General features: G+C 40.4%; 3 protein-coding genes across 9 annotated transcripts in view; all 3 read right to left on the bottom strand.

The window, feature by feature from the left end:
- Window positions 1-24,571, bottom strand: part of pigg (phosphatidylinositol glycan anchor biosynthesis class G) — an 88,407-nt gene extending 63,836 nt beyond the window's left edge. For all 3 annotated transcript variants that reach the window (XM_044127417.1, XM_044127416.1, XM_044127418.1), the window contains exons 1-5: window positions 24,169-24,571; window positions 23,870-24,075; window positions 12,296-12,505; window positions 10,221-10,409; window positions 4,743-4,881 (exon numbers count right to left, since the gene is read on the bottom strand). In XM_044127417.1, the coding sequence (XP_043983352.1) occupies window positions 4,743-4,881; window positions 10,221-10,409; window positions 12,296-12,505; window positions 23,870-24,075; window positions 24,169-24,322 (898 nt within the window). In that variant the 5' untranslated portion in view covers window positions 24,323-24,571. The remainder of the gene's footprint in view (window positions 1-4,742; window positions 4,882-10,220; window positions 10,410-12,295; window positions 12,506-23,869; window positions 24,076-24,168) is intronic.
- Window positions 24,572-27,851: 3,280 nt separating this feature from the next.
- guf1 (GTP binding elongation factor GUF1) lies at window positions 27,852-33,322 on the bottom strand. The gene is made up of 15 exons (XM_044127786.1): window positions 32,878-33,322; window positions 32,646-32,757; window positions 32,180-32,328; window positions 31,632-31,712; window positions 31,470-31,547; window positions 31,319-31,402; window positions 31,179-31,243; window positions 30,888-31,091; window positions 30,435-30,574; window positions 30,121-30,254; window positions 29,409-29,506; window positions 28,851-28,952; window positions 28,272-28,391; window positions 28,132-28,168; window positions 27,852-28,056 (listed from the first exon to the last, which is right to left on the bottom strand). Exons 1-15 carry the CDS (start codon window positions 33,058-33,060, stop codon window positions 27,922-27,924), a joined length of 1,722 nt encoding a protein of 573 aa, XP_043983721.1. The 5' UTR covers window positions 33,061-33,322; the 3' UTR covers window positions 27,852-27,921.
- Window positions 33,323-34,218: 896 nt separating this feature from the next.
- On the bottom strand, window positions 34,219-71,598 carry LOC122837220 (gamma-aminobutyric acid receptor subunit alpha-2-like). Of its 5 annotated transcripts, XR_006371734.1 has the most exons (12): window positions 71,076-71,598; window positions 70,521-70,617; window positions 68,138-68,235; window positions 60,463-60,530; window positions 57,222-57,442; window positions 54,752-54,834; window positions 53,345-53,488; window positions 45,209-45,361; window positions 39,960-40,162; window positions 38,335-38,803; window positions 35,611-35,675; window positions 34,219-35,280 (listed from the first exon to the last, which is right to left on the bottom strand). XR_006371734.1 is itself a non-coding variant. In XM_044127414.1 (10 exons), the coding sequence occupies exons 2-10, from the start codon at window positions 70,589-70,591 to the stop codon at window positions 38,492-38,494; spliced, it is 1,353 nt and encodes a 450-aa protein (XP_043983349.1). In that variant the 5' UTR covers window positions 70,592-70,712; window positions 71,076-71,598; the 3' UTR covers window positions 37,952-38,491. The 5 variants fall into 5 exon arrangements, 3 of the variants coding, with proteins under 3 accessions (XP_043983349.1, XP_043983348.1, XP_043983350.1); XR_006371733.1 differs by having other exon boundaries at window positions 34,222-35,675; XM_044127414.1 differs by lacking the exons at window positions 34,219-35,280; window positions 35,611-35,675 and having other exon boundaries at window positions 37,952-38,803; window positions 70,521-70,712.
- Window positions 71,599-72,089: the final 491 nt, after the last annotated feature.

Below are 72,089 nucleotides of genomic sequence, written 5' to 3'. Positions count from 1 at the left end.
ACCGAACACAATACGACAAATCACCCCCATCATTATTCTCATATTAATACCCATGAGGGGGGCTGTCAGGACGGGAACAGCATCAACAAAATAGGACGTGAATTTAATCATCATCATCATCATCATCATCATCAAGTGAGCCCAGGATTTTGTTTTTCAAAGCTCGTCGTCTCCTGTCAAGCGTTTAGTTGTTGACAATCTGCTTCCTGAAGAGAGCTTCCGACAACAGACAGACAGTGGGAGTGCTGTTCTCTCCGCCGCCCCGCTCTGTCTGCGTTTGAGTGAAGTTTTCAGCTTGCAGCGATAAGTTAAACTTATGCAGAAAACCTTCTTAAACGAACAGAGCATCTGTCAGGAAGTGAGACCGCCGCAGATTAAAGACGGCCACGCATTTCGGCGCTGGAGGCTTATTTGGACAGAGCGGTATAAGCCAGAAAACGATCCGTTTGAAACTAGAAGGAGATACAGTCACACCTCCAGAAACTAAAAGACGACAGGAAGTGAAACCTGCTTCAAGATGTTTAGTACTAAGTGGCAGATTTAAAGTTTCGTTGTTAGTTGCAATTATACTGACAGCTAAAGCAGAGGGAAGGGAGTCTTGTTTTTCTGGATCTCTACGCTGTTAACAACAAGCAGAGGGCCTTTCTCCATTATCAAACCCCGCACACTAACCTGTGGAGAGCAGGGGTCTTCAAATGCAGACCTCAAGGTCCTGCAACCTTTAGATGTGTCCCTGATACAGCACACCTGAATCAAACAGCTGGATCCCCTCCTCAGTATGCAGTACAGTTCTCCAGAGACCTCATTACTGGACTCAGGTGTGTTGAAGCGGAGACACATCTAAAAGTGGCAGAACAGCAGGTCCTTGAGGACCCCTGCTCTGGAACAGTACGCTCTTTGGACGACACACAACGAAGGGACTGGTATTATTGTTAGAGACGCTACAAGTAAACTGCTGGTGGTCAGAACCAGCCAAGTTTCATCTTAGACAGTCAGAAACTGAAAAATAAAAAATCTGTGAATACATCATGTGGAAGAGTGAGCTAAGTACATCAATAGATAGCTTGTGCTTAACAGCTTGCTAGATAGCTAGATAATTAGATACACACTTAGATAGCTATGTATCTAGCTAGCTAAATAGCTAGATACATAGCTAGCTAGTTAGCTAACTAGTTAGCTAACATTATCAAACCCCCACACTAGCTACCTACCTAGCTATCCATTTATCTAGCTACACAGCTAGCTAGATAAATGGATAGCTAAATAGCTAGCTAGCTAGGTGACAGGAAGGCCATTATATCCTGTTGAGCTTTTAGCATGGAAACGTTTTGGTTTCAGAAAGGTTAGAGGTTTCTGTAAATTTCAGGCTAAAGATAAGAAACTCCACTTTCCAGAAAAGAGGATTCAAAGAGGTTGCCGTTTTAATAACTTCCAATTGCTTCACAGATTTCTAACACACAAAATTCTCCATTTTGCTCAAGAACTGGAAATGCATTATGTTAACTTACATCAGAATCAAGTGTGGTAATACTGATAGCTTGTAAAAACTATCACCCTACGTCAAAAGGTTATGGAGCCTCTGCTCTTGCAACATGCTTAATTAAGCCGTTTTATTTGATAAAAGATAAATTGCTACTAAACGCATGAAACCAAACACATTTACCGGTGAACAATGTGACACTATCAAATACAGTCACAAACATTTCAATTGTAGCAATTTTAAAAAACAACCATATTAACCCAGTTTGTAAATGAAATCAAGAGAAAAGCTGGAGGACTTTGGGCCATGATGGAGTATCCATGCAGCTCTCTTTATTTCTTTTGAAACAATAAGTGAAGACAGACCACCATGTTCAAGTGCTCCAATCATTCACGTCCAGGGCTGTGGCCGCCGTCTCTCCATGTCCGTGGATCAGCTAGTGTAGAATCAATTCCCCACAATCTTTAAAAGTAAAGGAAGAAACGTAATATTTCTACAAACTCTTGCATCGATTAGTTAGACTTTATGGCCCAGTAAACAGTTCATCTTTAAGCCAGTTGGGAAACCCTTCGTAAGCCAACATTCAAACAATTTTTTTCTTAATGTTTGTCTTAAAAAGTTGGAATAAATTATCAGGAAAACAGTATTTAAGCACCTAATCAAAGCTTTTGAATACTAAAAAGTGAGTCAACCCTGATTTCTTTTTTCCTGTACAGATCTTACCGAGACATCTTTCAAAATAGCTCACTTGAAAACAAAAACACTCTCGACATTTTAACGTAGAGAGAAAATGTCCATTAAAAAATGTCTATAAGTGAAATATTCATTTGATCCCGAAACACATTCAGAATTTTGACTCCCACTGATTAGCTAGATGCCAGTGTTTCACACAGATCCGTTTCAGATCCACAGAAACAGAATCAGTTTGTTCCACTCCAACCACAGGGTGGAATCGCCTCCAGGAACAAAAGCTGGAAGATTGGTGGGAATTGGAAAAGACTGATATCTTTTAACCAGCTGCTATAGGTGGTGCATGTACATCCGTCTGTCTAAGGTTCGCCGTTGTAGTTCTACATGGTTCAGAGGCGGTTTGGGAGAAAGTGTTGTGGTCAGTAGAGGGCAAAATCAAACTCTCTTCCTTTAAGCTCTGGTGCCGTTTTTTTTCTGCTCTGCGGCCAATTGAATGTGAAATCCAGGAACATTAAAGGCGGGTCATGAATGAGTCTTCCAGCATGGCAATAAATCAAGATAAACGGCAGAGACAACAATGGCGTTACCAAAGATGAAGCACATTATGGTGGTGCAGGAAGTCCATAGCTTTGAGTTGCTAGGCAGCAGCTAAGAACCTGAAGTGTTCTGGAGCAGTGGTCTCCAACCTTTTTAGTACAGCGGACCGGGCCAAGCCTTCGTAAATTTCCTGCGGACCGGGGGGAGGGGTGTTCGTGCGTGCGTTGTGAAGATCGAACCGTGTGTCGTGCGTTGTGAAGATCGAACCGTGTGTGTGCGTGTGTGTGTGTGTGCGTGTGTGTGTGTGTGTGTGTGTGTGTGTGTGTGTGTGTGTGTGTGTGTGTGTGACTCAAACCTCTGCATCCGGTGTACGATTTTCAAAATAAAAGCTCCTCCATACTCAATACATAGAACGGACATATTTAATTATTTCTTGCGCGGCCCGGTACCAATTGGTCCGCGGCCCGGTGGTTGGGGACCACTGTTCTGGAGAGCAGCTCTAAGGAGGAACGGCTCAGAGCCTCTCACCACATAAAACCAAAAATGTCTAAAAATTGAAAGATGCTGAGAAAATCAGCAGAGAATCAAAAAGAACCTCCCCTGAATACTTATTTATCTCCCCCGCTGGATATTCTTAAAGGTACAGTCAGAGAAACGTCGATGGGTTGCTCTCTTGTTGTTCCCATTTTGAAGAGCAGCTGGGAATAATGAGCCTCTGTGTAGAGTCACATGGCCGCAGCAAGAAAACAGATGTTTTTGTAGATTACCACTTGAATTTCACTGACTTGAATCAACTTTAATCAAAGTAATGCAAGAATTTGAAATATTCTTCATTAGATTTAGTTTGTAGGAACTGCAGTTTTTTAGGTAATTAAGTCCAAAGACAGCTGTGACGTCACAGACACTTCATTGTTATTTTATTTGTTAAAATATGAATTACTTTTAAGGCTTTTTACGCCGTACCTGAAAGTGCTGAACATCCTTAAAGTTTCTTCCAATCTCTGTTGCTCAAGCGGAAAAAAACAAAGTTGAATTGACACTGAAATATTACATTTAAAACTTTAATTATAAGGTTCAACATGTAACAATATGACGCTGGGAGTCCATTCTCACAGCACTGTGTGTACAGTCCAGACCGTGAAGCCTCCCGGTGTTTAGTTAGCGGCTAGTTGTTGAACTAGCTTTAATACTTGCCTTCCACACTCTATGTGAGCTAACAACAGAGTTTATTTTTCATTTGAAAAGGGTGCCAAAATGTTTATAGCCTTTTCCTTTTGGTTCCAGGACAGTAAAGATAGAGGCAGACTCAGACACACTGAGTCCTAGCGATGTCTGAATACAGTGGATTTGCCTGCCAGGGTCCTCCCAGCAAAGTCAATTAAATGTTCCGCCAATATGCGCTGTTCTTAGAGACGCAACGAGATTAAAGAGTGAAGCCCAGGTATTCAGCAGGCAGCGAGTTCTGACCCGGGGGAGCATGTGCTAATGAAAACATCAGGGAGACAAGCGCTCTGCTAATGACCCCTCATTTGAAAGAGTAACCATTTATGTTAACGCAGCCGCTGATTTCATAAACCTGCACATTTCCATGCTGCCGTGTTTACGTCTAAGGTGCCACTTAGTGAAAGTCCTTTGCAGAATTAGTGAGTTCATCAAATATTCAAATAACTAACGTATATTTGCTTGAATAAAACCGAATTTGTAGCTTATTTCCCCAATTACCTCGACCACGATAGGTCAAAACAATCATCTAAAACGCCCAAGCTATTCATTGAAGCTCTGCAGGACTCAGTGTTAGCAAACATCAGCAAGCGAATAATTATCTTGAATCAAACAAGCAAGGATCATTTCAAAAATAGAAGATCTAATTATCACAATCCCACGTTTACACTTAACTTCATTCATCACTTCAAGAAACACCTCCGCTAGCGAGTCTTAGCGCCGACGTCGATCGTCACGTTACAGCTGCCGCAACCTCATCTGGGAGCGTGCGGGGAAAAAGGGGTGGTTTTTTGATTCGTACCACGGGGCTCACCTTTTCTTTTGAAGGCTGGACTGATGAGCACCAGAGCCGTGTTGACTTCTGGCTCCGAGGAGCCCCCGTGGCTGCCGGTCTCGGTCATGCCGTGGTCTCCGCACAGCACCAGCAGGTAGGGCAGAGATCCCTCAGCCTCCTAGGGGAACCAAACACCAGGGTTAGCGACCGACCTTTCTGTGTGCCGACGCCAGAAGACGTCTCCTGTTCCGAGTCTAAAATTCACAAAATGCTCCAACATCCTGCCGTCTGCTGAGACAAATAAAAAAAAAAGAAAAAAAAAAACATGCTATCTGAGGGATCATGATGCTGTTATGGCGGCGGCATCCATCAGCATTAAATGATTGCTTCTGAAAAGGACGACATGACAAAACACTCCAGAGCCTTGGAAGAAACCAAAAAACAAAATTACAGCAAACAAACGCAAATGGTGACCGGTTTGTCGAGCATGACAGACTTTGATCAGGCGCGGGTTGTTCCTTAAGAGGAATCCCTTTCAGCTCGAGTCGGGGGAACCCTCAGTCGACTACAAATTCAACTGGGAGGCTTTATGAGTCACAGCACAGTGGCCTGATCTAAAAATAAAAACACTACTTGAGATGTTAAGAAAACAACTGTCCGCAGATTCAAACACTCTCAGAAGACTTTTTAGTTCCCACACAAACACCCAGCAATCGAAGGGTTATTGCTCAAAACGGGAAAGTTTCATCTGAACTAACAGGAGTGCATTGAAGTAAAAAAAAAAAAAAATGCTTAAGTCAGCTCATCTTTATTCTATCGCTGGGAGTGGACTAATCATTTTTTGCTTTAATAGGGGACATAAAAGATTGGTGAATGCTCCAAACAAATGCTGCAGAAAAGAGCCTGACCTCGGCTGCGTTTCAGAGCCCCGGTGGCTCGTTGTAACCCACACTCAGTGGGAAAATAAAGAAGGCAACCTCCTGTTCTGGGTTGTACCTATTGGAAGCTTGTTATAAATGTCACAGGGCCCAGGAGAGCCGAGGCAAAACCTCGAGAAAAAGTACAAAGCACCGCTGATCCCGACCCGGTCTTTCCTTTCAGCTTACAACCAGACACAATTAACTTCTGTTCCTCGCAATGAAAGCCTAAAGCTTTGGGGGCAGCAGAGCGCATTTACCAGAACAAGCAAACTCCGTCTAAACGGCGTCCGACAGCTGAGATCTAAAGCCTGGGGATTCAACTTAACACCTTAAACAGTTGAGCAAAGGTAAGAAGTATTTACTGGCATAATTACTAACACAGGAGTGAGTAACACTGAATCACAACAAAAGTCCAATTTCTGCCGACGTAACCTCAATAATCAAGGGTGTCCACCAGGGTTCTGTCCTTGGATCAGTTCTGTTCGCCTTTGATTTAAGTTCTATATCTTCATTATGGAACTGGAAATCCCATCCTCATGCTGATGGAACGGTCCTGTTTTCTTGTGTGAAATGTTTATTTTAAAACTTTTAACCTGGAGTGGTAAAAAAAAAAGAAAAAAAGTGTAAAAATTAAAAAATAATAAAGTGAAAGTTAACTCGAGCAACTTTTTCTGCTGGCAACTTTGTAATTAAGTGTCAGACAACACAAAAAGCAAAACTGGGTGCAAATTTCTCCAAATCAGAATGTTCTGAACATAACAAAAGACCAAGATGTCCACTGGAAGCTCACAAGCCAACACAATGCACAACCCTAGCTTTTCTGTGCTACTACTGCACTCTGTTTGTACCAGAACCTGAGCACAGAATGGTCAAAAGGCGCCATCTTTCACAACAATCAGGGGAGTGTTGATGCAATCTTGGAAAAAAGTGAAACACGTCTATGCAAAACACCCCCTAAAAAATGTCTCAGTCAATACAATAATCCTAAGGCACGTTTTTATGACGTCGCCTGTGGACTGATCCCTTTCCGACTGCAAGAGTTGAGATGGTGCCGGAGTTCTTCCGGCTCTCCTAAACTGCCAAAGATGTATCTGGTAGGTAACGGGCCAAGTGCAAAACGCCACGGGATGGGGGCAACATGTGCCGTCTTTTCTGAAGTCATTAAGGGAGACATTTCTCCTTCCAAAAACAAACTGTTTGCATTTCCCTCACTTGTCAAACTTGTTGAAGAGGTGGGTGTCCTACTGCAACTCTGCTCTAATCGTTTAATCTTTCACCACGCAGTGCTGGTAGAAGTGTTGTGGTAAAAATGGCTGATTGAGCATTTTTCAAGTTCTGTGTGTTTGTGCTCGTTTATGTTGCCTATTCAGAACCTCTTCTGGTCCATTGGTCCTGAAGACCAATGGACCTTATTGGGATCATAGCCAGGACATGATGACCGACAGTAGGAATTTCCTGCAACGGACACCACTTTTCTTTTTTCTTTTGTGCCACCCTAAAAATTTTTTACTGAGCCAAGCCAAGGAAAACGGTCTGGGCCCCCACCAAGGACAGAGCTACTTTTTAAGGGTTAGCTCTGGTGGAAAGATGCGAGTTCAGTTTTAGGTAAGCTTAGCAAAATACCAGTAATAGAGCTGGACAAATCAGCAGTTTAATAAAAATCAATGGACTTCAACACGTAGTCCTAATATGCTGGGCCAGACAATAAGAAGGGCTTACAGTGGTGGCAGCCCAGGACTCTGACGTTTGGGGTGTAGAAGCCAAAAGACTTTAATTTCACTTTTTGTTTTTTACAATTGCTTGCATAGATCCATATCTGATGAATTGCCTTAATATTTAATGATTTTTATGAATGTGAACAATACTCAAATATGGATAAGACCAGAACCAGCACCAGCCCAGGGGCCCACATCTTTCTGAATCCGGCCCTGCTAATATGGGTAGAAATACAAACTGCCGTAACTGTGTGTGTGTGGTGTGTGAGGGCTAAATGTTAATTTCCTTAAGTTTCAATAGAAAAAACTGCTCTCATACAAATTCCCTAAACCATCCCACTATTATTCCGTTTCCTTTTTTTTTGTACCTTCAATCAGTTTCTGTTTTTCTGCAGGTCTCAGAAACTTTACGCATCAAACGGCAACCGTCACCCTACAAACTCAAAATCTCAGGAAGAGAAGATTGAGGCCATGAGCTCAACATTAACACAAAGGTCCAACCGAGGCCTTCCTGACCGCGAGGTCACGATACCCAATCTTGTTTTTAATAGAACATGATGCATCTCTCTGCTCAGCAGCCGAAGCGTGTCTCTGCACGGTAAAACAAAAAAGAGAGAGACAACTGGCACCTCATTACAAACGGAGCGGTGAGGGGCTGTCATCTGAATCCGACGCTCCGTTCCCCCCCCCCTCCTCCCCTTGCAGCTGGGAGCCGTTGGTCCTTCAGGATGTGGCGGCAGATGACGCGCGCCGAAACACTCCCACATGATGCGATCGCAGCGAGAGGGGACCAGAGAAAACATCGGCGTTGTGCGACGCCCCGTAGGACTCCACAGGGGCGGATTTATATTTACATTCACACAAACGGGACGTTAATGAGGCTGTAAAACACATTTCAGTCCAAAAACAAACAACCAAGGGCGTGCTGTGGTGGCGTAGGGGATGGCGCAGCCCACATTTGGAGGCCTTTGGTCCTCGACGCAGCCGTCACAGGTTCGATTCCCGGACCCGGCGACATTTGCCACATGTCTTCCCCCCTTTCCTGTCAGCCTACTGTCATATAAGAGCCACAAAAAGACCCCCTGGAGGAGGACAAAAAAAAAACAAGCATGCAGGCCTCATCAAAAGCCTAGAGAAACAATAAATGTTTAGACTTAATTAGCAACTTTTTGGGACATGCTGGATGAGCGAATCTAAAATAAACCCCAACGTGTTTAAGGCCTGCACCCTTTTCGTTTCCTGCCTCAAAAAAAAAAAAAACAACACGAAGCAAAGGAGAAGGGGGAAATTGGGCGCTTTACGCAGACATGACTTGACAACTTAAGTAGCAGCTATATATCTGAATGACAACGAGACAATGCCCATTAGGAGAGCATGCACAGCGCAGAGTCAATATGCATGTACTGCAGTCGGCCGCTGCTGATGAAAGATAACGGTTTATTAAATCTCTGCGGTCGATGCGACAGATCACATAACGACGGCCGACAGCCCCACAAATGACCTCAGTAAGCAAATAGCCAGAACCTGATAGTGTTATATAGTCACAGATTGCATTGGTTACTTCTTACCTATTGATCACTGTTTAGTTTTTGCATATTTTAAAGCCTTTGTTAGGAAATAGTATTTCAATAACATTGACTAAAGTTGGAGGAAAAAACAGCTGGGCTTCAAATCAAACTTTTTTTTTTTAAATTATGGTTTTTTGTTTTTTTTTGTGCTTTTTTTAGTAAGAAATAATCAACTTAATGCAATCCTTTTAGGTTTTACTGCTGCAACGACAGCTGGAGAAAAGTTTCTGTGACCTCCCACAGTTATTTTTGAAAGTATCTCGAAGCTGAGCGGGTACCGGAAAGTTCTTCTCTCAGATATTTTGAGGTTGTTTTTAAAAAACAAAAAACAAACCAGGTGAACAGTGAAGAACTTCTGCAGCTGATAAAACGATAAAACCATTCTAAATATTTGTTCTGAACCGACGTCTGATCTCTGACACAGTTCAGTTCAATATAAGACACTTTATGTATCCCAAAGGGAAATGAAATGTCATAATTCATATCATCCAAGTATATTCAAACAGTATTCGGACGCCGATGCCGTTACAATGAAAAAATCTTACTGGACGATAAATCGTCCCGAAAACAATCTTGATAAACAATAATATTGTTGTTTTGGCACCATTTTCACGTCGTAGTGTATTGATAATGACATAACAAGTTTACCTTCTGAAGACCAAGTTTCATATAGAAACTGAAAGAGATTTTGAATAACTTTAAAAATAAAAAAAATTCCTCCCCCCAAAAAACAAACAAAAAACAAAAATGACCAAAAACAATAAATAATACAGAAATAAAAACCACACACACTAAAATCATGAATGAAATACATTACGGTGTCTCTGTAAATAAATCTGTAAAAAATAAATAATCATCAGAATGGAAATGATCAAGCTCACTGCAATTTATCATGTGATTATCTGATTAACTGATTAATTGATTAATTGCTTATTCAGATTTGTTGCAAGGGTCATTCTTGCAACAAATCTGAAGAAGCCTCAAGACTGTCATAACATGCCGACAGCAAAGACGATATCCTACAGTAGCAAGTCCTGGATGACATCATCAGGTTTTAGCAAGAACTGCTAATCCGCCTCGTTTGCTTTTGCCACTCCTCTTTAAACCTATCTTTACAGCTCCTCCAGGGTCTGAGGTCGTAGTTCTTCCATTATTTCAGATTTTGAAACGCTAACCAAAGGTTTCCAGTTGTACAAACGAAACCCTGTTGCCACGGTTACGCAACGTAGCGACTCTCCAAAGGCTAATGGCGTCATCCAAAACCGGAGGGAACAACTGTCTTGAATGTGCGACGCTGGCAGAAAACGGACTCACCTTGGAAACGAGGGAACCGTGGATCTTCTTCAGGACGTCGTCCATCTCCAGCAGCTTGGGTCGGACGAGCGAGCTGTGGGGCCCGCTGATGTGGCCGATGTGGTCCAGGCCCAGGTAGTGGAGGATCAGCACGTCCCAGTCGTCTCTCTTCAGGGTGCTGTCCAGGTGGCGGGTCACGTTGTTGTCCACCTGAACCGCAACAACAGGGACACTAAGAGACGACGTTCAACATTCTCTCCAGAGGTTGGAGACGCGACACACGTCAAAATCTAGCAAGAAAGAAAAAAAAAAGGGTAAATAATGGAACGTAATCGCCTTAATCTGTGCTACAAACACAAGCCGTGTTTGTGGTGACGTGCTCTGCAACCAGCAAACCTGCAGGATAAACTAGAACAGCTTGTTGGGTCCCGCCAGTGCAGCTGCTGAGCATTTCTTGAGTGATCTCAGCTCTCCGAGTCCCCCGTTTGATTCGCTGCCTTCTCCACTTTAATGCAGAAACTTTACAATCCCCAGGATTTATACACCTTCTTCGCGTTTTGTCACATTACAGCCATAAACCTCGATGCACTTTATTGGAATTGAGCGCGACAGTTAAAAATGTGCCAGTGAAACGTCAGCCGCGCATTTGCATTCATGCGCTTCTAATCCAGCACTCCTAAATGAAGTCAGGTGAAATATATCGCCTCGAGTAACTGACGTCAACATGTGTTCAAATTTAATCGCTTTAAGTGAACAAACAGGTTCGTGAACACAACAGACAAGTCAGGGAGGTGTTTAAAGCAAAATTAGACGATAAAACAGCTCGACATCTCGCAGAGCTCTGTTAAACCTGTGATCTAAAAGTGGAAAAAGTATTTTTTTAAAATTAATAAATGCTTTAGACTTGGATCTGGCCAAACTATAAAAGAGGGGCCAGACAAAAGTCAGAAAAGTCATGTTAGAATCCAGCATGTAAGGGAAAGACGAGATCCAAAATGTAACTTTTCATGGGCAAACAGGCCTGTCACCATAACAACTTTGCTGGACGATAAATTGTCCCAGAAATTATTGCGATAAATGATAATATTGTTGCGTTGAGACTATTTTCAAGTAATGTGTTAATGATGTGTTAATAATAATTAATCATATGTGTTAATATTGCAAGCAATTGCAATAATTATGTAATTAATTAATATGCAAGTTAATAATAACTTGCATACAAAAATGCAAGTTCGGCCTCTCAAAAACCAATAAACTTCAATTTTGAAAAGCACTCTTACTACTGGATCTGGAAGATATCTTAAATATTAAAAATAAATAAAACACAACAACCAAACGCAGTAAATAAAATGGAAAATAAAAGCCACACATGACCAAAATATAAAATTAAATATTAAGCCTCTGTAAACAAAATTGGCCTTTAAAAAGCATTAAACATCAAGCTAATTTTGTGTCCCATCAGACCGTCAGTTCCAGAAATCACACACGCCCACACACACGCACACACAAATAAAACAAGCTTGTGAAAGTGCATGTGGGGTCAGTGTGACCCCACCAGGTTCAAAATGCTGTTCGAAGAACCATCTGTGCTCCATATTTCTTATTCAGGCCCTTTTGCTCGCCTGGAGATCAAATCGTACACATACTTTCAATGCATCAGAGCTACATTTATATCATAGTATAGTTTTGCCGAATTTTTCATCAAAAATAATAGAATCTTTACTGCTATGAGGGAAAGGGCAAAGCAGGCGAGATATTTTTAAACAATATTACACCTCCGGTTTGCTTTCTTCTTCTGTCTTTTAATCCCCATAAACTCTGTGGATCATTCAAAGTTCTCACATTGTGAAAGCCGTGTTAAACGTGACTCACTCCGAGGCGCGTGTCTGAACATCAATCTTGTCGCTGACATGGCAAAGCAGGTTTATTTCATTTCTTTCATCATTCCTCATCAATCTTCTTTTTTTTTCTTTTCCTCCCCTCCAAATTTCCGTATCACATAAAGCACCTGGGGCTTTAATCCTTCACTAGCATTCGCAGAAAAACCCATCACTCAACGGCGCGGACTGTTTACAGCCGATTCAACTCCCGCTCACCTCGGTGTAGTCGGACACGAAGAACGAGGTTGTTCCGTCGTACTCCAGGAAGTGCTTCGGGAAGAGGCGGACCCACGTGTCGTCCCCGTAGAAGACGATGCGCTTGCCGGCCGTTTTGGCCTGCCAGATGAGGTTGTCCTCCAGGAGGGCGGGGGAATTCAGGTTCATTACCACGTCGATGAAGCCCGGGATGCTGCCGGTGGTGAGAGCCTGCAGAGGGAAAGGTTTCAGCCTCAATGACCGACTTGGAATGGATTTACATGACCTTAGATTGTCACTGGGTTGAACGCAGATTCGTAAATCCGGTGCTTTGTATGGCTAAATGATAAAAGCTTATCATTTTTGCGTATCTGAGAAACCACTTTGTCATTCAAATAAGGCCAAAAATGATTCAGTGGTTTAATTACGATGAATCGAGTATTGAAATAACTCTCCACTAATTTAGTAACTAATTAATTGTTAACTGGAACAAACATACTCTTAAATAAAATGCCACTTACTGAGACAAAAAATGACCATATTCAGACCAGTAATTAAGCCAAAAATGTTCAATGTGTGTATAAATTTGGCTTTTCAGATCAAATCCCCTTTGTCTGTAAGTATGTTGTAGCCAAAACTTGTCAAGTGGCAGTTTTAGCTTCACTCGGTTCAGATTTTTGAAGACTTTAAGTAATGGCTTCCCTTGTGACATTTTTCCATAAAGGCCCAGCTTTCCCACCTGAGCTGTGGATCTTTGTAGCTCCTCCAGAGTTACCATGGGCCTCTTGGCTTCGTCTCTGATTAATACTCTCCTGATCCAACAAGCCTAGTTTATGTGGATCACCATTTGTTCATAGGGTTAGCAGCTGTGTCATAATTTTCAGATGATGGATTAAACAATGCAGAGCTCTGTGGCCTTCACTCTGTATTAAGCTACACACTAATTAGGTGACTTTTGAAGGCAAATTGGTTGCACTGGGACTTAATTTAGGGCTTGAATACAATACACCGAGTTTTCTTTGTAAACAAATGTGAAGTCCATGCATCATTTTCCTTCCCCTGACACTTTATGTTATATATTTCATTGAGGTGCGTCTAAGTTTGTCATAACAAGAGAAGAAGTGGAAAACTTGATGGGGTGTAGACACTTTGTCAATATTCTGCTAATGGTGAAACCCCCCCTACAATTTTGGAAGTGTGGTGTTTCAATTAAATAAGAAACAAAATTTAATTACACATGAATAAGTTTGTTCACGTGAGAAGTCATTAGAAAACATCATCCTCCGACTACTTCCTGTTTTTTTTTCTTCTTCGTGGTTTGCACCAGTAACATCCGGTTGTAAATCATGAGACTCCTGTGATGTAAAAAAAAACAAAAAAAAAAAACTGTTTCCATTGCAGTTTTGCTAAATAAACCCATTTTGACAAGGCGCGATAAAAACCACCACGCCCTAGCGGTGTGTTTGAAATTGCCATGTTTCTATTAAGAAATTTTATTTTCAAAGTGTCAAATTGAGCAATCATGTGATCGATGGAAATGAATTTAATATTAGCTTCCAGGACAGAATCTGCTCCACCCCTGAAGAAGGAGACTCATGTGATGCTGCTTTCACCAAAACACTGAGTGTGCAGACATTAGCAAACTGTCACTTACCCCCTCCGTGAGCTGCCGAGGGCACAGCCCGACGTCCTTCATCATGTTCGAAAATACACAGAGATTAGCGATGTTTATTGTGCGATAACCCAGCCGTGAACAAAAACTAGTGAGTGTTGGGAGGGTGGGCAGGGAAACTCTATTAAATCATTGCCTAAAGCACCGTCTTAGTGTTGATGTATCTGTCTGTGTGTGTGTACTTGTGCTTATATAATCCGGTCTTCCACTTCACATCTAAGTATTTTGTTCATCTTGTCAACTTTTACGTTTGCAGACAAAACACTTTCTCTTTGTTTGTTCCAATCTGTGGTGCTGTTTGAGAAGTGCTTTAACTCGTCTATACCTACGCCACCAAACAGAAGCTCTTAAAAAAAACAAAAAAAACAACCACCCACACGTAAAACAGAAACACCAAAAAGTGATGAGCCTTTTCTTATCCATGATCAAATGGAAATGTATATTTTACTAGTGCAAAGACACAACATTTTGGTATTGAAGGAGGAGGTTCCAACGACAAATTGTCCCAGTAATTATTGCGATGAGCGATATTGTTGTTGTTGTTTTGAGGACACTTTGTGTAATACATTGAATCTGGCGTAATAAGACCAGTTTGCTCTCTCAAAGACCAATTAACTTCACACTGAAACCGGAAGATATCTTAAACGTCTAAAAAATAAAAAGCAACAACCAAAAACAATAAATAAAACAGAACCAAAACTAGAAATGAAATGAATCAAAATTTCTCCGTAAACAAAATTTCCCTTAAAAAAAAAAAAACACTCAGAATTGAAGTCATCAAGCTAATTTCATTTATGTGATTAGTTGATTAATTCAAGCTTAATTCTAGGCTAAATATGCTCTGAAAACATCAACCTGTGGTTCCTCTGACACAGTTTGCCCTTGTCCCATTTGAAGCGTAATGACAGAGTCAGTACAACACGATGAAGAAAACAGCTTCAGGTTACCATAGGAGCTAGAAGGAGCTCAGCATACAATATTAAGGCTAAGCATATCAAAGCAAACCTGTTCTGTTTTATTCAGGTGAGCTTCCGAGTTTTACATGCAAGTGAAACGCCGAATATAGATTTGAATGCAGGCTCACAGAAGTTATGGTTACCAAGGCTGACAGGACTGAATGCAGTAAATGAGATGCAGGCATGTTTGTAATCAGTTGGCTTTATTTCTGTGCAAATACTTCTGTCCAAAACCCTGAGGGAGATCATGCATAGTGACACGGAGAGAAAGCTCTACAACGGGCCAATATACTAGACCTTTACTCACCTATTTTAGCTTCAGTTTGATTTTTAAAAGTTGGGGTCAAAGCAGAAATTTCAAGAAAACTTTGTTCCTCAGCTATATATTTTTTTTAGCCTTTTGGGTGACTCTTTTGTTTCAGATGCTTATTACAGGGAAGGGATGGATGATTCTGCTGCAAAACCAAGTTTTGCTTTCTGCCCATTCAGCTGCACGGAGGTCTCCGGTTTTATAAATAGCAATCTGCTATTTCGCAAATAAAGGTGCGGGTTTATGCTGTGTGAAGATACTCTACAACTGTCCTCTCCGAATGCTTTGAAATTGTTTAAATTGCTCTAGATAGAGAAATCACGTTGAAAAGCTGCCCAGATAAAATGGGTGACTCATCAACATACTAATTACCGGCCCACAGCGTGTGTCCAAGGCCTGCGACGTGGATAAATGTCGCATACAGTAGGAGCGGGGTTTACTGACACTCTCTGGCGTAGTGAGGGTGCCAGAATGCCGGCGGAAGGGGCCGCGTTTCACGTTGCAGAGTCTGGCAATAGATGGGCTCTTTTTTCTTTTTTTTTTTCCACTTTTCTTTTCAGCGACTACTTTCTGCTCGCTTCTGGTAGGAAGACGTTCCTCTACAAACTGAAAAATATCCTTGATCGTCTCAGATCACTCATCAGAAGAAGCCACGTGCCGCTGTGTTCACAACAACCAGGCCGATTCCAGCCTCTCAAACGCCCACAATGCATTGCTTAAAGTGTTGCCATTACCTGAAATCCACTTTCAAATGAAGCACCTCAGTAATGTTCCTGTCTCGCCCAACTGGTTGCGGTCATAATAACTGTTCTAAGAGATGAAAATTTTCCAAAAGAGTAAAATATGACTCAATTGTTAGAGACAGGACTAAAGTTAAATTGAGAATTAAAAGAAGATCTCCAATAAAAGGAGAAACCAAACTCATAATCGTAAAGCATCACTTGCAGCGCTGTTGGCTGTTGGAATGCGGTTCTTCAAAGAAATAATTGCCACAGATAGATTATGCTTTTAGTTAGTTGGTTGAGTCATAAGAGTTGACTGGGTGCAATGCAGTGATGTTAAACAGAAATTAGCAGCTGGTCTGTAATGCCCCCTGCTGGCGGAGTCGTTTTGTTTTGCAAGCCTTTTTGGAGAACAGACTTTCTGAATCACGTTGAGGTTGAGCTGACCAGCAGAGCTACTGCAGACAGAGCAACGTGTTGCCTTACGTGCTCGTTTTCTAAAATACAACAGCGTGACAGCAATAGAAAATGTTTTGTTCCGATCCATTTTGACAGGGTTCTGTTGCATAATGTACAGAAAAATGTTTTCTTTCATCCAAGGGAAACAATATAGCTACCATACATCCAGATCTCTGGTCCTCCTCTGTAAATATTTGAGGTATCTAGCTGCTAGTCATAGTTTCCATTCTCTTCAGAGTTTTATAGGAGTAAGGTCAGCAGACTGGCTAGGGCTCTACATAACCTTAATGTGACTCTTCTTTGGCTAGTCCTGTGACATCTTGGTTGTAGGCTTTGTGTCAGTATAATTCTGGAAAACATCGGCAAAGCTCAGACTAAGCAAAGAAGGTTCATGGCCATTCAACAATGCACAGTTGAGCCAATGGAAAGCCTTGATCTTGACTGATCATAGCACTTGCCTCTGTCTTTGCTTGATCATTTAGATGTTCGCTAACTAAAGACAGGCTTTTAACATGTGCCTTCTACAGCACGGGGTGGCAAGATTTCAGTCCATTACAATCTAGTGGGTTATCTGTAAAGTTGGTCCCTAACTGTCTTCAGATAAATAAGACTCTCTTACAATGACTCAAGTCCAGATGGAGCAGATTGTCATTTGCAGATTTCCATTTCCCCAATTACTGTATCAACATCTGGGTTGCACAGTCGAGCAGTTATCACTGTTGCCTTGCAGTAAGAAGATCTGGGGTTTGAATTCTGGACTGGGGAGTCTTTCTGCATGGAGTTGCCAGTTCTTTTAGTTCAAGCCAATACTTTGGCTTCCTCCCATAGACCAAAAACACAACTGTGTGGTTAACTGATCTCTCTAAATTGTCCTTAGGTGTGCATAGTTGATCGCTCACTCACTGCTGAAGATAGGCACCGGCTACCCCATGACCCTTCCAGGAATGGGAATGGTGTATGTATACGATGGATGGATGAATGGATGGATGCATCTGTAGAGGTCTTACATTCCAACCTTGTGCAGATATACCACCTTGCCTTTTTGCAATAGTTTGGTCTTATCCACGGTGGCAGAGAGGTTTGAAACCTCTCCACCACCAGAAACCAGTTGGGGTCGGGAATGTCTAAAAAACATTGGTCAGGTTTGTAGGGGATCCGATTCTTGTCTGACTTTTAACATGTAAATATTCCTTATACATTTGGAATAAAACACCCACCTAACATGCAAGAAATCACAATGAAACCTTAAATTAAAAATGCCCTGGTCTGAGACTGAAAGATGCATGAAACGTGATCTATGAATAAAGTTGACTTGACTTTAGATAATTACACCGTCTCGCATAAATTTCATGAAAGTCTACTTTGTGACATACTCAAACATAGACAAAAATGTGAAATACATCACTATTTGAAGGATAAACATTTGCCCACTCAAAATACAACCTGCCTTACCGAATTGTAATGTATATATTTTGTCATAAAAGGAGAAATGAATGAATTTTGTTAGATGTGAGAGAAAAAAATTCAAGTTTGAAGATTTTTTTGTGTGTTGTACAATTTTTGCAAGACTTTCCATCTTCTTTAAAATAAACTACATCCTGCATCAGGGAAAGAGAGAAATTGGCACCGAATGGCCGCCTGTCTTTGTCCTTCATTATCCCTACATCTTTCTCTAAACCCTCGGATTACAGGGAAACATCTGCCTCCCTGCACGTCCACATAAACCTCAATCCTCTCCATGTCCTCCCCCTTCTCTACACCACTCTGCAGGACGCTTCATTTCATCACAGCCAAGACGATAGAGAACCAGGAGTAAAGGTGAGAGAGGGTGCCTCAGTCAGTAAAGCCCAGTTACAACATTTTCACATCACTAAAACAAAGGCTGGACAGAACTACTGGACATAGATTTAATCTTACTTTAATCTCTCTATAGTCGACTGTACTTTTTGCCAAACTGATCAGTGTAACATTTGGCATACTTATATTCAACACCAGCTTTACAACACAGAAAACAGTTTGAAGCAATTTAAGCCTCAGAGATTTATAGGAGATGTGCAAGGAGGACACTTTTGCTCTTTAATAAAAATAATGAAGGCCAGAGTGGAAACACGGCCAAAGACCAATAAGTCTGGATCAATGTTCTTTGGACAGTCTGAGAGAACAGGTTTGGTATGAGGCATTTCAGGAAAATAACCTCATGCCAGTAGTGAATCATGGAGGTGGGAATGTTTTGCGCCAGGAAGACCAGCTCAGCTCACCGTCATAGAATCCACCATGAATTCTGGCATAGAACCTGTAAAATTATTAAAGCTGAAGCAGAAATGGATAACCCAAACCCAAAACAAACCTCACTCTATAGCCCACATCTGGATTTTATTGAGGTGCTGTATTGTGACTTGTGGCCTAGATTAGCTGTAACGGGCTGGGATATCATGTTTTCCTCAGCTAATAGGCTCGTTTTTGCAAAAGTGTTGGTGTTTACCTACAATTGGGTCACTCTATTTCACTAGACAAGTTTTTTTTTTAAATGATCGGACATTGGTATATGTGAACAATTCTTTTATTGGGCAGCCTGCAAATGTCCTTCAGGAAGTTGTTTGGCCGTGTCATCATTGAGCTACAACTAAAGCAGAATGCTTCACAGATGAAGCCCCATCCATGCAGTCATTACATCATACCTCAGCGATAGCTTTAGTGTTGAGATTAGCCTGTTTTAGAATCAGTCGAAAGGTGCAGAAACTTCTAGAATGGAAACCATTTAAAACAGTGGATCCGTTTTAGCCTGGTGAAAGCCAGTCCTTGTTCTACGATTCACTTCATCCAGAGGGTCTGGACAATCAGCTATTGAGGAATGATTGCTTCTTGGAGAACTTGACTCAGTTGGAGTTGTAAACTTTACCCAATTGCTAACGTTTGCCCGTAACATTTATAACGCAGCAGTTGTACGCTGTGAAGTTTACCCGAAATTGTTTACGCTGTAAACCACCATCCTCCACTATGAAGAGAGAAATGAAGAGCCGAACAAGATGGCTGCTAATTTAATATTTGGAAATGTGGCCAACGTGGGCTGAACGGCTTTGTTCACTTCCTCCAGTGCCATTGCTAAAGCCACAGGTAGACTGCAATTCTAAAAAACAACTTCTTCTGTTTGCTGATTGGCCCCGTACTGGTCTACGTAGGGACAAGAGGGGGTTTGGCTGATATACCAGTGAGGTCATACCTCCTTTGGGGCTTAACCTTTTTAAGACAGTGGAAATGACTGTTGACTCCCGGAGAACTCAAAATGTACACAGGAGCTGCTGGTCACCTTCTACATCACCGGTAGTGTTTGTCCATCACTGTGTGGTTTGACAGACTACAACAAACAGAGAGGATCATCAGGGCTGACCTTACCTCCATCCACGACTTGTACAGGTTACAGGTTGGGAAAAGAGCAGCCACCATCTGTGCAGACCCCACACATCCTGGACACAAACTGTTTAGACCTTTACCTTCAAGTCTGCCCAACGCAATCAAGTCAGAATTAGTTTTTTCCCCCAATGGCTCCAATACTCTTTCATATTTCTAACAGGGCTGGGCGATATGAACATAAGGTTTTATCACAATATTCTGCGATACCATGGTGATAACGATAGAAGCGAGTTAAGAAGTGTGATTTGTTTCATGAACTGCAGATGGTAACTTTATTTTCAAATTTATTGGTATTTATTGAAGCTTTTATTGAATAAACTGGAGAAAATAGTAAAACAATTAAACCTGACAATAAAGGTTTGACTGTTTGTTAAATTTTTGTTAAATTTTCGGGAGGTTTAAACATCATTAATTGGGAATTATTGTAACAATGATAAATCTATATTCTTATGATAAAAAAATGTATCACGATAAATGATAAACGATACGATAAATGCCCATCCCTAATTTCTAAGTAAAATTTCTTTAGAAGCTACAAATGACAAAATAATACTTTTGGCCTTAATAATTTACAACTTTTAAAAAGAAATCTAAATTGGCATCAGCAGTTTTAAGCTTTACAAAACTGTAGTCAGGAAATCATTCACAGAAATCCCTGACTGGAGATGGCGGCAGTGAGCCAGGTTACTTTGGTGGGCCAGTGAGAGTTTGGACGGCATGCTTTCTCATATGTCATAATTTTGTTTGATAATTAGAACTCAAATTAAAACATGTTGCGCAAGAGAAAACCCATCTGCTTCAAGCAGGGCCGCGAAGAACCCCGGGGCATCACACCAAACCACAGCACGTTGGCTCCAGTACACCTTCTCAAAAACAAAAACCACTCACCTCTCAAGACTAAACTAATTCTCTAATGAGAAAGAGTGACTGATTTTGTTTCCTTGATCAGGAATATGTTTAAGTAAACATCAGCTGTGCACTTCGTCAAGAAGCCGTTGAGTGTGAATTCTGCCTTCCCAACCATTTCCTCAAGACATCACTGAGGACGATTCTGTCCACGCCGTCTTTTCTCTGCAGCAGCGCTCCTCCAGGCTGATGTGTGGCTCCCGTCTCCTTGGGTTGAGACAGCTTGACACCGTCAGCACATCCACATTCTTTTCCGCCACCATCGAGAAAGCATAAATATCGCCTCTTACTTTTTTTCTCCCCCTCTGACGCGGGAGAAGAAAAAATATTCGACTTTACCCTTCAGCTTTTGTGAGACGCCTTTCGTCCACCTCCTCCCTGCCCCGGCGCCTACAGGATACAGAGTAAGCTAAGCTGATTATTTACAGGTGGAAAAAAAACCCATAAAAATATCATTGCCTTTGCAACCTGGTTCCTCCGCTACTGACAACAACTGCTGACTCGCTGCTGTTCACAGCAGTCGGTTCGCCGTCTCGGCGTGTTTCAGCACAACAAACTGTCATCGGCAGCAAGCGCAACATGACTGCCATACCGCCGTTCCCTCTCGGCTCGGCAGTACTCTCATCAACGCTGCTCTCATCAACATGACGCGTCATCAAAATTTAACAACACGCCCCTTTCTCCTGCCTGTGGATCCAGATCCAGAAAGAACATTTATCTCCCGTTTCTGAAAAGTTACTCATAGTTTCCTTACACTGAATATGTTAAATGTTGGCTCACAAGAGGAATTTTGGGCATTATGTTGTATGCAAAACTCATGTTACGTAAAAAAAACAAAAACAAAAAACTGTTTGACTTGGTGGATAGGTTTGTGTTAAAAATGCACCGATCAATGAGCCAGGGGTCGGAATCAGCCGATATTTTTCTCAGTTTTGCTCTGATTAATTATTGGTTCTTTAAAAAGTTTTGAAAATTTGATTTCTTTTCCCTAATCCTTTAAATGCTTTTAAGGATTGGAGAAAAATGCCTAAGAACTTTCACTGTTTTATGGAACCTGAAACCTGCCTTGATTGATAAATGGGAATGTTTTTGTAATGCCTTTCACTCACATTCAGAACTGCTTACGACTGTTCAACGTGCAGTAAACATTTTTTCTCTCTTTTATGTGATATGATCATGTAAAAAAAAAAAAAAAAAGAAATCCGTCCAACATCTGAACCAACCGGTCGAATGACAAATAAAACCAGAAATCAGTATTGGCCTCTGGGTTGCTGGTTCAAACCTCTGCTCTGTCCTCAATTATTCTGTCACCTCATCTGCTTTACCTTGGCTAACATGTAGCTTCTGTTTTGTTGTAGATTTTCTCCTTCTGGGTGTTAAATGACACTAGATCCTGTGGTTGCTATACACAAGACTGAATCATTAACCCTACACCTCTGTGCTGAACAGCTGATATCAGATGATGTACGATATATCGGCACTAGCATCAGTCTTTGCTAATATTCGTCGCTTTTCAACATATCGGAAATAAAACTGGAATGATATTAACAACCATTATTTATTTTAATCTTGGGTGGTAGTTTTCTTTTTAAAGTCTCTGAAGTGTAGCAAAGTAAGTAAATATACCTATATACTGGTAAATATTGGTTATTAGCCATAACAGGAAGATTAATATCAGATATCGATATCGGCCCAAATTTTCACATCGGTGCATCCCTAGCTGATACGTTTGTTTTCAATGCAACATGATGAATTGTTATGATGTTTTTTTTTTTTTTTTTAGATTAATCACTTTTTTTTTTTAAATAAAAATCCTCTAAACCCAAAACAAGTTGCTACCTATTTTGGGTTTAAACAAGGAAGACCATATCCTGTAAACCAGGGGTTTTCAAAGTATGAAAGGGTGAGCCCCCCTCCAAGGAGCACAATGCCCGCTGCGCCTCCCCCCCCCCCCCCCTTTGAAAAAGTAACTTTAATCGGACTACTGATTACTCCTGGAAAAATTAACTTAGTTATATTACTGACTACTTGATTTGGAAAGTAACTAAGTTACACTAAAAGTAACTTTTTAGTTACTTTCAGCAGCTGCTAACAACAACGCTCTGCCTCCTGTGAAAATCACATTGAGCTTTGCTAATACTTCATTATCAGTTATTTTATAATGGTAACATCAACAATGTGTCTCCACTGATAAGGTTGAACTGAAGAGGAGATTGTACAAAAAACAGTACAAAAAATAAAAAACGTGAGTAATTTGTGTGGTCCACTGTTGTCTGGAAAACTCTAAGAAGGATTTTAAAGCCCCCCCTCATCCTCCAGCCTCCAGATTCTGCGTTACGGCCCTGAGTTTGATGTCAGCGCAGCGCAGCGCACAGATCTCCTACTGCAGCTCCACAGCTCCGATGGCTGCGACACTTACCGTAATATTAATAATTATAACGGTGCTAACTTGTCATTATAATTATTACCAACTACGGACACGTTCATTCGTGGCTGTTTTTACGTTTATTGCGCTGTTCATATTGGTTTCGATGTTTGCAGTTTTCTGGAGCTCAACGCGAAGCTCGATGTCATTCAGAGGTAAAACATTAACTTGACATTAACAAAGACACAGCGGGACGGATCATCCGGGAAATGATGGACAAGGAGAGACTGAATAAAACTACCTTAATGACGGACAAATTCTGGGATTTATTATGAGTCTCTGCTTATTCCCAACCACAAATGAGTAACTTCACGTTCAAAAACGAGCCCAAAACAACCAGCAACTCGTTAAATTTTCAAGCGACTTAAAAAATGAAGCCCAAAGCCGCTTATAATAATCGGACTTACAGAAACTCAAAATAGTTCCAGTTTTTCCACCAACAAAATGCGATCTCCTCCATTGTTTTACATTTCTGTTGCCTGGCAGAAAGATTACGCAAGAAAAAACTAAAACTATATGAGATTAAATAGTTCTGCCACTGCAGGACGCATTTAAGGCTAACTTAAATTGTTTTACGTATTTAAGACATTTTAAGGCTTTTATTTTAGATTCATAAATGTAAGACTTTCTAAGGATGCGCTAACACCCTGTGGGAAAACCAAGCCTGCAGATGTCTTTGCCACAGACAAAAGCATATTTAAGATGTGAATAAATGTAGCATAAAGAGACCTTACCTTGATCCTTGGCATGGTGACAGTGGGAGGTCTTGCCTTGGCCACGAAGCTGTGGGACGAGCCTTTCTCCACCAGGTACCGGGTGTAGGGCATGTGGGACCCCCCGGCGGGTCCGAACACGAAGTCCTCTCGGAGGGCATCCACCACCATGAGGACGACCCTCCTGAACAGGGGCTGGGGCAGGCGGGTGGAGTTGGGAGGGCTTCCTATGAGGTAAGAACATCTCAGATGAGCTTCACCACAATGAGGGGGACAGACAGGTAGGTAGGTAAGGGGAGGGTGATGCTGGGGGCTCTCACCTGCCAGCGGCTCCGCAGGTAAATCCGACAGCTTGCTCTTGGAGGAGAAAGAAGACTTTACAGGAACAGGGAAGAAGCCCCTCAGGAAGAGGGCAACGCCAAGCACTTCAAATATTAAAATGAAGCAGGCGAACACAGACGAGCGGACTCTCATGGTGGTTTACGGAGCGACTAACTTATTTGAATGGGACAACTCGCTGACGACACACAGGAGCTGCAGCTGCCACGCATCACAGGGACAACCCGCCAAGCTGCGTGTTACCCCGCAACATGTCCGTCTCTCAGGAAAAGTAGCAAACAGTCAATGTTTATACGTATATATGGGATAAAAACACTAATACCAGTTAGCAATGTAGCCATTCATTTTAGCTTCCGCGTTGATAAACTACGGCATGCGACAGAACCAAACAAGACCAACGCGCTTTTAAAAATAACTCTTGGGTTATGTTTTTGTTTGCGTCAGCCTGAACAAGTGTATTAAGCAGGTACAGAAAGTGATTAGAGTCATTGTCAAAAATAAATAAATAAATTCAAAAAAATGAAATAAATAAATTTTTTATGTCATAATTTATCTCAGAATTTTCTGACTTTTATCTCAGGATTTAATTTCAGATTGTTCTGATTTTAATCTGAGAATATTCATACTTCAGTCTCATAATTTGGATTTTTCTACCCTCAAAATTCTGACTTTAACCTCAGAAGTTTCTGACTTTTATTTTATAACTGAATTTGATCTCAGCAGGAGAACTAACTTCCTGGATGTACATATCAGATTTAAGTGACCTTTTACGTGGCAGAGGAAGTCAAAGAATGATCTTAATTTCAGAATTCTGAGGGGAAAAAGTAAGGAAAGCTAAAAAAACTATACCTTACTTTGAATGTCTATTCATTGTTCAAAGGAGTGGCCATTCCAGTTGTGGCGTTTTGCTTATTTTATGCCTTCCCGGTTCAATGAACCTGATTTAAACATGGACTCTCTGCAAAACTGTGACAACCCGAAGAAGGGGTTCAACTGTTTCAATCCAGCATCAGAGGTGGAGAAACTGTAAAAGTAACAGAACGCTGACTGTTGAGGATTTGCATTGGGCACCACAGATCTAAGGTTTTACGATGATGAAATTGCAAATTAAAAAAATAAAATAAATAAACTTACAATATTAAAGTTTTAGTTCTGCTCTTAGAGGAGAAAGAATAAAGAATATCTAAGGCTTAACTTTAGAAAAAGAAATACATTAAAATATTGATTACGTGACTAGACTACCCGTTTGTTCATGTTTGAGCCTCTGCTGCCATCTGCTGGGAGAATTTAGTCTCTGCAAGACAGCTCCGTTTACACCATTCCCCTGGGTTGGGCATTGATTAATGCTCGATTAACGTCCATTCCTATTTTATTTTCGCAAAAAGTAAATAGTGGTGAATATCAAATTAATACACCTCATAAAAATTAGATCCAGATTCCTCCCTTAATAGTTAACATTTATTTCTGGTTCCCTTCAGTGTTAACATCTGTTAACATACCTTGATTTTATATTTTATGGAATTTTAGTAACAGCTAAAGTTGTGGAGTGTAAACACAACATAAAACCCGCCTTCTTAATACCATTTTTTTTTCTTAACATTTCATCTTGCTCCTACACAAAGGCCAGAATTACAGACTGGAAGACCTATAGTTGTTTCTCCACCCCAAATTGTGGACGTCCACAGCTGTAGACTAGCACATTTTTCCTGAACACTTCCATGTTTTAACAAGCACTGACTTATGTTGTTCACTTTTTTTGTTTTTAATAATGCCAATAATGAAATTGCATCACTTTGTATCCTCTAAATGTGTATTGAAATCCCAACATGATTGAGAAAAATGTCTTATTTTGTATTTTATTTCTGGTACTGTGTCCATTTTTGATTAGAGAATGTAAACAAAGCATCAGAAAGGGCAACGGACTTCTCCGCGCTGCTGTTCTCTACAAAAACATGTCCGTCTCTCAGGAAAAGTAGCAAACAGTCAATGTTTATACGTATATATGGGATAAAAACACTAATACCAGTTAGCAATGTAGCCATTCATTTTAGCTTCCGCGTTGATAAACTACGGCATGCGACAGAACCAAACAAGACCAACGCGCTTTTAAAAATAACTCTTGGGTTATGTTTTTGTTTGCGTCAGCCTGAACAAGTGTATTAAGCAGGTACAGAAAGTGATTAGAGTCATTGTCAAAAATAAATAAATAAATTCAAAAAAATGAAATAAATAAATTTTTTATGTCATAATTTATCTCAGAATTTTCTGACTTTTATCTCAGGATTTAATTTCAGATTGTTCTGATTTTAATCTGAGAATATTCATACTTCAGTCTCATAATTTGGATTTTTCTACCCTCAAAATTCTGACTTTAACCTCAGAAGTTTCTGACTTTTATTTTATAACTGAATTTGATCTCAGCAGGAGAACTAACTTCCTGGAGGTACATATCAGATTTAAGTGACCTTTTACGTGGCAGAGGAAGTCAAAGAATGATCTTAATTTCAGAATTCTGAGGGGGAAAAGTAAGGAAAGCTAAAAAAACTATACCTTACTTTGAATGTCTATTCATTGTTCAAAGGAGTGGCCATTCCAGTTGTGGCGTTTTGCTTATTTTATGCCTTCCCGGTTCAATGAACCTGATTTAAACATGGACTCTCTGCAAAACTGTGACAACCCGAAGAAGGGGTTCAACTGTTTCAATCCAGCATCAGAGGTGGAGAAACTGTAAAAGTAACAGAACGCTGACTGTTGAGGATTTGCATTGGGCACCACAGATCTAAGGTTTTACGATGATGAAATTGCAAATTAAAAAAATAAAATAAATAAACTTACAATATTAAAGTTTTAGTTCTGCTCTTAGAGGAGAACGAATAAAGAATATCTAAGGCTTAACTTTAGAAAAAGAAATACATTAAAATATTGATTACGTGACTAGACTACCCGTTTGTTCATGTTTGAGCCTCTGCTGCCATCTGCTGGGAGAATTTAGTCTCTGCAAGACAGCTCCGTTTACACCATTCCCCTGGGTTGGGCATTGATTAATGCTCGATTAACGTCCATTCCTATTTTATTTTCGCAAAAAGTAAATAGTGGTGAATATCAAATTAATACACATCATAAAAATTAGATCCAGATTCCTCCCTTAATAGTTAACATTTATTTCTGGTTCCCTTCAGTGTTAACATGTGTTAACATACCTTGATTTTATATTTTATGGAATTTTAGTAACAGCTAAAGTTGTGGAGTGTAAACACAACATAAAACCCGCCTTCTTAATACCATTTTTTTTTCTTAACATTTCATCTTGCTCCTACACAAAGGCCAGAATTACAGACTGGAAGACCTATAGTTGTTTCTCCACCCCAAATTGTGGACGTCCACAGCTGTAGACTAGCACATTTTTCCTGAACACTTCCATGTTTTAACAAGCACTGACTTATGTTGTTCACTTTTTTTGTTTTTAATAATGCCAATAATGAAATTGCATCACTTTGTATCCTCTAAATGTGTATTGAAATCCCAACATGATTGAGAAAAATGTCTTATTTTGTATTTTATTTCTGGTACTGTGTCCATTTTTGATTAGAGAATGTAAACAAAGCATCAGAAAGGAAAAAAAATATATTAAAAACTAGAAGAGATTACCAAAGTAAAAAAAAAAAAAATTGTAATTCCTTTATTTTTTGATTACAGTTGCAGCAAATCCATAAATAACGTATTAAAATTATGTTTTATTTTTCTTTCCTCTTCAGAACACTAATGAAGGCGTCTTTTGGAACGTCAACGTTGCCGATGCGCCGCATCTTCTTTTTACCCTCGGCTTGCCTCTTCAGCAGCTTCATCTTCCGCGTTATGTCGCCTCCGTACTGCAAAAGACGAATGAGGATTATAACGACTTGCGACAAGTTATCACACAAGACGACAGAGACCCTTCTACTTACACATTTCGCAAGAACATTTTTCCTGAACGCTTTTACTCTGAAAGAGGAACACAGCACCACGTTTACTCCAAAGCACTATTTATTGATTGTTGTTCTATGTCCAGAATTTTGCAGGCAAACGGAGGAGCTGTGCTACTTACGTTTCTCTTGCTATGACTTTACTTCCAATGGCTGCCTGTATGGCGATCTCAAACATCTGCCTGGGAATGGATTCTTTCAGGCGCTCACACATGGCTTTCCCCATACTGTACGCACGCTCCCTGTCAGAAAAACCCAGTCAGAAGATACAAATATAAAATAAAAAATAAAAAAAAGCCCTAATTGTACTTAAATATGCCATAAAAATACATTTTGCTGAATGATAAATTGTTCAAGAAATGAACAATTTCTTGTGAATTTCTTAACAACATTGTTCATCTTGAACAATGAAATTTTTAATTTCTTGAACGATGTTGTTATGGAGACCAGTTTCAAGTAATATATATTGATAATGGAATAATGCAAGTTCGCCCACTAAAAGATTAGTAAAGTTTAATTTTGTACAGAACACATAGCGATGGAACTATGGGATTAGAATGACTGTCATATTATTCAAACTCCACAGAAACCAATTTAATCAAAAACCAAACGAGAAAGTATGAAAGTGCTACAAAGTAGCGCAATAGTAACAAATACAACCATCCCCAGAATATTTCAACACAATAAAGACTTGACTGCACTTGTGTACGATGGTGGTGAGTTCCTCCACCGGCCGGCCGTTCAGTAGGATGTCCATCTTTATCAAATCAGCAGCCTGGTAATCTGCGTTCTCGTAGTCAAAGCTGTGGGAGCAAGAGATGAAAGTGGTGAGAAGAACGCAAAGCTTTCAGGGTTACTTCAGAAAAATAAACGAGGTCTTGAATTGCCAATCAAATGGGAATGACAAGAAAAACAACTGAACTGGAGGAAAATTATATTTTATAAAAAAAACTGAATTTCAAGCAGTCCTAATTACCGTCTTTTATTAGCATAAAGGGCTAGTCTTTTCAGCATTTGCTTTAACTCACGACTGCTTTCAAATTCAGCCTCTTATTGTCATCATGTTCCTCTCCACCAACCATCATGTTACAATTCTATTTGTTATGCCCTTTTTGTCAACACATCCTCGCCTTCGTAGCACATAAACAGCTGAATGAGAGACATTAAGGTGATAACATGAGGACCCTTTCGAGTGTTCATATTTCTAAACAGAACCGCATAGAGTACATTTTGCATCCCAAACCAAACTCTGTCTGCACCGCGTCTCTTTCTCGTTCTGGTGCAGCCGCCATCTTTCTTCACGCCACTTAAGAATGACCAGCGGCGCCATCTGCCTGTAGGCGGCCGAACTACACCACTAAAAGAAGGACGTCATCAGTTAATTGATAATTGTAACTAATTTTAATCTGATTAACTGACAAATTATCGCTAGTCTATTAAATGCTCGTCTCTCTAATGTGTTCTTTAGATATTAAAATGCATAAATCTACCGAGTGGTAAATGTAAAATTAACACTCGGACAGTTTTAATGGAAAAAGACTGAGTAAAAAGTTCCAAAATGTCCTCCAACTTGACGTTTAACGCTAATCTTGAAGCAGCTGGAACCAGTCAGTTGTAGTTATAGCTACACATGAATGTCTGAAAATCCTGAGTGTGAAGACTTACTTATTTTTACCGCCTGCAGATTGGCAACTAATAATTCATTTTGCAATGCCTGTAGAACAGGTTTCATTCATACGTTCATAATCATAGTTTTCTGCCGTTGTTTACGTCCTGATCTAAGGCACCTGGCTTTTTCTGGTGTAGAATTATGACGCACGTCTCACGTCAAAAAATATAAAAGTTGGGTAAAGTGCGAGGTGACCGTTCAGACTGCTGACACATAGGATGTGTATCTGAATTAGTTCCATGTGTGGATGTGGCACAGATCGGACGACCCAGAAGTCCATTTTTCCTCTAATTTAAAAGTGCTGGTTCTGACCTCCAGCCTGCTCCCAGGGCCAGACTGCTGTCTCTCTGCACTGTGACACTGGAGTCATTCAGGGTCAGCCTCTCAACGGCGCTCCGCAGGGCCGGGTACTCTGATTGGTCCACTGGGTACATGCCTAAGGAGCAGGAAACCACAGAGGGAGCACATTAGCAGCCATATTGGACTCCTCACTCAAAGCCTTATGTAAACAGAACTTGACTATGTGGCCAAGAGCAGAACAACTTTTAGACGGTTCCCCACCTCCAGCTTGAATCCGAGTTTACTTTTTAAAAGCGGAAATCAGGGAGAGTCTTACCGGCGAACACCATGGCTTTGGCCGGCTTGAAGCCGGGAAGAGCTTGGACCGGATGCTCATGGCGGTAAAGAGTGTCGCCAATCTGGGCCTCCTTCACGTCCTTCATCCCGGCAATGATGTAACCCACCTGGCCTGCAAAGCTAGAGAACGGCCATATTGGTATTAGCACGAGACGCTAACGCAACGTTTGGATAAAACGTTTTATCACGTTGGCCAAAATTCTCAATCAAAATTGATGGGAGGGGCCAAAAAAACAATTTAAAGTTTTTTTTTAAAACTCAAGAAATACTAAAACGACAGCAAAATAAAGTTATAACTATATGTTCTGAAGGTTCAGCACTTTTCTATGTTCTTGACCTGGATTTTTATTTTCCAGGCTGTAAAAAGTTTGACTGGCAAAGAAGAAAATGTAAACTAAAGACCAGTAGGTAACGATAAACGCCGTCTGTGTACAGTTTCTGTGTAGCGTGCTCCTCTGGCCGCAGCAGGCCCAGCTCATTGACTTCGTAGGTTTTACTCAGATGCGCCGACACAATCTTGTCGCCCTTCTTCACCCGACCTCCAATCACGGCGATGTTGGCCACCACTCCTCTGTAGTGGTCGAAATTGGAGTCAAACACCAGAGCTTTGAACGGGTCGTCGACGCTCCCTCCAGGACTGAGGGGGGGGGATGAGAGCGTGAGCAAACCGAGACAAAGCGAGACTTCACGCGAGAGACGGAGAGAACCAACTCGCCAATCTTACTGCGGGATCCTTTCGACGACTGCCTGAAGAACCGCCTCCACATTTGTTCCCAGCTTGGCTGAAATCTGAGGCACAGGAGGAGACGTTTGTGAGGCGTGCGCGGTGAAAAGTACGGGGAAACGGTTGGCGCCATCTTTTACCCTGATGCACTCCTCGCGTGGGATATCAAACACCTTCTCGATCTGCGACTCCACTTGCTCCGGGTTGGCGTTTTTCAAATCAATCTGAGGAGACGGAACACAGTCACCTTTCTTTGTGCAGGCAACTCCCAATGGGAAGGTCTGAAAGTACCTTGTTAATCACAGGTATGATAGCCAGCTGGGCTTCGAAGGCCAGGTAGAAGTTGGCGACGGTTTGGGCCTGAATGCCCTTTAAGAGACAACAACAGATGAGAAACCTCACATCACACAGGAAAATAAATCATTGGAAAGTCAATAAATATATATTTATTACTTGATTGGCGTCAATAATCAACAGGACGCCTTGGCAAGCGGAAAGTGAACGGGACACTTCGTAGCTGAAGTCCACATGGCCCTGCAGAGAAAGCAACCCTGCATTCAAAACGAATTCTTAAGATGAAACAGGGTTTCCCCAAGTAAAACCAGTGAAAACTGTTTTTCCCCAAGTAAAGACAGTAAAGCCTGGTGGGCCACCAGCCTTTACTTGTGCCCCCACCAGGCTTAGCATTGCTTATTCATTTAAGTCTCTTTCAAATGTTTGCATTTTTCAAGACTTTATTGTTGGTGTTCAGGTCTTAATATTTCAATAACACATAATTATCAAGTGATATTTTCAAATTTTCTGTCAACTTTAAAAAAATTTTAACTCAAAAACACGACGGGTTGCTGGATGAATGACCGCCATAGCGCCCAACCACCGGACTTAGCAGATGTTCCTGGGGGAAACCCTGCAAGACATCTTTTATATTTAGTCACATTACTACAAACATTTGGTGCTTGGGTTGGAAACACATTTTGAACTGTGAAGAAGTGGGACTCTACCGGCGTGTCGATGAGGTTCAGGAGATACTCCTGTCCGTCGTGGCTGTAGAACAACGAGGCCGTCTGGGCCTTCACGGTGATCCCTCGCTCCCGCTCCACTTGAAGCTTGTCCAGAACCTGCTTGTTCTTCTCCGTCTTTGCGATGGCGCCTGTTTTCAAACCGTATCAACAGTAAGAGACAATTCGAGCACAACATACACACATGCCTATGTCACATTTCCAAACACGTCGACAAAGTGGCAGAGGACAATGATGATAATGATCTATGAACAAAAACAGGACCAAGAACAGAGCCCTGGGGTACGCCAGATGTGACAGCAAATGTCTCGGACTGAAAAGATTTGGTTTGATTTGGAGAAATCGAAGTTTTACACAGAAATGTAATATTCAGCAAAACAAAAGGTCCACATTCCAGGTGTTTGATACAGTTTTTTACAGAGATGTGAGACTCTGTGGAGTTTTCTACCTGTCATTTCCAGCAACCTGTCAGCCAAGGTGCTTTTTCCATGGTCGATATGGGCAATGATGCAGAAATTTCTGATTTTGTCCACAGGGAACTTGGACAGGTCGACAACATCCTTAGGAACAACAAAGAACGACTTACTCTGTTAACTGTAAAGGGAACGTATTAAACATCTCATATTTACTAGCAGTAATCCATCCACGGTTGCCTTAACTGACTGAGGTGGGTTTGTTACCTTGGCTGGCTGTGTGCTTAAGCTCCTGAAGCTGCTGAATACAGGCAGACTTTTCATCCAGCGGTGTCTCAGCACCCTGTAGCAAATGTTGTAGCTCGGCATTTTCCTCCTACACACTTTAAACGGTAAAACCCGTCTTAACAGAGAAAAGTCGCAGAGCTGCTTGACTAGAAAATACGTCATATTTTCCAAGAAACCTCACAACATTATCATTATTATTATTATCAGGGCAGGATAAATGCTAACAAGCCCCCCAAAGGCTACCTGCGCAGCATTAGCAAGGTTAGCAACATGCTAACATAACAGAAGCAACTAAGTGAGACCTTAGTGAGCGGTCTGCTTCAAATTAATAACACCCATAATAATACAGCTACGCTATAAACAACAGCAGTCCTTGCATGAGCTTTCAGGGTGCTGACATTTTGGGTTACAGGTCAGCGGCAAAGAATTATGGGAAATGTATTTCATTCGAACCAGAACTTGGGAAAAATGTTAATTTGAACCATTTCACTTGAAATGAGTAACTTAGTTTCTTCAAATGCTGAAAATCAGATTAAATAAGCACAATTGTAGGCAATTTTATTATCGATAAAGAAATTAGAAACATTTTGGGGGTATCTAGAAAAAACTGCTTCGTTCAGCTGTATGATTGTTGTTGTTCTTTATTATTATTATTTCACTCGACGCTCTCTCGACACCACCATCCTTTTAATATTTGTATAAGTGATATTGTGTTTCTTTTCTAAATGAAACACAATTTCATTGAGTTTCTCGTTGATGTGTTTATTTTGGCGGAAAGCAGGTAAAGGAATGAACTGCATCACCGGGAAATGACAACGCCTCACTTTGTGTAAGGGAGCCTATTTGTAGTTGCACGACGCATTTATTAGCTTTCAACACGTCTGACAACAGTTAGTCCCGCCTACTCAGCCCGTCAGAGGTGGGATAGAAATTGACATCAGTTGCTATGACAACGAAGCTGCCGTGAATAGATTATTGCTTTTCTTCTTCGAGCAAAAATAATAAGCATCTATTAGCCCTACATGCGGCTTGTCATGTTTTTTATTATTTCTTCTTTACAATTAAAGTCTAGAAGCATTGTTCTAGAGAATGCATATTTTCCTTTGTGAGATAATAGAGCAACCCTCTAGAAAACATTTAATTAACAAATTTTTTTATTTATATATTTACGTATTAATTTATTTTCACTGTGCCCCACACATAAAATGATGCTTGGAAATGTTTCTGAACAACATCTGGTAGCAAATAATAAACCAAACAGTGTAGAGCTGGTGATTTTTATTATTATTTATTATTATGATTATTATAATCATTTACTAGATTAGTTGCTGATTATTTGAATAATCCATTCGTCACGATTAATCGTTTCAGTCCTACGTTGTGTGGATTTAGCACAAAATGTCCATGCCTAAAAACAACAAATAAATCAAATGAGTTATTGTAGCGTGACAAAATGTTGAAAAGCTTAAGGGGAGTGAATCATGTAGCAATAAGTGTTTTAAAAATGAACCAGAAATAGCTATATTAGAGTGTTAGAAATGAAAGTTTCCATCAGAATGCTCTTCAAATGTATCAAAAGGACTCTTTTCGCTTGAATGCTGCGATCGGACATTTCCTAAAACCCCCGCAAGGCCGTCAATTATGTGGATTTCTGAGGCATTTCTGTAAGCAGCCACGCAGCGCTGTGCGACCGGCGGGATACTTCCCGTCCATCAGCAGAGATTTCTGTCAGGGCACAATCTCTGGGCAGACAAGCGGGGTCAGCCGTGGACTGAGGAGGAGGCCAGGCTCGAGAAGGAGGTCAGGAAACGAGCCCCGCATTCACAACTCAGTGCCACCGGGGCTTTCTGGCTAAATAATAATGGTTGTTGGCAGCATGGCAGCGCTGGTTGGCAGGATCGACTCCCGCAGAGGAACAAGAGGAGCTGCTCGGCTCATATCCCAGAGAGACAAGGCCGAAATGCTGCTATCAAAATGAAAAAAATTAGGTTAGATGAATAGTCAGAACAACCCAAAATTATTTATTCACTTATTGTTTTTTTAAAACCATTTCATTATGATATCACTGAACCAGAAATATCGACTTGTTTTATCGATAAATCTCTATAAGAACCCAAGAAGCAAGGACTTCAAATATAGCGGGAGTCTAATCTACAGCCGCTGTTTGCCTCCGTGTGGTTGTTGCAGTGCCAACGTCAGCGAAAGCATCACAAAAATAGGAAGAGCTGGAAGAATGTTTTATTAAAAACAACTGTGCACCAAATCAGTCCCCCATCTTCTGAAGAATCGTCTTTACCTGGAATGTTTGAAGTTTCTGCCTGGATGCCAGTGAAAAGGTCGAGCTGTATGTCCTGATATGTGAAATTAATCTGCATGCAAAGTCTGTTCAAATAAGTAAAAGAATAGGGCAAAATTAAATATGTTAAGCTGTAAAGTAAAATCATAGCACTTTATGAGAATATATATGGTTGAATGATTTAAAATGACAGACAAAAATCATCAACAAATGTTCTATATCATACATTTCTGTAATTCATGGAGAATAATTTAATCCTTAAAAAGTGAATGGACACAGACATGGATTTAACTTAATATTCAGTTAATATTAAGTTAAATATTAAACATTGCCAGATGTTTGTGAAGCAGAACAACTGGTAGCGCCTGTTCTGTTTTGATGCTAATGGAAATAAATTACATGACAACCGCGTGTACCTTCTGATTTTCCTCTAAAGCTTGACGGCGTCCTTTCACTTCAGGCCAGAAGCACAAACGATTAGCTGGATGTGAAAGAAAAACAAAACAACAAGAGATATCTGACCTTTTTTCTTTTTTTTTTTTTTTTTTTTACCAGAGTTAAAATTGGGTCTATATGTTTGGATATTTGCGGTATCGCTCTCAGATGTCTAAGGATTTTCTGATTTGTCTTTGGCGAGTCGACGTTGAAATGTGGTGGAAACAGTGAACATATCAGAGGAAGACATCTTGATTGAAGCAACGACGTCGAGCAAATGTCTCTCCCACCACAACAAATCTCAACATCGCTTATGGAGAACACAATTGTTACATTTCAAAAGTTAACATAAAAACAACACACACACACTTTCCTCTACATTTCTGGTCCTTCAGTTGCATCCAGTACACTTTTCTTTTCTACCTCCAGTTCCTCCTTTCGTTTCTTTTTCATGCAAATTGTTTTCCTTTGCTTAATTCAAAAGCAATCAGTCATCTCAAATCCACAATTTTTTTTAAAACTTTTTTCAGTGACTGACAACCGAACTGAAAAAATATTTCACCATGACCTCTCTGTAAGTCACTGTAAGGTTTCAGCTGGCCAGCAGGGGGCGACTCGTCTGACTGTAAACGGAAACAAAACATCGTCTCAGCTAAACCTTTTTTTCAAGGCATTTTTCCATCTCACCATTTTAACTAAACCTACATCATTTACACTAAAAAGAGACAGTGATGTAGATGACTTTGTGATTTTGATGACATTGTGTCTAAATTGAGTATGAAAGACGTTCTGGTCGTCCCTTTTTTTTTTTTTTTTATTTTTTTTTTTACAAATTCATACACTTTCTTCTTTTTAAAGTAGCCACCCTCTTCCATTTTGTATCGACGTTCCATCGATTTGCTTCATTTGCTTTGAAGTTATTCAAATAATGAAGATTAATAATAACAAAAAGACTACAATCTTAGAAGTTATCTGCACATTTTCCTGAACATGTCAAATTTCGCCCTAAATTTATTGATTTTATTCTGTTCTTTGTTTTGGCTATACAACTTCGAGCAACCTCCCACTGGGATTTTTTTTTCCCTTTTTGCTGACAATTCGTTTAAACCTGGAGCAAAATCTCCTCAAGGGATAACAGATTTGTTGGAAAATTGGTATAAAACAGCTTTAAAATAAAAAAATCATTGAGACGTAAAATGACCCCAAACAAAAACAAGGGGGAAAAAAAAGAGATAAACAATAAAACAAAGTGGTGGCAGAGAAATAATGCACTCAACCATTTAAAACAGCAGTGAAAAAGTGGAGTGAAAAGCTGTTGTGTAATGTGGGATGGATCATATCGACCGTATATCAACTTGTAGTTGCCATAGGAGACCCATATAAATATCCATCACTATGGAGATTTCTTTAAGTTATTTTGGTTAGGTCATGGGTCATTTCTGTTAGTTTTTTTGTTTTTTTTACCAGAGTCAACAGAATCCAACTGGGATAAATGCAATAATAGGCGATGGGGTGTGATACAAACTCTGGTGTAAAAACAATAACAGCTAAACATATGGGAGATTTTGGCTCAACCATAATATTTGAACTGCAAAACATAAAATAAATCTCATCTGTTGTAATGACAGGGTAACAGGAGGGTTAAACAATAGCACGTGATTTCAGAATTATGGAGATAAATTGTCAGAAAGCACTCAAATCATGTATGACTTAATGCAGTTGCATATTATTATCTAAAAACTTGTTTTAAACTATTTTCGCATTTGTTTTTGTTCTGATTCCAGTCCGACCTCCAGCTGATAGACATTGTTAACCACAACCATTTTACAGATTATTGAATATTACTTTGAATGGTAGGTTGTCAATGCAGTTCCAAAATGTCCAGCAGCCACGGGTGAATTACAGTCTGGTCAATACAAAACATCTCATGGCACGTGACACCAGTTCATATTCAGAAGAGTCAGCTCAGAATCAAAAATGTCAAAGTACAAAATTATGGAATATGCTGAAAACCGACAGGCTGGAAATGATTTGTTGACATGGAAGAAGGAAGGGATGCAAAAGACATAAAGCCGTTCTCTTAAACATGACCACAGCTGAATGCTAAGGCTGATGCTAATGCTAAACAGTCAGTCAAAAGAGTGCTTCCTAGTGCTCATACTTTCACTTCATACTTTGAATTTCATGCTGGAGTCCCCCTAATTTCTCCTGGTTTTTCTTTAAAAGTACTGCACTGAAATCAAATCTGGCACGTAAAACGCTGGAAAAACACAGCCATTGTTTCTGATACGTGACTGATTCCTTTTTTCAACCTTTTCTCTTTTAAGATTGCTTCAACTGTCTTCTGTCCCAGACTATAATATAAGTTTAAAACAGGAACAGTATTATACAAATGTGAGTTATCTACTTAAAAAAAAAAAAAAGATGTTGTTCAAATAATCATGGCTGGAACCAAAAACATTATTTTCAGTTCCTTCCACTCAAATAAAAAAACAATACTGTGATTTTACCTTTTATAGGTGAACACACTTCATGTATTAGTAAATAAAATGCATGTGTGAATGTCCAGGGTCTTTTCTCCATTTGGTTTGTATGTACAGTGGCCACGTGAAGATTTCCGTAGACATAACTTTTCAGGAAATACTTGATTCAAAGTAACCACACAATGTATCACAATGAAGCCTAAAATATATAAATATACGTACACATTTACAAAAGCCGGGATTCTTCAAAAGTGCTGCAGACGGTGTAGAAAACGGGCGGAGAAAGAGGATCACACTGCAATCCGGGACTGCAAAAAGTATGTGTACCATAGTGGCTGGAGGTATTTGGTTCGACTCTTCCACAGGCCGGAACCCGTCCCTAGTTGGACGGGACCATATCCTTTATAACTGGTTCTCTGTTTAGGTAGGTGGCCCAGTAGACGAGGTTGAAGCCGCCGAAGAGAACCGGGAACATAATCCGCGACAGCCTGTCAATCCTGCTGACGCTGTTGAACGTCTTCTTGGCTTCCGGGGCCTTGCCGTCCGCTCTGGCCTTGCCGGGATCCACGGCGCCGCCTTTGGCGATGGTCGGGAGCGTGCCGGAGTCCTTGCCGACGTTCGGCGCGTAGTTGGCCACCGCTACGGCGTAGGCGTTGTTCTTCTTCATCACAGAAGCCCTCTCTTTCTTCTGCTGACAGACAGAGGGGGATCAGTTTCACCAAGCCTCGCTTTTCATCACGAATTTCCACTGACTGCAAACTGAGTACCTCGGTGGCTGGAGAGCATTTTGAAAGGCCAAAGATGGACGAGGTCAGTCAACGGCGAATTTTGTATGAACACTCATTTTTATAATTTTCAAAAATGGCGAAGAAAAAAAAGGGAGCGTGAGCAGCTACGGACAAAAACAACTTGGTGCTGACACCTAATCTTACATTTACTTTTTCTACAAGAAGAGGAGAATAAAAAGCACTTTGGTTCTTCAACATGTCAAGCCTCTTGATATGCAGTTACATCATTTATAGAGGAAAAAGCCCTTTAATTTTATTTTTGCTATTTTGACATAATTAAGGATTTAAGATGCTAATACTCATTTAAATATATGAAAAATATTTAAGATTTCATACAAAGTGTAAGTTTTAAAGCTTCAGAGCAAACTACAAAAATACTGTACTTCACTTAGTCAGAAATGACCAATCAGAGCCAGGAAAAGGGTGATAGCACTGTCAATTACACTTGTCTGCTCACACTCCCCCTTTCTCTCTGCTACGCTACAGCTTCTCCCCGAATGCTAATGCTAGTTAGCATGACCACCACTGACAATAGCTGATGAGTTGTTTCTCCGCTACTAGTACATTTAGCAGCGCCTACAGGAGATGATTGACAGCACTAAGACCAAACTCCTACAGCTTTAATAAATATGTAAAAGGCTTTTAAATACAGCAGCTTTAATGAATGACACTGACATGTAGCTGCTTTTTGTCTTTCTCATAGTACTTCCTGTTGAAATAAAAATTTGGTTGATGATCAGAAACAGTTAAGTGTGAGAAAAAGGAGGAAACACCAGAAATTAGTAAGGGGGGAACAGCAGTTGGCTCTACCGTCCAATCTCCACAAAAACGGAAAATGAACAGAACATCCTTTAGTCATATTGTCCTAATCCAATGAAGTGTAACCAATGTGCCAAATTGAAAAAAACAAAACAAACCCGGAGAATCAAATGAGAAATTGCCATTATTTCCCTTCCTCTCCAGGAAATGCCTCTGGAGCCACAATCTGCTGCGGTGCAGCGCTAATGAATTCTCTTTGAAAATGGAGGCTGTCGGAACACGCGATTTCTCCTTCATTACCTTCTCACTCACGACACTCTTCCCATCCCAGGCCCAGCCGCGCTTCGTGAAGTAATTGACAGTGGCGAACTCGATCAGAGCGGAGAACACAAAGGCGTAGCAGACGGCGATGAACCAGTCCATGGCGGTGGCGTAGGCGACCTTGGGCAGGGAGTTCCTCGCGCTGATGCTCAGAGTGGTCATGGTGAGGACCGTGGTCACGCCTGGAACAAGACAACAGAACGTTTCAGGATCCACCTGTGATCATTTTCATGTCTCTCTACAGGTTCTTTGCAGCGTAAATGTCTGCCATCTTTATACACGCTGTAAGTTATTGTTTAAATCCAGAAAGTTTCACGCATGGGCCCAACGCTGGAGAGACGATGCTTTTACTTAGCCGTGGTGGAACAAAATGGCAACAAAATGAAACGTGGAGGTGTCGGTATTGTTAAGTTAGTGCAAAGGGAAAATGGCGCAGAAAACCCGTTGAAGAATAACTCAAAACCACTCCTATTCTCCCATTTTCTCGCTCTCTGTTGTTGGCTACAGAGACCCGTTGCCATAGCAACAGACTGACAACAGATCCACTAGTGCACTGCTGCAGGAACAGTGATGTCATGGGGACAAAGATCATGACATCACTCATGACATAGTGATGTCATAGACAATGACTTTGACATAGTCAGTGACCCTGTCTGTGTCAAAGTCATTGAGCTCCAAGCGTTCTAAGGTAGGATTGCTTTCTGTGATTATACGTTTGTAAAAGGATTGCTATCCAAAAACAAGACGAAAATGAGACGTTCAATACAAGAATGGCAGACAATGGAGGATGGATTAACTGACGATGATCCTCAATCCCAAAAGAACCTCATGAAAAATGGGGATGAAAGAGCCAGAGACACGACACGGCGATCCACACTGCCAGAGGACAACCAGACAGAAAACTCTCCGTCCAAGGAGAGAGTCCAACAAGCTGAAAAAGATTTACGGAAACAACAACAGAACACATATCAGCTGAAGAAGGAAATTAAATTGCTGGAGGTTAAAAATTTTAAACTTTCCAACAACTTTAAAGGGATTTCCGCTAAATTTCTGGAAAGTGTAACTAGGATTGAGGAACTAGAAGGTCAGTTAAAAAACATGGAACAAGCTCTTGCAGAGAAGACACATTCTCTCATGGCTGAAACTGCACGGAGGCGCGACTTGTCTGAGAAAGTGGCAGGACTGAAAGTGTACAGAGATCGAGCCCTTGATGCAGAGAAACTGGTGAAAGAGCTTAAAGACGACAACCAAAGATTGAAAATACAGCTAGATGCATCTCAGCTAAAAGCAACCACATCTAGAAATGAATCAGAGAGCCTGAAAGCTGAGCTTAAAATGCAGTCTGATATAATGAAAACTAAGGAGAACACAATTGACAATTTTAAGCTTGTCTTGGATGCAAAGGAAAAGATAATTGATGCTCAGAAGGAGGAGATTAAGAAACAACGCAAAGTTGCACAAGAGACAGAAATGGAGGCAAAAAGAAATCGCCAGAATGAGGAAACTTCAATGAAGCGACTAAAACACAAAGATGACGAAAATCTGAGCCTACGAAAGGAAATTACGTCACTTCACAAGTCTTTGATTGATTTTGAGAGGAAGATGTCCAAACAAGAGTCGAAATACCAAGTCCTCCAGGAGAAATGTGAACGTGCTCAAACAGAAAAAGCAAACCTACAGAAAAAATATCAAAAACTAAAAACTTCTGCAGCAAATCTTGAGAAAGAGATTGTTGAAACCCAGACACTCCTGGAAAAGTCCAAGCAAGAGACTCAATTTTTTAAGCATCAGGTGGAGCAGGTCAAGATAAAGCTGGTTGACACGACAGACAACAGCAAGGAAAATAAGATCAAATTTGAGAAGGACCTCCTGCGTACACGGGAAGATTACATGAAACTGAGAACGCAGAGAGAAGACGCTCTGACCAAAAACAGAAGAGCTGCAGAAGTACTTCTCAGCAATAACAGAAAAATTGGAATACAGGCCGACATCATTCGTGAACAGGAATGCAAGATCGTAGAACTAACTAAGGAAGTTCTGCGACTCCATGCGAATGAGCAGAAATTCAAAATGGTTAAAGAAACGTATTCCAAGGTGCAAAGGCTGGGGCTAAATGAAGAGAATGGAGATATTATACTTCTCCCAGACACGGACAAGAAAACGGGAAAACTCACAATGCTTCGCACTGAGAACCGCAGATTGTCCACAAAACTGAAGGAGAAAGTGACAGAAATTGAAAATCTAAAGCTTGAGGAGGCGAATCTCCAGAATGTGATGAAGTGTCTCAAGTCTAAGTTAGACCATGTGCCGGAAGATGTAATGCTTCAAGTTCAGGAGAGTCAGACCACCATCAAAGCTCTTAGAAGGCAGAAAAAAGCACTAGAGGCAGAGGTAACAACATATCTCACTAAAATTAAAATGCAAGAGCTCAACATCAGTGAGTTGAGAAATAAAATAGCAGAGATCTCATTTTCAAAGAAAGGTAAACTTCCACCAGTTCAGTCACAAAATATCAGACTGAAACCTGAGGACTCAGACACAAAGTCTACGACTAAACCCCGAAACACTGGTTTTCTTCCGCCTCTTCTAATCAATTCATTTGAAAATGCAAAGATGTAGGCAGGATCTCAGAGTTTGAGGGAGGGTCCTCCAGGACATGTGGGAAGAAAGTGGGAAGATTTTTGACAGAGGGAGAATTTTATTGATTTTTCAGGAGGGGTGGTCGACCTTCATTATTTGGGGTGGGTCCTGCAGGACATATCAGGTTTTATGGGTAGATTTTGGTCAGGGGGACCATTGTATTGACATTTAAAGAGTGTGGTCAATGCTTAGTGTTGGGGTGGGGGTCCTGCAGGATATTTGGGGTCCAATTGGACAATGTGGGTAGATTTTGGTAAGGGGGAGAATTTTATTAACTTTTCAAGAGGGGTGGTCGACCCTCATTATTTGGGGTGGGTCCTGCAGGACATTTCAGGTTTTAAGGGTAGATTTTGGTCAGGGGGAACATTGTATTGACATTTAAAGAGTGTGGTCAATGCTTAGTCTTGGGGTGGGGGTCCTGCAGGATATGTTGGGGTCAAATTGCTTCTCATTGAATTCAATTGGAAAGTCTGTCCAAACTTTTTGTCTGTACTGTATATATACGTCATATAAGCATAGCTTATAAATCCATGCTATGCTTATATATATGCTACATATGCTACATATATGCTACATATATGCTACATATGATAGCATATATGTAGCATATATGGCATATATATGCTACATATGATAGCATATGTAGCATATATGCAGCATATGTAACATATGCTACATATGATAGCATATGTATATGTAGCATATATGTAGCATATATATGCTACATATGATAGCATATATGGCATATATATGCTACATATGATAGCATATATGCAGCATATGTAGCATATATGTTGCATATATGTTGCATATACATATATGCTATCATATATATGTATATGCTACATATATGTAGCATATGTATATGCTACATATATGTTGCATATACATATATGCTATCATATATATGCTACATATATGTAGCATATGTAGCATATATGTAGCATACACATATGCTACATATATGTAGCATACACATATGCTACATATATGTAGCATACACATATGCTACATATATGTAGCATATACATATGCTACATATATGTAGCATATACATATGCTACATATGTATATGTAGCATATGTAGCATGTAGCATATGTATATGCTACATATGTATATGTGCTACATATGCTACATATGCATATATAGCATATGTAGCATGTAGCATATGTAGCATATGTATATGCTACATATGTATATGTGCTACATATGCTACATATGCATATATATGCTATATCTGCAACATATGCTACATATGCATATATACGCTATATGTGCTACATATAGCGTATATATGTAGCATATATGCATATATGTAGCATATATGCTACATATATGCTACATATATGCTACATATATGCTACATATATGCTACATATATGTAGCATATGTAGCATATATGTAGCATATACATATGCTACATATGCTATCATATATATGCTACATATAGCTACATATATATATACATAGTGTATATGTAGCTACATATAAGCTACATATATGTAGCTTATATATATGCTACATATGATAGCTTATAGATAGCTTATATATATATGAGCTATCATATGTAGCATATATATATAAGCATAGGATATATAAACATAGCATATATGAGCTATGCTTATATATGCTAGTGACTTCTACAGCACAGACACTCAAAAATGGCATATTATTTGCAGATAATTAATTTGTTTTCAAAATATTTTTTTAGACCAATTAGGTGAAATTGGATAATTTCCACGGCACACCTGACGATCACTCACGGCACACTAGTTGAAAAACACTGCACTAGTGTATCAGGATTAAACATCAAAAACCACACAAACATTTTCCACACAAAGAACAGAACATTCAGTCTGTCAGAGCATCATGTTTTCAAGCTTGATGCCTATTTTGGAATTATTAATAAGTGACCATTTGAACACTGGGAGAGTGAATTAGCTCATTTAATCTCCTGCTCTACTGATGATCTGTCAGAGAGTCGGTGTGTGGTTGCCTTTTTTGATTTTTAACTGAACTGAAACACATTGAATTCCACAGCACATCCACACGTTAAGATTTTCAAAGTCAAGCTAGCGTAACTGACCTACTTCCTCCCTCAATATTTTTAAATTAAAAACGTTTTCTTGACTTTTAGGATGTCGTACCTCGTTATCTAGTTGTTGTAGTGTTCAAAATTAGTAGCAAAGCATTGCGTCTCTTTTTATTTTATGTATCATGCCTACATTTAAGATTTAGTGCGTTATTTTGGCGACTTGACAGCTGAAACCAATGGAAGTCATCATCAGCGAGCAGCTTTTTCCTCTCAAGCAGGGAGCTGGAGGGCGGGATCCTGTGCCCATGACAACATGCCGCAATGTCTATAGACGAAAGTTCTGACCCGTCTTAGCCAACTAACATGAGCTCTCTGTTCAGTCCATTAGCAGCTGGTCTCTTATATCCAATTTCCGTAAACTGTAATGGCTTTGAGACAGAATCATCATGCCATTGGTGTTAAATTACCTTCATCCAATTAGAGGTGAGAACATTCTAGTAAGGTCTGGAAGGCAGGAAAATAGAAAAGTCGATGCAGAACAACTCCACGTACCAAACACAGTCCTAGCAGGGACCGATTCTCTGTTTAGCCAGAATGACACCTGGGACAGGATGACTGTCATGATGCAGGGGAGGTACGTTTGAATGACAAAGTAACCAATCTTCCTCTTTAGGTGGAAATGAGCCGTCATCACTGTGTATTCACCTGCAAAAAAGAAGACAAGGACAATGTCAAAATAATACAAGAAAGAAAACATCTTCACTGGTGTATAAACCCTGCCAGAAATCCATTTGGTTTATGTAGGTTTTCATAGTTCCTATTAATGTCCAGGTTTGGTTTAGTCAAGTCAAGTTTATCTGTAAAGCACATTTCAGTAACAAGGCAGTTCAAGTAGCTTTGAATCATAAAAACATCATCCAGCCACTGATTATGAAACAAGCAATAAACATTACATTTTGTCAAACGCCATCTTCAAAAATCACATCCAACATGTTGATCAATGCTCCACTAACCAAAAGCAGCTGTAAGCAGGTGGGTTTTAAGCTTTGGTTTGAAGGAACTCATTTCTGTTACAAATGAGAGTAAATCTTTGCCTCGATTCTGCTAAAGTCGAATAAACACAATTTTCCAGTTGCAGTGTTTCGATTCCAGAAGAAATTAAACTAAAATCACACATGAATAAGAGTAAGCACATGTTACGAGACAAGTCTAACAATCATGGCGGCGACGGATGTAAACGGTTACATGAGATTATATTTATAATCCAGCCATGGCGCTAGTGCTCATCATCCATCAGCCAATCAGAGGAGACTTCTGTGTCTTACTCAACACGGCTTTCTGGGAAATAGTAGTTGGCGATTTTAAGTGGATTCAACACGCTGAGATGGCACAGAGCTTTTTTGAACTGAGCTCTTTTGGAGCCAGCTGCTCATTGGTCTGAAAAAACCAACAACAAACCATCATCCTCCTACTACTTCCTGTTGTCTTGTTTGACGTTTTCATCAGTAGTAACATCCGGTTGTTGATCATGTGACTCAAAAGAGTTTCCACTGCAGTTTTGCGAAATACATGTATTACGACACGGCTGAAGAAACACCTCATCCTAAGAAAAAAAAAACCTTTAATGAAGGTTTTTCTAAATTGGTGTGTTTCCATTATGCAAATTTATTTTTGCACTTTCAATTTGCACAATTTTATGGTGAATGGAAACACAGACAGTAGTCTGGACGTTTGTTCCAGATTCTGGTGTTAAATTATAGCTAATACACAATTTGTGCCTGACACCCAATGAGTGCTCGAGATAGGCATCATCTCATGTAGACTTGCTATTTACAGTAATTTAATAAATTATAGCCTGTTCTGCTAATAAAGATTAGAAATAAAGACACCTCTGTGTTTTCTTAGCAGCACAGTCGAATGTCTGACAGGAGCATGAAACTGTGTCAGAGCTGCACTGACAGGCAGGCTTTCCAAATGGAAGAGATCTCAAAGACCAGCCAAGATTAGCAATGAGGAGAAAAAGATGCGTTACCCGTGGCAACAGAGCAGAGAAACATAGCTCATTTGTTGCGATTTGGAAATGAGGGCCTTGATACAGCCATCCATTTGGCATGAAGGAAGTCCTTTTCAGCAATGTGAACGCCGGGGGAGGGAGGGTGTCAACGTCTTCTTTTCGTTCCCTCTTCTTTTTGGTATAAAAGCCGCGGTATTGGTTGTGTTTCTGCTGGAGCTAATTCTCTTTGTCACCATTCCACAGCCACACACAGATGCTCAGTACCCAACGGAGAGCTCTACGTCTTGTGTAATTTCATTTGCATGCCAGTCCCCGTGCCTCGGCATGTTGATAGGGGGAGGTGTACGAGCCGCGCGCTAGAAGAGGCCGAGTTTCCTTCGCAGCAACCTACGACGGTTTCATCCAGAGGGAAGTTAACGACTGGATCCCACAGAAAGTAGTCCCACAAGCCAAAGCACGCTCAGATCCCTGATACCAGCAGGGATCTGGTGGTATCAGATCCCTGATACCAGCAGGGGCTACTTTAGGAATCACAAGGGGTTGTATGGCGCTTAAGATGCACACACTGATTTAATTTCTTACAAATAATGCTACTAAATAGACAAAAACAAAACCTTATCTGTTTCAAATAAAGTAGGAAAAAAATAATCATAGCGACATTTCTACGTTTTTAAGATGCCAGAACGACCAGAGGTTTTCTGGCTATATGGAGGACAGATTAACATTGTGTTTCCCCTCCTCCACTTGTTGCTGTACCCTTCTGTCCCTCATCAGAAAAAGATAAGTTCAGCCGTTTGGAAACATTTCAAAATTATGAAAGTTATAATAAACTAAATTAACTTTCAAGAGTGGAAAATGTTTTTTATTTTTTTAAAAGAAATACTATTGTCTACCCACTTTCACCATGAGGTTCTTAACTTCGTTAAATAATGCCGTCCTCCTCCCTATTTGGTCACATGATCAGTGTTTTTCGCCATGTGTAGTGTTCAATAAAGTTCAAAATACAACAACAACAACAAAGAAATTAGCTGAGCTTACAACACTGTTTGACCACCAGCGTCAATAGGAATGTGCCTTATTGAACGGAAATAGGTTTGTTTCCAAAGTGCCAACACACAACACTTGTTGTGAATTGGCGCTAAATAGAAAAATTGAATTGTATTTAATTGAGCTGCACTTCGGTTAGGAATTTGGACAGATCACTGAAACACATCAGCAACAAGGCTGATTCTCTGATAATAACATTTATTTGATGAAGCTGAAGTGTGACGAAAAGGGAAAAACCAGAAGAAATCTGTATGCGTGTCGGACAACATTATTGTCGTCAGGTTTGCAAAGCCAATCAAGTGCCCAGATAGAAAAAAGTAGATTTTAAGACCAAGCAGAAACAAGTGAGTCGTGTTGTAACGGCTTCGTCTTGCCTGGCTGGACGGTACAGATGCAGCAGGATGTCCGTTCATGTCAGGTCTCAGAGCGGCTTCGTTAGCGCCCAATGACCTAGTTTGTTAGCACGCTGCACAACAACACTGACACAAGAGCGATGAATGATTAATGTGGAGCCAGACAATCAGATAATGTGGAGAGGCCAGTTAGACGAGAGAAACAGCGACTGGCAGCATTCTGCCTTCCACTGACGCACCAAACGCCACTTAACCCAGATAGGAGCGTGGAGTGACGATGGCAAATTGTTGCTCAGTGAAACTGCAGCAGGGATTCCCCTGATAATGGGATTCACTCACTGGGTGGGGAATACATACTGGGAAAGGTCATCTAATGGGAGATGTTGGTGGAGCTCTTGGTTCAGAAACATGCAGAAAATAAATCCAGAATATTTCTACAGTACAGACCGAACATAGCAGAGAGCTATATGTAAATTAATTACTGTCATTTTATAAGGAAGGAAGGAAGGAAAGAAGGAAGGAAGCTCTGCAGACTGCCCACTATTCCCTCAAGAGTTCAGCCTGGCGGCCGTGCGGTTCTGATCAATGTCCGCCGCCAGGGACCAACTCCTCAGAGTCTTTCATAACCATCAGGCGTAAATCCGACTTTAAGCGTTTCAATCTCATCTGGTTGTCTTCAAAACACAACCATTTCCAGAATTTTTAAAGTCTGTGTTTCATTTAAGCACCTCATCTAATCGACAATACTTCAAGGAATACATGGCAGCAGCTTCTCTAAGTAGGAACAACAACAGCATGGAAATGGAGGCTGTGTAGCATGTGTTTGTCCTGCTGGAACTATGACCAACTTTTTATCTTCTGTGGCGTCAGATTGAGCAAACTGGAGACCTGTTACAGAAATATGTGCACTAGAACAAGATCTTCACATGGTGCTACAGGTTGCAGTTAGGCCCTCTGTATATTTTGTGTTCTGGTAATGCAGAAGTTGTCAATTTTCCTTCACAAGGAGTGAAAAAGCTAAGATTGTATAAATTTGGAGGACAAAGTGAAGTTTTGTTAGGAGTTTTGCAGTGTATGTTGGGCCACATTCACAAAGTTTTGACCATTTTTTTTGAGAAAATTTCTCAAGCGAAATTCTGACCATTAATAAACTACTCTACAGAACCCCGCTTCAAAAAGTGCTATTAAGCCTCTTCTAACCTGTCACATACATCTTCAGACCAGCCCTCAGTTAAAGTGAGGGCTGGAAAATAAACCCATAACAATACCAATCTATTATAACTGATATAATGTTCAATAATTTCACTAAATCCAGAAGCATCCTGGGGGATGTAGGCGGAGGAAAGACTGTAGCCACTAATCTCTCCTGTCTAGCAAAGCCAGGTTGTTGGCATCAACTGTGTCTCTCGCTCTATGGTTACCTAGCAACAACGTGTTGAGTAACTTGCGCAGCAGCAGTTTCATGTTTTGACACCGTGCCTCACGGCCGCTAAAAAAATTCAAAACAACGGCGTGGAGTGAAAGGAGAAAATGAGAACAACTTCTCCAGAGGAAATTATGGCTAAAACAAGGTCATGTCACCAGCTTGGCAGTATTTCAGATAATTATTGATATCGACTGACATGTAACAATTATATTGTGTTACGATATTCGGACACACAAGCTCTTCATCACTCAGCCTTGAGCTTGAGTGATGAAGAGCTTCTGATATCTTCGTGTCTTCTGAAACTTTTCTCACCATCTGTGGAGTGCTGTGCTACAACTTTATCATTAGTTCACACACATTTTTGTTTTCCATGGCAACGTGCGCTGTTACCATAGCAACACACCTTGAATCTGGTTTATCTGTCAGGTGAATTTTGCGACCCCTCAGGGCTTCCCTCTCCAGTCGCCGCTCTTACCACCCCCTCCAGCCTCCACTCCGTTTTTTTTGTTGTTGTCACAAAGTAACGCGACACGTCTGCTTTGACCCTGTTCTGCTAGCCGTTTACGGCGGCGCGGGGCGTCCCGACCTCACCCACAGCCGTCACGCCTACACTGCACTGATGCGGCGGCCTACTTGACACGTTTTGTGTTCCTCGCTGCCTCCACCTGCTCCAGCTCTGCTGCTGTTTATGCATTCCCCCCAGAGGGCATTTATTTCTGAGTTAATAACCACTGAGAGGTTGTTTAGCGCGGTGCCCTGTATGATATCTATCACTGTGCTGCGTGTGACTCCATATTGCCACAGCGGAGGGCCTTGTCAAGACAGCCAGTTATAATGCAGTCAATTGATATTAATGCTTTTTAAGCAACAGGAGATGAATTAAAACTGTGGAGAACTCTCAAGACTTGTAAAGGTATTCATAGGCCTTACATTTTTTTTCCCACATTGTGTCATACTATGACACCATTGGATTTAATCAGACAAAGTTTATTATTGCATATTGTAAAGGAGATATAAAGGGAAATCATTTTTAAAAATTAGAATCTGAAAAGTGTGGCACAAATATGTAAGACTCACCTAACCTAAATTGTCAGGGTTAGAACTGAAGCGATTAATCGGATCAATCGATTATTGAAATAAGCGTCAACTAATTTAGCAATTGATTAATTGCCAAATTAATCAATTCAGTGGAGTATACAGACTCAAAGAAAGGCGATTTTATGAAAGAACAATGTATTCAGAGCAGTAATTAAGTCAAAACTGGATAAAATAAATATATATATATATGCATTTTACATTTAAGATAAACAAAACACTTATATGTTCTACCCAAAACTCCCGAGGTGGCAGACAGACATCACCCGGTTCAAATTCTGTGAATTAAATGTTAGTATGCCTTTAATCCAGTAATTAATCATTTAATTGAAATAAATAGTCAGCAAATCATCCAAACAGTGCATTGATATTAAGTCATGCAGACGGGGCTGAGCTTCTCACACGTTGATATTAGAAGTATTTCTTTTAGCTGCACTTTAGCAACAAGTGATCAGATGTTCGCTAAAGGAATGCTAAGTTATTGCATTTTAGGCAATAAGATGTTTATTATCTAAATTAAGAAGAGAAATTGAATTATGTATTTCCACCTTTTAATGCATTTCTAATAAATGAAAAATCTGCAGAATGCAGCAATTTAAAAAAATCTGGTTAATCGATGGAATAATCAATTACTAAAATAATCACTAGCTGCCGCCGCAGTCGGGTTGTTTACTCATTAAATGATTTCTGAAAGTGATTAAATGCACAGGGGGCTAAATATAGATGAGTTTCACATTTTGATTCAGAAAATCTTTTTTATATTCCACGTTTTTCTTTTTCTCTTTTTTTTTGCAGTTGTGTGCCACTTCTAGTTGGTCTATCACTTGAAATTCCCAAAAATAAAATTTGGTTTGTAAAGTAAACGTCTCATAACAGCTGTCCAGCACAGTGGCGAAGAGGCGGCGGTTTTTTTGTTCAGCATCTGGACACAATGCGATCATCGGTTTGACGACAAACTCATATTTACACCAAAAGTAAGACGCAATCAAATGTGAGGTCATATTAAGCTGAAGCCCAGACTCCAGCTGTGCTGAATTAAACGTATTAATCATTACAGATGAGTTGGAAACTGAACCAGTGTGACGTTGCATAATGTACGCTGTGTGCCGTCGTCAAAGATAAAAATGGTCGGGCGTGATTTCAGAGCGACTGATGTTTCCGAGTGGCCGCTGCAGAAAACATCACAGGCTGGTCTGGTTGTTGCTGAAGAATCCCACTCACTCTACAGCACCTAAATCATCGGTCAGGTTTACTTCTTCATGGCTCACAAGCAGCATTTTATCTGATCTTCCAGTCTGTCTCAACATGATATCTCTTTCTTTTCCCCCCCCACACATACACAGTAACATATAGATGCATGCTACCTCAAGCTCTGCCCCCATTTCTTGTCATCTGTGTTAGCATGCTTGCGTGAAATGTTGCTTCTATTTTTAGCCGTCATTTTCAGGGGTTTCTTTTAACGGTGTAGCCTATTTTCTGGAGCATTTGTTTTCTTGGTTTTCTGTCTTTTCTAAAGCTGGGACTTGACAAGTGATTTTCTTAAATCATGTATTGTTCTCGTTTCATTCAGGCACCAAGAAGCAAAGGGAGGGCTTCTATTCGGCGCAGCCAGATGTCTCTTGGATTTCATGTAACCGAGCAGGTTGCACGTGAGATCTGAGGCGAAATAGAAAGCAATCACATTCTGGGAGGCGAGATAACTTTTATTGGGCTTGATTGGAGTCGTAATTAACCCTAAATGAAATGTAAAGCAGGGCACAGCAGTGTTAAGAGCATCTTTGTTAACCATAAAACAACAGTATTTAGCTTTTTGCGTATTTTCATGTAGATATCTGAACTGCACGCCATAAGTTTGTATGTGGCCCTCTGGACTCTGCAATCTTTACAATCAAAAGAGTCAATTTTGCCCTCAGTCTGGTGAAGTGAAACTTGTTTAGAGCCATAAATGATACAAGACCATTTGGGAACATTTTGACAGAATTTTGTTGTCATTTTCAAAAGACCAATGTTTGATTTTGGGGTTTTTTTCTTAAAGATTTTGTTGGCTCTAGTGGCCTTTATTTGAAAGTAGTTTGACAGAAAAGAGCGTAATGAGAGAGGGAGAAGACATACGGCAAATGTCACCAGGCTGGGAATCGAACCTGTGACCACTGTCACGAGGGATAAGGCCTCACTACGTGGGTCAGGCTTTGCCCTTACGCCACCACAGCACCCCGGTGTTTGATATTTATGTCTTAAAATAAATAAAAACCTGAAACTTTGCACAAAAAAAAGACAGATACATTTCTTTCTGTGTGATGTTGACATTTGTGAAAAATTCTGCAAAAACAAAACAAACAAAAAAAACCCCACAGTTTAAAACCTAAAGACCGAATTACATCTAATAAACGCTTTTCAACAACAAAAGAGGAACAACCTGCATTGCCATCACAATAACATTTTAAACATTAGTCGGCTCCGTCTTTAACTATTATTTCATCAATTAAATCACAGCAGTTTTTATCTGTGTTCTGCCAAATTACATGAGTGTGAAAAGATGTTCCATATTAATTAACTTTAAGAATTACTCATCAAATGCAGAACCAGCTATTGATTCTTATTTTTTGTTACTGGGTAGTTTTATCAATGCATTCTGCATCAACCGGCTTTGGACATCCATGATCTTGATGTGGCCCAAAATGAAAATGAGCCCGACGCCCCCTGCTGTGATGAGTTTGCATTTAGGCGTCTGCTGGAGTCCCATCGGCTCTTACCTGTGCTCGATTTGATGCGTTCCTGTCCAACAGTTTGACCAAGCAGGTCGTACTGGTTCAGGCGGGAGCTCTCCTCTTCCACCACCACCGAGTCGGAAGCATTTCGGGTCCAAGCGTAAGTCACCTCTGAGGTTGTGTAGGCGTCTGAAAAAAGGGAGGAGGATAAACCCAAAGGGGAATAATCCTGAGGCGGTTACAGATATCAATTACTTTTCCTTTTCCAGTGACCCAAATGAAGCATCCCTGCTACTGTGTATTTAAAGGGGCAGTATGATGTAAAATCACCAATTTTGAGCTTTACGTCACGTTATAATGTTATCCCCTCATCTAAAACATGCCTGTAGTATTGCTTTGATTCTGTCATGCATGTCCGAGAAATCACCACGGCAACCATTTAGCTGAGCAAAACTCTTTGTGGGATCTAGCCTCGCCTTTGAGGATGAAGCTCCTCCTCACAGCTGCAGTTTTCAAGCTTCCACCCCCTCCCTCAGCTCCTTCAGACTAGCCAGCAGCAATTAGCAAACACCTGGTGGTACTCTGTGTCTGCTGAGCTCATTATAGAAGCTACTTCTCAGTGAAACGCTGGTAAAAACCATTACCATTAAAGGGTTAATAATAGATGTTGAGATGACTTCCTGAAGGCGGAGTTTCATAAAGAGCCAGAGCTTCTTAAAGAGACAAAGGCCCAATTTTCATAAGGCGTCATTTCCAAAGTCAAATTTCTTTTAAGTCAAATTGAATATATATATAGAATGTTACTGAAGGTAACAAAGTTACTTTCTTGAGCAATAAAATGGCGCTATGTGCCTGGAAAACATAATACTGCCCCTTTGAAGCATAAGCTTTGAATCAAAGCCCTGTTGACGTTTTCTGTTCTTGTTTGACTGCGTTAAGAAAACGCGATAAAACACTTTTTACTGCAAGTCTTCACATGAATGCTAATCGTGTATTTCATTTACTCGAGACGTCAAGGCAGTTCAGACACGACCTACTGAGTTCTGATGTCTGATAATGGCTAATTATTAATCTCCACTTTTCCTGTGACCAGCTTCACAGCTTTAAGCAAAAAATTTAAATAAATAAAAAAAAAAATAAAAATCAGTCATCCAAATGTAAAGAAGCCACAGCACCTAATGAAAGACCTCAGCTCTCCAAAGAAAATATTTGGATGATTTTAGCAGAAAATAACAGCATTTTCCCTGTCGATGCTATTATGTTTAACCTTTTAACGCTGGTGCATTTTGCTGTTGCTATTTGTAGGGTCACTGCCAGCTGAGCCGTGCATTTTAGGTTCACTAGGTACTCAGGCCGCTCTTGCACCGGAGAACCAGTGAGGTGCATGGCAGACAAAAGGATTGCATCTTAGTTGCAGTTGCCTCAGGCTCTATCATCATGAGAGTTACTCACAGCTGCCAAATTTTAGAGGACAGGAGTGAAAGTCCATGGGGAAATCCTCCAGATGCATTGGGCACTCGGCATGCACTGTTAACCTGCATCCAATTCACAGGTTAACGTTAGCGAGAATTTGCAAATGCATGAAAAGTAAACAGCACAGGTTATACACAAACAAATAATGGAAAAAAAGAGAAAGAAATGAAACTAAAAAAGCCGCATGCACCATTCAAGACGCTAAACATTTCCAGTGCCTTGAATTGGAAATAATTTGTCTGCGTTTTAACCAGCAGAGCACAGTAAACAAGAGGCTAAACTCTCTGCTCTCTGCTGTCTTTAGCCTATAGCAAAAGACATGACGATACAGAGCTAAAACAGGATATTTTTATTCTCTGTGACTCACTGGTTGACTAAACATGTCCTGTTTTAGGTCAGCTAGAATTATTTAAGAATTGTTTTATTGCTTCAACTAGTTAGCTAGCTAGCTAACAGAGCTAGCTTAGTCTCAAATTTGAACTGCTGCTAATTGCTAAAGGCCTATGACTTGTGTTTAACTTTGCTTTCTAAGGTCTGATGACTGTTGAACCGTTGCTTTATGCTATGCTGTATTTTTTGTGTGTGTCTTTATAGTCTCTGCCACTCTGAGGATTTCTGGAGCTACGAAAGATAAAAAGCAGTCAGTTCTCACAGCTTCTTGTCAGGAAGCGAGTTCTCACAGTCTATCTTGTAAATAGTTCTGCACTTCTGTCCTTGACTATAAAAGACATTTCCTATGTTTGTGGGTCGGAGCTTAGTCTCCGTCTTTGCTCTCATCTTGTTTAATAAACCTGACTAGTGTGATTTTCCCATAATGCCTGGCTCTCATGGCTAGATTTTAAGATTGTCAGTTGATTTTCAAAACCTGCGAAAGCCCCCACCTATGACAAAACCAAAAAAACCATCACAGTTATAACAGGTGTGGTCCTACACTGCGTGGTGTCGAGCTACACGGTAAATACAGCAAACCACACACGGACAGATGTCCAATTACCCTGAATCATCACGATAACTGGATCGTCCTTAAGAAGATTGGAAGGGAAAACAATGAGCATTAGCAGTGGATAATCTTACTTTTCCTCTGCAGAACAAAGAGTAAAAAGACCTTTTGTGGTTTATAAGCAGGGTTGGTTTTCCAAGCATAAATGTTTATTTTCCACCAAACCAGATCTAAACCTGTTCTAATGCTTTGCTAGGAACCGATCTGCAACTCTCGGGTCTTTTTTGGTTTATTCATTGGCTGGATACACTAAGTTACAGTTTTGATTTTCTTTTGTTGAACAAATACGAACCGGAAGAAACTCTGGCCTGCCAGAGCTGAGAGTTGTTAAGAGATTGGGTTGATAGTAATGCTTTATTGAGCCTGACAAACAAACCAGATTTCTGTGTATTTAGTGAAGTCAAAATGTTCAAAACAAATGAAGGCCTGCACATGCATCACAAGAACAGAGAAATGAGTCATTTTGCCTGAGGTGGAGAGAACAAAAACAGAGTTCTTTAAGAATAAGACATTTTATACTTCAGAAGAACTGGTGCTGAACTTTAGGAATGTTCTTATAGATTTATCTTCCAATGTACCATTTGTCATTGTAGTGATCACTAGAATGATGGTTCTCACACCCCACACCTGGATAACGTTTTGGCCAGAATGTGCGTCAAGAACAAGCTGCAGGAACAGAAAATCATTTTCTTTGAGACGATACATTTCCCCATTCTCTGTAGAGAAAGTGGGTATAAACCATGATTTCAGTCCTCCGACTTTAAGACAAAAACAATTTTAAAAACCTTGTTTGTGTTCAGCACTATTCCTAATTACTGAAACTATATTTACCTTACTGAAAAACAATTACTTCATTAACGCATCTTTAAATTCAACTAATATTCTTACACAGATCTTAAAAAGTTATTTTATTTATGTAACTGAAATCTGCAGATTAATGAAGGCTGAATAGAGACTATGATAATACCAACTCATTGTATCTGTTCTTCTTCTGTTGCATGTTTTGAAGTGAATGTGAGTCCCAAACGTCAGCCGTGTTGACCTTTGATCTTAATTTAAAGATTATTTCATCTGATATTGTGATTAAATTCTTGGTCTTCTTGAGTATTGATCAGAAATGGAGGCTGGTGTTTTTGTGCAGATTTTTTCACAAGCAAACAGTTTTAGTTGAGTGAAACATTTCTAAAGTTCAGCTATATGACGACAATGGTTTGGATTTAAATAGTGGGGTTTAATGTAACAGAGAGAAAACCCAACAATTATTAAAGGAGACATTTTCAGTGATATAATAACGTGACGATGCGGTGCAGAAACCCCAACAATTTATTTCGCAGTGTTTTTATAATTCAGAACCAGAACCAGCCCCGGTTTAGCACAGGAATCTTCCAGAAAAAGCCTAAAAGTGGCGTTTGACGTTTTGTTTGAACATGAAGGTGTAATTGTTTTTACCTCATGGTGTAGAGCAGAGTCCCGTCGTCTTTGATCCGTAACAGTTTGTTGGGCATGGTCATGTTGTGCGCCACAGACTTTTTGCCATTGTGAAAGAAGGTATCAGGAGTCCAGATCTTACTCGCCATCAGGTTGTTCAAGGGCAAAATGTTCATCGGCCCGTGAAACGTCAACCTCTCATCCCTCCAGCTTTGCCGGAAGAAAACGTCTATAGTGTACTCCTGAGGATGGGGGAAGTGAATTGGTGAAAAAGTGATATTCCTGGTTTTTTTCCCTCCCCTTTCTACTCCTGTGTGAAAACAAAAAACCCTTCCCTGCTAAATATAGCAGAGGAAAACAGTGCACAAGTCCACTCATGATTTATGGATGTCTACTAGCAGCATCTTCACAACTGACTTCATCTGCCACTTTAAAACCTTTCCCTCCTTCACAAAAGATCCATTAAGGTGCGGCCTGCGCTCTCCGTCTTATTCCCTGGGTTGGTGTTTTCCCAGCTTGTGAGGACAGAGCAAACCCCCCCGACGTAAAACCCAGAGCTGTCAGAAGGAACCGCACACACCGTGAAATGAGAGTATGTGTGAGATTCACAACCAAGAGTGGGAGTGAGAGATACAGAAATGTTTGTATCTCTTTTCCTTTTCACATCACAATTGAAAAGCCTCTAATATTTAGATCTCCGGATGGTGAAACTGCGACTGAACCCTCATGTAGCTCAGCAGCTCCCAGGAGGATTAACTGCCATTTACGTCTTTGGTCATCTTAGGCAGGGGCGGATTTAGGAGAATAAGGGCCCGTGGGTTGGGGCCAGTTTTTGTCCCCTATCGCAGAAAATAATAAATCTTTTACTAATGAAAACTGTAGAACATGAGCAGGCGTGTTTACACATCTCCAGGTGCAAATTTAATGGATAGTTGGTTTAAAACTTTTGGCTCCATGTTGGTCACAAAATGATGATAATTTTCAAATATTTAAGCAAAGTTTCGATTAATAAAAAAAATCCAACAATATTTTAAAATAGCAGCATTATGTAAAATTTACTGTTTTGAGCTTCACATCATGTTATGATGTTATTCCCTCGTCAAAAACACACCTGTTTTGACGTTGCTTTGATTTGTTCATGTATGTCTGAGAAATTCTTTAATCTCCATGGCAACCATTCAGCTGTCCGGGTGGACATAGGCGCTTTTCCCAGCCAAAACTCCTGGCTTCAGTAGCGTCAGCCTCACAGAGGAGCCTCCCTCTTCCACGACTCCCCCACTGAGCTCCTTCAGACTAGCCAGCAACAATTAGCAAACACCTGGTAAAACTGCGCGTCAGCTGAGCTCATTTTATTAGCTACTTCTCAGAGCAACACTAGTAAAAACATCAAAAAGGGTCAAGAGAGGACCCATGCTATGTCTTCCTGAAGGTGGAGTTTCAGAAAGAGCAGGAGCTTTTAAAGAGACGTAGGCCCAATTTGTGGCATTAAATTACACAGTAAAATTTCTTTTGAGTCATATTTGATATGATCAGCATTTTCATAACAACTGAAGCTAACATAGTTACTTGTCGATGATCCAAAAGGGCAATATGTGACTGGAGAATACATAATGCTGCCCCTTTAATAAAACATAAATGGATAAAGGCAAAAAGTTTCAGCTGAGTTTTCTGCTCTATGTTTAAGTCCTAATTGATTGCACTGAAAAGCTCATAGGCCTCTTTGACAATAAGATTCTTCTGTTTGGCTTGAAGCAATCTGGTTCCCATGTTACTTCTCTTTTTATTTAATTTCTCACATGACAGGATTATATGAACCTATGAAACAGTATGCATGTCTGAAATGTATTAAATGGGTCTACTGTGGCGGAGGAAGGATGATGATTTGGGCTTGTTTTCTCTTCTGCTTTCAGTTACTGAGCAGAGCATGAACTCCTCTTTATGCAAAGTGATTCTTCTGACAAATGTGAGACCATCTGCCATGTGACCATCTGTGAGACTCAGAAGATGACTCCTCTGAGTTCCTGCAGATAAAGGTGCTTCTAAAAGCCACAGTTTGGTCACTGCGTTCAGTTCTTCTACATTTAGGCTCACTTTGTGCTCGTCAGTCAGCAACATGGCTTATTGTGACATCTTAGGTTCAAATCACCTAATCTTTTTACCCAACCATTGCCATTTCTGGGTAGAACATACTCACAGTGGAAAGGTTGTATTTACCTTAAATGTGTAGATTTTTGAAGAATTTTAGCTCTGAGTGTTTTGTGTTCTTTCAGCAAATTGCCGTTTTTGAGTCTGTATGCTCCAGTTAACGATTAATCAATTACAAAAGCAGCTCACGATTATTTCAATAATCGATCCATCATGATTAATCTGACTAAAAGGTTCAGCCCTAATTACTAATCAAAGCTTCTAGACACCTGATGTATAGCAACTGATTGGGATGCCCAATAGGTGCTGGATTTTCTGGTGCTAACGAGTGTGAAGGCCCCTGTGGTCTAATTAAAACCCACCTAGAGATTAATTCTTATACATCAGGGCTTTAGATGAGCTGCACAGTGAAATCTTCCTCCAGTGAAATGAAATTACTGGATGTTTTCCTATCAGATGTTTGCCCGTCTGTCCATCTGTTCATGTGCAATATATTTTGAAAAATAGACATCAGGGGTGCAATTAGGCAGACTGAGCACTCCACTTAGACAATTAGTCACAGTACATCACGTGTGGGTGGTGATTTTTAGAACTGGGATCTTCGCCCATGCAGCAACAAATCTTTCACACAGTTTGCAGATTTAATACATATTTCATTCCATGCAGGAGACGTTTTGTTTTAGGCAAGGAGATCTACGGTGTAAAAAAAGAAAAAAAAGCAGGTTTCATCACACATCCAGGTTCTCTGATTGCTAAATCGACTGATCAATCACCTGGAAAATGGGAGCAGATAAACAGAAACGGGGCTGAAGCAAAGGTGGCCATGTGTTTCAGAATAACAAGCAGGAGGGACGGGATAAAGAAAGCAGTGACTTGAATACCAACAAGATGTTCAATAATGTATGAGATGAAAATTTAGAGATGAATAGACATCGTGCCGTAGTGTAGCTTCTGTATCATCTGTGAGTGTGTGTGTGTGTGTGTGTGTGGACAGAAGAAAACAGAGTGATGTAACAGCAAATGGATAAAAAGGGCCTCCATGACTAAAATAAAGCAAACAGAAGCACTCTGCTCCTCCAACAACAGCTGAAGCATCACAGTGAGTATCTGCACTCACCATGTCGGTGTCGGAGACCGGCCCAAAGCTGGTGACGAAGATGTTGGTCTTCACCTCGGTTACCCTGTCTGGATCAGAGAAAAAACCCCGGTGTCATCTCCCACAGCGTCTTTCCTGCCTCAGAGACCATTAACATACCAAACAGACGATGGGTTTGTTCGTCGGACAGCCACTGAAGAGCCCATCTGGCCCCCTTTCATCAGATAATCTCAGGCTGAGATACCCGGTAAATTATTATTTTCTAAAAGACTTTTGTGTGTGACTGCCTCAATGTAGAAAAGAGAGGTGCAGAAATACACTTTTAGAAAGAGAAACTTGTTTATATGTGGAAAGTAGAAACTTTTAGTTGGTTTTCTCTAAAAAGAAAAGAAAAGTCGAGGACTGTATAAAACTAGATTATTTTTAAATGACTGGGGTAGATTTGGAAGCGCTGGAACAAAAACAGTGAATGTTCCATGTTTACATTTCAATGTAAATAGGGTTTTGACTCAAAATACATGTAAATGACTCATATTAAACTGTTGGTTCGGATACTGCAATTAGACACTCTAACTACAATGTAAAGATTAATAATAAAGCTCAACGTCGCTCAGAGCACAAAGAATGGAATTAGAGTTGAGTATGTCTGCCCTTATGGAGCTAGAATTTTTATCAATAACTGAACCGATACAGATATTAACATCGGATCAGAGTTATTGGTGAGCATTGCGATCATTAACATTATCATCTTCACGCTAAAATCCTACATGTAGCTCCAGGCTGTAAGGGCAATCAGTATTCATTCTTTACATCTTCTATTTCCAGACAATAATAACTGAGGAAACTACCAAAATCAGAAGGAGATCAAAAAATAACTTTCCTCTACAGTACATTTACAAAATACGCTCTGAGCAGAGCTTCACGATGTGGCTTTACGATGTGAACCCGCTGAGCTCAAACAGCCTCAGAGAGGTGAGGTCAGACTGACGGACTCCGTGCAGGGAATTGGAAAAGCGCGGCGAGTTAAAATCTTAACCCTGCAGGGCAGCCTGAGGCTGTGATGAGCGCCGCGAAGAATCAATAAAATGAGAAACTTGGAAAAACTACAAGCAGAGATTAGAAGAAGCATCTTGGTGTGTTTAACTCCTGTTTTGAGGACGGCAGAACCTGACGTGAATGGTTGAAGCACGAAACCCGAGTGAGGCTTTATGTCTCATCCAAACGTAGGAAATTATAGGACTGGAGTGGAACCGCTCTGGACCGAAAGGCGGCGGAACCAATGCCCCATTAGTGAGCTGCAGGGACGGTGCTGCTGTGCAGTCCTTATTTCAAACCAATTAGCAAAACTCAGTAAACTTATTCCAGCAAAAACAGCCTGGTTTTGCCTCTTAACTGTTTAAAAAACAATTGCTGCTGCTCTAACCATCTGGTCTGCTGGTCAAGCTGAATTTACTTCTCAGAGGAAACAAGCCATAAGACCAATTAGAATTACATTACTTTACTGTTTTGAGAATTTTCTTGAAATGACACTCATTGTGAATTAACACAGCAAAAAATACTCTGGTTTATTAAAAACTCATGTTTTGTCATTTTTATAGCCGGTGTTATTTGGCCATCTTATTTTATACAGTAGTTCATTAAAGCTGAAGTGTTATTCTTCTCTGTGAATGGTGACTGAGCAACATTATGCAGGACAAGAAACAACTACTAGTCTGGAGCCTCAAGTGTTACAAGATAAATTTTAAAAAAATTAAAAAAGTAAACTCGCATATGTTCACGGCTGCATAAGCAACGAGTAAAAACAACAAAATTACTCATTAATGTAACTTTTGATTGAACGGTAGAGTTTGTTACATGTTGATAATTCACTCTCCCAACAGGCGTTTTAGTTATTAGTTCCAAAATAAAATGCAATTAGCAGCAGCAATTAACAATAATTAAGCCTAAGGGTTCAGATTTTACAGCAGAGGATTCTGGGTATGTTGGAACATCAAGAAATCACAACCTTGAAATATAAGCAAAAGCCCAAAACAAAACAAACAACATATAATTATGGTAAGTCATCAAAAACAAATCCACCACCAAATGGCAGCTCAGGTGAAACCGCATTGCACAAGAGGAACAGAACCGAAAACAAGCGAGTCTCCAGAGGGGAAGATCGTGTTTACTGTTTGAAAATATCAAGAGTGCATTTAATGCCTGAGGACTCCAGGATCTGTGGGGATAAGGACAATACCTAAAGTTCATTTATTCAGCGACAACAGTCCCAGACATGTGCTTTCCATGCAGTCTGAATCATTTGGTGCAGATGGGTCCACTGAGCCGCGTTTAATTGGTAAGACACAACCTGCATGTGTTAGGGACTGCACATTCCTCTGTGCAACTATCCAAATGTCAGCTTCAACTCCTGCCAATTTGGACACAGGGGAAGGAGAGCGTTCGTAAAAACCAAATGTTGGACTGCTTGACTGAATTTCACCAGTTCAGAGAGACAAACTCTTTGGCCAAACAAACTGTGCTGGGTGGGCTTTAAGAGCAGGACATGATTAGTCGTAGATTACAGAAAAATAATTAAAGCTTGTCAGGGAGAAATCTTTGATACATGATGTACATTGATGTAATGTATTCAGGTTGTACAATGCGGAGCTGACCTTTTTTTTTTCCAAGAATTAGCAATGAAAAATATACCATTAAGAGAAAGACGTACTGTCATGATGTAAATGGCATTGGACGATCCAAAAACAGTCACTCGCTGAATCTGAGTTTCCATTGCAAAACGTTTTCAGTATTCCACTAATGACGAGAAAAACACATTTTGCGATCGAATAAGAAACAGTATTAAAATCAAGCGAGAATCCTCATCCTCCTACTACTTCCTGTCGTCTTCTGCGTCTCCTTGAGGAAGCTGCTGCCTTAAATAAATATCTGAAGGTTTCCCGATCTGCAATAAAACCAGGGATTTGGTTTTTAAGTCTCCGTCTCTCTCTCTCAGGTTACTTGAAATGTGAACACCGTCTCCAAGCACGCGCAGCCAGCTGCGTTCGGCCTCTTTTCCTGGCGTTGCAAACCAAAGTTCGGTGGAGCGTTAACACGTTTTCCCCACAGATGCCACAGACGGATCTAATGTGTTTACCGCGTGGAAAACTGCATCTGATGTCATGTTGTGTTCCTTTCCTAAACTCGGTTTGTAAAAGCTGCTTCCCCAGGAGTCGCGCCTTTTTGTATGTTAATGCGTGCAGTACAGCGGTACATGCCGAGTGTTGCAGGATTTAATGGGGTAAGGGATAAAAGGGGAAACATCTGATTTACGTTTTCATGCTTTTAAAAGATGCGTCGGATTCCAGATGATCGCTTCATCAGAGCTGCAGTTGCAACCAGATGTTTACATGTCCTGTGTAAAAAAAAACACAACCTTTGTTTCCTCGACTGTCTTGAGATCAAACCAGGCTAAACTTCCAGTTTGCTAAATGCCAGGAGAATTTTCTGATTTCTTATTTTTTCATTACGTTTTTCAGAATCTCAGGTTTGCTAATATTGCTGTGGCTTTATACAATGAAGTCGTCTCTTACTAAGCTTCTGATGAATTCACATCAAACACACTACATACCTCATGTGGGTGGGAAAAGTCAAAGGAAATCAATGAAGATATCATACAGAGAAACTGGATCCAGTTCATCCTCAGATACAATTTAAAGAGGCCAGAATCTCCCAGGTTAATCGGTTAAAATATTTCTATGAAAATATAAACACTGAGGATATCCGGCCATCATCCTGCTCTGACTCTGTCCCAGAGATGAGCATGTTTTTGGTGAGAAATCTGCAAATCCAGTCTGATAGACTAGAACCAAAGTTCAAAGTTTGTACATTTGATGAGCAAAGAAGAAAACGTGAACGCTTAAAAACATTATTTTGCTTTTAAAAGGGACTGCTACACTTCAGAAAATAGATGGCATCATGAGGAAACAAGACCTTTATGTAGAAATACTGAAGTGAATGTTTTAGTAGCCATCAGGAAGTCCTGATGTGAGCAAAGTGACCTTCAAACCTGGTTTCTTTACTCGTTCTACCAGGAGGAATGGGCCGAAATTCCAACAATTTACTGTGAGAATCTTACAGAAGGATACATCTGATCTAAAACTTGAGTCTAAAATTCAGTTTAATGCTAAGGAAATGTATGCAAACTTCTGAAATCGACTACATTCTTTTTTTCTTTTACCAATTTTTATTTTCGTTATCTGGCTTTCAGCAGTTAGGAATAATTTTAGTAATGCTAACTGACTCCAAACAGGTTAAAGTCTGATTTAACATCAAGCTGTGAGAAAGACTGTTTATGTAAACACAGTTGAAACCAGACATTTACATGATGAGACGTGGACATTTTTTCTCACTGTCTAAAGTTGAATCAGACCAAACGTTTCTCGTTTTAGGTAAATTAGAAATACTCAAATTATTTTAATTTGTGAAATGCCAGAACACTTAGCCAGAACAAAGTTTCCGTTTGACCCGTATCATACGGACTGAAAGACTTAGTCATCCACGATAGTTACCAAATCGGTGTCGGCTTTTAAATTCAAAGAAAATTACAAAAAAATACTCTAAAAAAGTTTTCTGGCATTTAGCAAGTTAAAATTATTTGGGTAATTCCAACTGACCTAAAACAAGAAAAGTTTTTCTGACTTAACTTTAGACAGCGATGGAAAAAAAAAATAAAAATCAGATGTCTTTTTATTCATGCTATGAAAACGTCTGCATCTGTAGACTCCAAATCATGAATAAATGACATTTTTGCAACATAGTCTTAAGGTTGTCCTTCATCCAATCCAAGACAATAAATAAATCAAAATGAATAAACAGCAGATTTCTGGTATGAAATGCAAATCTCAATGAACTTACATCAATTAATAATGACACCTTCCTGTTGGCCTTTCAGTTAGTATTATTATTATTACTATTTCCTATTCTGTGCTGTAGATTTACACCATACAAATTCAACAAAAAAATAAATAAATAAAAATTTAGGAATGTTGATTTTCAGATCCCTAAATTCTGCCAGTGTCGATTCGTGAGATTCTTCAAATGCATGTTTTTTTTGTTTTAAGAAGGGATTCATAATAAAAGCGAAACATGTATAATTAAACAGAATATCACCACAGTGAAGACAAACATTTCAGCTTTCCCTGTTCAACAGCTAATGTGGCAGCAGCCAGCTGAACAGGCTGAGCTAAAGGAGGTCTCTCCCCCATATGGCAGCTCCTGGGATGGACTGATGGCCCCAGGAACTGGAAATTCAAAATGCACCAAATCCTGAGGGAGGAGCTGAGCTTTAGATGCAGAACGTGGAAGTTCAAACTTGCAAGTGTATTGTGCTTTATAAATTACAGTATAGCAAAAGTCTGAGGCTGCGATCACACTGCCGCCTGAAGTGACCCAGTTCCGTTTGTTTTGTTGTTGTTTTTTCACGTAACGCGACCCGTGTCCGATCTTTTCATGGAAGTCTGAACAGAACAAGTCGGATTCCTTTCGAATGCGACCCAGGCCACTTGAGTATCCGATACGTGTCCGATTCAAATGTGACCTGAACGTCACTGATACTCGACAAACGTCACTATTCTGCGCCCTGATACGCTCAAGCGGGAAGGAAAACGACAACCATGACGGATTATATGAGGATTAAGTTGTCAACATTCTGGCTCCGGTCGCACAAGAGCTTCAAAATCGTAAGATATGCTTCATTGTTAGCATCAAAATTTCCGCGTGTTTACTTCCGCAAACACTGAGTACTTCTTCTTTTTCTGGCGGTTGGTAAAACACTGAGAGCGCTGACGCTATTGCGCCCTCTACTGCGCATGCAGTTTGCCCGTTCACACTGCAGAACACATACAGGTCGCTTTTGTTTAGAAGTGTAAATGGCCAAAAACAGAGGCAAGAAAAATCCGATTTGACAAAAAAAGAAAATAAAAAATTGGGTCACTTCAGGCTGCAAAGTGAACGCAGCCTTGGAAGGGGAGAAAATTTAAAATTAAAAGCGTTACCTTGGACAAGCTCTGAACCGTTTCATAACCGCAGATTTCAATAATTGTATTGGTATTTTATGCTACAGACCAACACAAAGGAAAAAGATAAACTGTTGAAGTAAAAATCTGAAAAGGGGCAGCGTGTGATTGTATTCTGCTTGAGGGAGTAGATTGTAGAGCCCAGTCTTTTGGATTAGTTTGGATGTAGATTCTCAACTGGGTCAGGATCTGTACTTTGACTGAGCCATTGAGCATTAATATACTTTGATATAAACTAGATGTTTAGGATTAATGTCCTGCTATGAGGTGAACCTACACCCAGTCTTAATGTTGTTCATCATCAATCGTAGTTTTAAAAAAATGCCATTTTTTGTTTTCAAATTAAACTAAATGAAATCCAAGTTAAAATTAATGTAGAATGACTAAAACTAAAATGTTTTCAATAACAAATGAAAACTAGACAGTTGATAGAGGAAGAGGAAATTCAATTTGATTCAAGTTTGGGAAAAATAGGTAATGAGATTCATGGAGTTACTCCAAAACACAGCTGTTTATGGTAAAATATAACTTTAACTTCATCCCACTGTGGAATAAATAGGAAGGATGTTTCCTAAAAGTGTAAGAGACTCAAAAATGATGCACCTCTTTATGATTTCACACGACAATCGAGGAATTCTTTTACCATGAAGCTTCTCGACTAAAAACAGCTGAGATTTGGCTGCCTAAAACTGTATGATACTTTTGTCAAGAAATTTTGACTCTTGCGTTAAAACATGCTGTTAAAATGACCATCAGTCGCTCTGTCTCTGTTAGTATCTCCACAGCATGATGCTGCCACCAGGTGGTAGTGTTTTGTGTCCAGGACATTTATATTTACATTTTGCATAAAATCCCAATAAAATAAAGTGGAATTTGTGCTCGACAAAATGTGGAGATGATCAAACTTGCCTAAAATATTCTATGGAATATTATACTTTAGTATCAACACTGAAATGTTTTTTTAATGCATATAATACAAGAGTTTGTCTATTTCAAAACTCATCATACATCATGACCCAAAAACAAAGTGACTTGTGTAATAAAAACATTTATCTGGAAGAAACGACAGGAAAAACTGTGAACCTGCTGAAACGCCAAGTTATTTTAAATGATGGCTAAAAACCCAGCTGGTTAGATTTACTCTTGAACCATAAGACATGAAACATTGACCAACATATTTCACGTGTGTAGGTGATTCTGACTGCATGATGTTTTTATGACATTTTAAAAAGTTTTTATTGTGTAAAGCCTTGTTGCTGAAATATGCCATACAAATAAACTTGATTGTTTTATCATCTATTTATCTGATTCTGTGAAATTTGCTTTAAAAAAAAAAAAAAAGCTATAAAGAAATGATTTATCCATTCGTGGGTTTTGATGCATCCACTTTTCCAGGAAGTGGACTGGGCTGTTGTATAATCTGAGCGCTGCGGACGCAGAGTGTGTTCATCGGTGTATTCTTGAGGGGACTTCTGCTGGAGGTTATTGGTGCTACGAAGGCTGACGTTAAATGAAGTGTTCTCGCCGAGAACGAGCTCTCAGCCGTGAAAAACGAGACGCGTGCCGTTGCGTAAGAACAGTCATAGCGTCGCAGGGCAGAGCCCGCCCGGCTCTGTGTGCACACACACGCTGCGTTTCCTCACCTCCGAGACCCGGCCGGAGACGGTTGTCGTATCCATCCAGCAGTCTGTCCAGGATGCGCGTGAACAGGGTGATGTTCTCCGACACGGCGCTCACCGATCTAGGCAGCAGACACATAACAGGGCCGTGAGACAACAACCATTTCAAAACTTTTCCAGACTCTAGTCTCCTCTGGGTTTTCTAGCTCCTTGCTGTCCGGTAGCGACTCCCCGCGCATGCCAACGCCAGACGCACAAATAGACGTCGTTTCCCCATCGTGGCTGACCCAGTTCAAGGCGCAACGTTCAAGAGCCATGTGATCTCGGAGCCGGAAACACAGCCGGGTATGCAAATGCAATCAGGGCAGAGATTCGTGGCAAACGACTTCAGATTGGGTCCCACATTAAATCTTAGCTTAATCACTGGCACAGACAGCTCTGCTGGAGCAGCCTCGGGTTATTGGTTACTGTGAAAGTGTGCAATATTAATAACTGTTTACATCTGGGCCTTCTATCTATACAACTTTAATAAACCGAGTTTAGTCTGAGCTGGAACTATTTCCTCCGCTAGGCTTGGAGATGTTTATTTCTTTGTCTTAAAACTGAAGTTATGTTGTATTTTTTCTCTTTTTTACGTGTCTATGTTTCTACAGGCCTATTTTGAAATCACATTTAATAGTACAACAATGTGAATTAAAAAACAAGAGAAACAACAACCTATTCATGAAGTAAGAAACAACATCTAGTTTGTTCTCTAACAGAGAGTCACATCACCATAGTCATTAAAAGATACAGCAGTGCCGTGTTCTGAATGCTGTATAACCTCATATTCTAAGTGTCGAACCATTTTTGTATATTTTATATTGTTAGGATTTGAGTTGGGCAGTAAAACAATAGCAATATATATCTCGAAATAGGTTTTCCTCGATTGACATATGAGAAAGGGTCAATATAGACCTTCAATATAAACATGCTGCAACGTGACGTCACGTGCACAAAAACTGCCTGGTCGTTGGGTCAAAGGTCGGGTGCAATATATTAAGGAGCGCATCCTTAGAATAGCTTGCTGAATAACTCAGAAAGCTGTCACAACAAAATAAACCGTTAGCGGCTTCGATAACAGATGGAAATATGGTTAAAGGAGCAGCAGCCACGTGTTGTCCCCATCGTTTTAGTTGGAGCGGTTCACACTGAGAAGTAGTTATTTAGTACAATATGAAACCTGCCACAATCAGTGCAACCCCAAGCAATTCACGTTAAATAAATGTAACTAGATCATGTCTAAGTTTATCGTTTCTCTTGAAAACAGGACAGCAGGACATGCAGTGGAAGAAAGGCTAATATGTGTTGATCTTCATAATCCATGAAACAAACATGGGCTGAAACACAGAGTCCCTTTAGATCAAGTAATCAATCCACCTGATTAGAGCTGCCTTTGATTCGTAATAAATGGAACATATTCACAGTTTATCTGCATGATGATTTTGAGGTGGCATTTGACAAAACAATGTTTATTGCTTGTTTCATAATTAGTGAATGTAAGATGTCGTGAATTTTAACTGCCTTGCTGTTGAAATGTTGCTATGCAAATAAAATTGACTTAAAACAGTTTGTATTTTGTTCAATCCTGTATTAGAAATATACTTTGATACATACATTGTTGAAAAACCCCCACAAATGTATGGACAGTGGAGGGTGGGAGAGGTTAGGGCAAGAGATATGTTACTATCCTTGGTAGAGGTCATTTGGCTGAACCAATGGGTTTGACTGGATTTATTTTTTAATGAAAAGACCCAATTAGGACCAGTTGAGCTGATAACTGCTCATGCCAGCAATGTAGGAAAGCCCAGCTGCGTTTTATTTAATTTCCCACGTGCCCTTTAGTTTACAGTTTACGGCCATGGCTGGAACTGCCCTCATTATTGATAGGCATAGGAGGGGAAGGATGGGGGGGTCCAATGATGACTAGAGTCCACCTGGACAGATAAACAAAGAGCTCCCCACATACAACTCTGTGTGTATGGGTGAGTGTGTGCACACACACACACACACACACACACGCGCACACATACACACACACGCACACAAACACACGCGTTTGTTTCTAATACCTTGTGGGGACCATTTTCCTGACATGTACTACGTTGTGGGGACCAACTGCTCCTTGTGGGGGCCGAAGCCTGGACCCCACAAGGGGAAACGCTGTTTTTGGGTCAGGGGTCAGATTTAGGACTAAGGTGTGACTTGAGCTTTGGTTAGAGTTAGGTATGTAATGGTTAGGATAAGAGTAAGGGAGAAAGGTAGAAATAAATGGAAGTCAATGGAAAGTCTCCACAAAGATAGCTGCGCAAACGTGTGTGTGTGTGCGTGTGTGTCAAGGCGTCTCCCATTGCTAAAATCCCCTCACCTGATTTCCCGGAGAGCCGTGAGCACCAGCAGGCAGAAGAAAAGTGAAGACGTGCCGTCCTTGCTCCACATCGCTGCTGCTTCTCCGCCGACAGCCGCTGGGAAGAGCGGGAGCTCCGGGTTAATGAGACCCACAACAATGTAAAGACGAAGCCCTAGTATTTCTGGGGGAATCCCTCTTCGGATCCCTCTTCTTCATCATATAAATATATAAATAAACGAACAGAAACGTTGGGGGAGGGGAAAAAAAGAGAGGCAAGAGACGGCATTTGACTGTAATTAGTATTCAGTGGCACGTCCCACGCGCTCACTCAGCCACTTAGCATAAATCCAACATCACATCGCGTCACTCATTACACCGCGTCCCTAATTAGGTCGATAAAAACCCATTACATATATATGTACGGGAAGGAAACGAGATGTTTGGAGCGTCTCGCTCCTTTGCGTTTCCATCGGTGAAAAATGTAAATAATTCCATTCAACGCGTCTAAATGGGAAAATGATTAGAGAGGAGGGGAAGGTGGCAGTGGTGGGGGAGGGGGGAGCGCAGACTCACCTCAAGTGGAAGAAGTACCTGATGCCGCTGGAAACGTCAAATGATGCTTAGAAAAGTTAACAGGAATTCACCGCTGTTGTCCTCCGTTCGCGGGAGACATGTCACAGGAACGCAGCTGGCAGCATTGATAATTCACGGTCCAAGGCAGCAAGAGGAATGCTCCTCCGATGATGCTCTGCGTCTCATACTCTACCGAAATTAACCGGAAAAATATAGGCTTTCGATTAATAAATAATATTAAATAAAGTAAGGGGAAAAAAGCAGCCTTTTAATGGAGAGCAATTAAGAGGAAAAGAAGAGAGGACGAGCAGGTGATGGAGCGGGTCCTGGCTTGAAGCTGCCCCGTTCAGCTCGGTTCGGTTCGGCTGGGCTCGCTCAGCCGCGATGTGAATCGTGATAGGAGATGAAGCGCATCTCGGTTTCCCCTCGTCGGATCCGAACAACTACAAAAGGAGACAACCTGGGTCCTAAAGACAGTCCGATGAAGCCAACACGGAGGAATGTTGCGTGTCTGAACGCACGCACATGTGATGCACAACACAGAGGCATGATGGTTGAGCACTCTAGGAGTACTGCACACGATTAGACTGTCTTCAGTGTGTTGTGTTGCGTGGGTTGTCAATGGAGACAAAAATCTAAAAAGTGTGGCCTGCACGTGTATCTAGCCCACGGTGGCACCTCTAGAAAATTTCATAGGGGTGTAAAAATTTTATGGAGGTACAGCTAAAATAGGAATGTATAAGTTATTATGATTTTATTATACTATCCCCACATGGTGGTGGCAGCATCATGCTGTTGGTATGCTCTTTTTAAGCAAGAGAACAGAAGCTAGGGAGAACTTGTCTGAGTTGTTTTGACAGCCAAAACTACAGACCTTGCAGTTTTTTATGGAGATAAATTGGGGCCATTAAATTTGTTCAAAAGAAAAAACTATTTCCAAATGAAAATTAAAAAAAAGATTTGAAACTGAAACATAGTTAGATTATTTTTTTTACCAGTTTCAAAATAGATATT

This window comes from Gambusia affinis, linkage group LG09 (assembly GCF_019740435.1).
Source record: "Gambusia affinis linkage group LG09, SWU_Gaff_1.0, whole genome shotgun sequence".
NCBI lineage: Eukaryota > Metazoa > Chordata > Actinopteri > Cyprinodontiformes > Poeciliidae > Gambusia > Gambusia affinis.
Note: the sequence above shows the minus strand (reverse complement) of the source record. Positions and strands in the feature narration are given on the sequence as shown.

Excerpts from the sequence above, each read along its gene's own strand:
- LOC122837220 (XM_044127414.1), bottom strand. The coding sequence starts at position 70,591 with ATGTGGAGCAAGGACGGCACGTCTTCACTTTTCTTCTGCCTGCTGGTG. Across the intron at positions 68,236-70,520 it reads ACGGCTCTCCGGGAAATCAG|ATCGGTGAGCGCCGTGTCGG; the intron begins GTGAGGGGATTT and ends TCTGCTGCCTAG. Across the intron at positions 57,443-60,462 it reads CGGTCTCCGACACCGACATG|GAGTACACTATAGACGTTTT; the intron begins GTGAGTGCAGAT and ends CCCCATCCTCAG.
- guf1 (XM_044127786.1), bottom strand. The coding sequence starts at position 33,060 with ATGACGTATTTTCTAGTCAAGCAGCTCTGCGACTTTTCTCTGTTAAGA. Across the intron at positions 32,329-32,645 it reads CAGGTTGCTGGAAATGACAG|GCGCCATCGCAAAGACGGAG; the intron begins GTAGAAAACTCC and ends GTTTGAAAACAG. Across the intron at positions 31,244-31,318 it reads CACGCGAGGAGTGCATCAGG|ATTTCAGCCAAGCTGGGAAC; the intron begins GTAAAAGATGGC and ends CCTGTGCCTCAG.